This window comes from Sciurus carolinensis, chromosome 9 (genome assembly GCF_902686445.1).
Source record: "Sciurus carolinensis chromosome 9, mSciCar1.2, whole genome shotgun sequence".
NCBI classification, from domain to species: Eukaryota; Metazoa; Chordata; class Mammalia; order Rodentia; family Sciuridae; genus Sciurus; species Sciurus carolinensis.
Window position 1 is genome coordinate 1,968,237 of NC_062221.1, and position 72,089 is coordinate 2,040,325.

A 72,089-nucleotide genomic window follows, 5' to 3' on the forward strand; every position below is an offset into this window, starting at 1 on the left:
ATATTACAGGGTGAGTTTATTCTGAAAAATTAAGGAAATAGTTATGAAGTTGGAGGCAAAACAAGGAGATATGAGTGAGAACTGACTCAAGTGAGGTCAGTAGCTGATCCCCAGAACTGGAAGACGTGGCCCTCGGACAGGGGGTGAGAAGCGATCATCCTGCAGATGAGACAGGCTCCGTGGGATTGTGAAGTTTGGGGTATTTTTTGAAAGGACCTAAAGAATCCACTCAAATATTTTTAATCCAGTACCCAGGATCTCACTGTTCTTTATCAGATTCCAAATTGCCTACACCAGACTCAGAAGGATAGTCAATTTAACTTGCAAAGTTGGGGTTTATCTTCAAATCTGTTGGTCTGACAGCTGTAAAAGATTCTTTCAGAGCAGATGTAGCTATCGTGGACGAGGTCATAAATTGAATACCTAAAGCCATGATGAGTTTATATTTTTTCTTTCTATAAATTTCCCATTTCAATTAATTAAGTAAACTCACTACTTTCCACAAAATATTTCATTACAACAGCAACTCGATCTCCCAAATAGGCCTGCGTTTCAGGAAGGAAAGACAGCAGCTTCGTAGCCCGTAGCACAGAAGCGTAGCTGGGCTGTGAATCTAAGCTATTCCTCTTGGAGACGTTGTACATTTGGTTCTTTTTCATCCAGTCTGATAATCGCTGCCTTGTTGTTGGAGAACTTGGTTTATCATAGTGCAGTTGATGTCGTTGCAATCATATATATCATTTTTATTTCTTTTCTATGTAGCTCAAGTTATTTTCTTCTATTTCTTTTGATTATCTATTGTGTAAATAAATGTTTGTGTGCTCTAGTTCAATCCTCTATTAGTTTTTCAAATATTTTCTTTGAATTTGAATTATTTTCTTAGTGGCGGCTCTATGAATTAAAATTTCAGTCTACTTTTGGCTAAAAACTAAACTATGATAAAATATGGACACTTTCCTGTAGTTAAACCCCATTTACTGCTTCCTTTCTCAGCTGTCAGGGCTATATGTTTATGTCTACATAGCTAATAAATAGAACAGTTAAGACAAAAAGACAAATATATAGATATACACACAAATAGGTTGAAGATAACAGAATGAAAATGATATACCCTGAAAGCAATAGCTGTAAAAACATCAGGGAGATGTTATAACATCAGACAAAACAGATGTTCAAATATATTTAGAGATGGAGAGGGACATCTGTATAGTCTTCTATGTCTATGAACACATTTTACCATTTCTATGCTTCTCATTCTTCCTGGGGATTTAAATAACCATGTTCTATCATTTCCATTCAGCCAGAAGGACTTCAGTATTATATAAAGGGTAGTTCTAAATCAGCAGTATCGCCTCATTTTTATTTATCTAGTGATGGCTTTGTTTCCCCTTTATTTTAAGGAGTACTTTTTCTGAACTTATACCTAGAAAATTTATGAATGAATTTTCCCCTAGAATTTTGTATGTGTTATTCCACTACTGGCTGGCCTTCATTATTTTGTATGAAAAATCAGTATTATCTTTGAAAATAGAAATTTTGTTAATCTCATGTATAAATTAGGTATCTATTTTTTTATTTAACTTCAAATTTTCATTTGTTCTTTTTAAAAATTATTTATTTATTTATTTATTTAATTTATTTTGATTCATTGTAAACAAATGGGGTACAACTGGTTTCTCTGGTTGTACATGAAGTAGAGTCATACCATTTGTGCAATCATACATGTACATAGGGTAATGATGTTTGTCTCATTGTTATTTTTCCTTCCCCCACCCCTCCCACTCCTTTTTCCTCTATACAATCCATCCTTCCTCCATTCTTGCCTCCCTCCCACCCCCCATTATGTATCATCATCTATTTATCAGAGAGATCATTCATCCTTTGGTTTTTTGGGATTGGTTTATCTCACTTAGCATGATATTCACCAACTTCATCCATTTGCCTGCAAATGCCATAATTTTATTCTTCTTTATGGCTGAGTAATATTCCATTGTGTATATATACCACAGTTTCTTTATCCATTCATCTGTTGAAGGGTATCTAGGTTGGTTCCACAATCCAGCTATTGTGAATTGAGCAGCTATGAACATTGATGTGGCTACATCACTGTAGTATGCTGATTGTAAGTCCTTTGGGTATAGGCCAAGGAGTGGGATAGCTGGGTCAAATGGTGTTTCCATTTCAAGTGTTCTAAGGAATCTCCACATTGCTTTCCAGAGTGACTGCACTATTTTGCAACCTCACCAGCAATGTATGAGTGTGCCTTTTTCCCCACATCCTCTCCAACACCTATTGTTGCTTGTATTCTTGATAATCGCCATTCTAATTGGGGTGAGATGGAATCTTAGTGTAGTTTTGATTTGCATTTCTCTTATTACTAGAGATGTTGAACATTTTTTTCATGTTTGTTGATTGCTTGTAGATCATCTTTTGTGAAATGTCTGTTCATTTCCTTAGCCCATTTGTTGATTGGATTATTTGTATTCTTGGTGTAAAGTTTTTTGAGTTCTTTACAGATTCTGGAGATTAGTGCTCTATCTGAAGTATGATTGGCAAAGATTTTCTCCCACTCTGTAGGCTCTCTCTTCTCATTGCTGATAGTTTCCTTTGCTGAGAAAAAGCTTCTTAGTTTGAATCTATTCCAATTATTGATTTCTGCTTTTATTTTTTGTGCTTTGGGAGTCATGTTAAGGAAGTCTGGTCCTAAGCCAATATGACGAAGATTTGGACCTACTATTTCTTCTATAAGGTGCAGGGTCTCTGGTCTGATTCCAGGGTCCTTGATCCATTTTGAGTTGAGTTTTGTGCAGGGTGAGAGATAGGGGTTTAGTTTCATTCTGCTGCATATGTATTTCCAGTTTTCCCAGCACCATTTGCTGAACAGGCTATCTTTTCTCCATTGTAAATTTTTTGGCACTTTTGTCTCGTATTAGAAAACTGTATTTATGTGGGTTTGTCTCTGTGTCCTCTATTCTGTATCATTGGTCTACCTGTTTTGGTGCCAATAGCATGCTGTTTTTGTTACTATTGCTTTGTAGTAAAGTTGAAGTTCTAGTATTGTGATACTCCCTGCTTCACTATTCATGCTAAGGATTGCTTTAGCTATTCTGGGTTTCTTATTCTTCCAGATGAATTTCATGTTTGCTTGCTCTATTTCTGTAAGTACATCATTGGGATTTTAATTGGAATTGCATTGAATTTGTATAGTACTTTTGGTAGTATGGTCATTTTGACAATATTAATTCTGCCTATCCAAGAACATGGGAGATCTTTCCATCTTCTAAGGTTTTCTTTAATTTCTTTCTTTAGTGTTCTGTAGTTCTCATTGTAGAGGTCTTTCACCTATTTTGTTAGATTGATTCCCAAGTGTTTTTTTTTTTTTTTTTTTGAGGCTACTGTGAATGGGGTAGTTTTCCTAAATTCTCTTTCACAGGATTCATGACTTATGAATAAAAATGCATTAGATTTATGAGCATTGATTTTATATCCTGCTACTTTACTGAATTCATTTATGAGTTCTAGAGGTTTTCTGGTGGAATTGTTTTGGCTCCTCTAAATATAGAATCATGTCATCTGCATATAGGGATAGTTTAAGTTCTTCTTTTCCTATTCATATCCCTTTAATTTCTTTGGTCTGTCTAATTGCTCTGGCTAAAGTTTCAAGGAATGTTGAATAGAAGTGGTGAAAGAGGGCATCCCTGCCTTGTTCCAGTTTTTAGGGAGAATGCTTTCAGTTTTTCTCCATTTAGAATGATATTGGCCATGGGCTTACCATAAGTAGCCTTTACAATGTTGAGGAATATTGCCACTATCCCTGTTTTTTCTAGTGTTTTGAGCATGAAGGGGTGCTGTATTTTACCAAATGCTTTTTGTGCATCTATCGAAATAATCATGTGATTCTTAACTTAAAGTCTGTTGATATGGTGAATTATACTTATTGATTTCCGGATGTTGAACCAACCTTGCATCCCTGGGATAAAACCCACTTGATCTGGTACACTATTTTTTAATATGTTTTTGTATGCAATTTGCTAAAATTTTGTTAAGAATTTTTACATCTATGTTCATTAGGGATATTGGTCTGAAATTTTCTTTCCTCGATGTGTCTCTGTCTGGTTTAGGAATCAGGGTAATATTGGCTTCATAGAATGAGTTTGGAAGGGTTCCCTCCTCTTCTATTTCATGGAATACTTTGAGGAGTATTGGAATGAGCTCTTCTTTGAAGGTCTTGTAGAACTTGGCTGAGAATCCATCTGGTCTTGGACTTTTCTTTGTTGGTAAATTTTTGATGACTTCTTCTATTTCATTGCTTGAAATCAATCTATTTAAATTGCGTATGTCCTCCTGATTCAGTTTGGGTGGATCATATGTCTCTAGAAACCTGTTGATGTCTTTGAGATTTTCTATTTTGTTGGAGTATAGATTTTTCAAAATAGTTTCTAATTATGTTTTGTATTTCAAAAGCGTCTGACATGATATTTCCTTTTTCATCCTGAATTTTAGTAATTTGAGTTTTCTCTCGCCTTCTCTTTTTAGTGTGGCTAAGGGTTTGTCAATTTTGTTTATTTTTTCAAAGAACCAATTTTTATCTTGTCAATTTTTTCAATTGTTTCTTTTGTTTCAATTTCATTGATTTCAGCTCTGATTTTAACTATTTCCTGTCTCTACTACTTTTGGTGTTGTCGAAGAAGTCTGTTCTTCTTTTTCTAGGACTTTGAGCTGTAGTGTTAGGTTGTTTATTTGTTGACTTTTTCTTCTTTTATTGAATGCACTCCATGAAATGAATTTTCCTCTTAGTACTGCTTTCACAGTGTTCCAGAGTTTTGATATGTTGTATCTTTGCTCTCGTTTATCTCTAAGAATTTTTTTATTTCCCCCCTGATGTCTTCTGTTATCCTTGCATCATTCAATAGTGTATTATTTAATCTCCAGGTGTTGGAGTAGTTTCTGTTTTTTATTTTGTCATTGATTTCTAATTTCATTCCATTATGATCTGATAGAATACAAGGTAGTATCTATCTTTTTGTATTTTCTAAGAGTAGCTTTGTGGCATAACATATGGTCTATTTTAGAGAAGGATCCATGTGCTGCTGAGAAGAAGGTGTATTCGCTCATTGATGGATGGAATATTCTATATAAGTTTGTTGTCTAAATTATTGATTGTGTTATTGAGAGCTATGGTTTCTTTGTTCAATTTTTGTTTGGAGGATCTGTCCAGTGGTGAAAGAGGTGTGTTAAAATCACCTGGTATTATTGTATTGTGGTCTATTTGATTTCTGGAATTGAGAAGCATTTGTTTGACATACATGGATGAACCGGTGTTTGGGGCATAGATATTTATGATTGTTATGTCTTGCTGACTTATGGTTCCCTTAAGCAGTATGAAATGTCCTTCTTTATCCCTTCTGACTAACTTTGGCTTGAAGTCCACTTTATCTGATATGAGGATGGATACCCCTGCTTTTTTACTGAGTCTGTATGAGTGGTATGTTTTTCCCCATCCTTTCACCTTTAGTCTGTGGGTATTTTTTTCTATGAGATGAGTCTCTTGCAGGCAGCATATTGTTGGGTCTTTCTTTTTAATCCAATCTGCAAGTCTGTGTCTTTTGATTAATGAGTTCAGGTCATTAACATTCAGGATTATTATTGACATATGATTTATATTCCTGGTCATTTTGGCTTTTTTTTTTTTTTTCTTGACAAAGTGATGTATTTTCATCCAGGTGTATTTGATGGAAACTTTTTGACTTTCTGCCCTTCAATCAATAAGACATTATAAATTGACTTGGTTTCTCCTTTATTTGGCTATTCCTTTAGGGTAGTTCCTCCCTTTTCTGACTTACATCATTGTTTTTCATTCCTTCCTCCTGGAACATTTTGCTGAGAATGTTCTATAGTGCTGGCTTTCTATTTGTAAATTCTTTTAGCTTTTGTTTATCATGGAAGGATTTTATTTCATCATCAAATCTGAAGGTGAGTTTTGCTGGGTATAAGATTCTTGGTTGGCAACTGTGTTCTTTAGGGCTTGAAATGTGTTGTTCTGAGCCTTTCTAGCTTTTAGGGTCTGGGTTGAGAAATATGCTGATATGCATACTGGCTTCCCCCTGAATGTAATTTGATTTTTTTTTTTCTCTCACAGTCTTTAAAATTCTGTCTTTATTTTGTATGTTAGGTATTTTCATTACAATGTGCCTTGGTGTGGGTCTGTTGTAATTTTGTACATTTGGTGTCCTATAAATCTTGTACTTGATTTTCCATTTCATTCTTTAGATTTGGGAAATTTCCACATATTATTTCATTGAATAGATTGTTCATTCCTTTGGTTTGTTTCTCTGTGCTTTCCTCAATCCCCCAAATTCTTAAATTTGGCCTTTTCATGATACCCCATAATTCTTGTAGATTCTGTTCATGATTTCTTACCATCTTCTCTGTTTGGTCAACTTTGTTTTCAAGATTAAATATTTTATCTTCAATGTCTGAGATTCTGTCTTCCAGGTGTTCTATCCTATTGGTTATGCTTTCTATGGAGTTTTTAATTTGGTTTATTGTTTTCTTCATTTCAAGAATTTCTGTACTTTTTTTTTTCAAAATCTCTATTTCTTTATTGAAATGATCCTTTGCTTCCTGCATTTGCTTTTTTAACTGTTGATTGGTGCGATCATTCAATGTCTGCATTTGCTCTCTTATCTCATTATTTGTTTCTCTGATCATTTTAATTATGTACTTTCTGAACTCCCTTTCTAACATTTCTTCTGCCATGCTGTCATTGGATTTTATTGATGTAGCATCTAGGTTTGTTTGGGACACTTTCTTCCCTTGTTTTCTTATATTGCTCAGGTATTTTCCCTCTAGGAATGCAAATCTGAGGTATTGCAGTTTCCTCCCATTGACTTATAGTGTCCCTGCAGGTTTCCAATAACTCACCTCCTAGTCTTCAGTAGCCTGAATGCAGAAGACATGTTTGGGTTACCCTAAGATGGCGGCTGGCATTGAGCCAAGTGGTGGCGCATAATTAATGTTAACACGGTGTGATCTACTTTTGCCTGATTAGTTAATGTCTCCTTTGTGCTAGTGGTCAACAGATAATCCTCATTGTTTCTTGATTGGTACCGAGGGGCGTGCCTCAATTGTGCTAATCCTAAGCTGATTGGCTGCCTTAGGTATATAAGACACGCACCTATAGGAAGCACCAGGGATAAGCAGCTAGCAGAAAGGATAAGCAACCGTTAAGCAGCACCTCTGAATGATGGCAGAACGCAGGTTGCAGATTGCAGAATGGAGAAGTAAAGCCACATGTCTAGATAGCAGAGTGAAGGACGCAGGATGCAGGATGCACCTTTAAGAAGAAGTAGCAGAACTAAGAAGATATAGATCTCTGATAAGCGTAGCCTCTCCAATGAGCAAGGACTCTTTCTCTCATAAGCAAAGCCTTTCTCTCTCTCCTCTCAAAGACTTTCTTTCTTATGCAAAGCCTCTCTCTCTCTCTCAAAGCCTCTCTTCCTCTATAAACTAGGGAATAAGCAAACAAGCAAGAAAGCAGCGCACTAAAGAGAAAGATAGTAGAAGTAGCTCAGTTTCCAGTCCACCTCCCATAAATACCCACGCATTTGTTGCTGCAGGTGGTAATAATATCCGCGCGACTGTTGCCGCAGGCGGTGACACCTGAAGTCTTGGAGGAACTTGATAATGCAGTGACCCAAAAAGGATGCTGCCCCTCGAGGGGTGGTGGCCTCCAGGTGGGGTATATACCTTGCCAGTGGGCAGAGGCGCCTCCATGTACTGACAGATGGTCAACCACAGGGGCATTAGACTGTGGGCTGGGGCCTGGCTGGTCTGGGCCTGGGTCTCTGGTCCTACCTCCCCAGTGTGGAAGTCTCACCTGGCAGCTCTGTGCTGGTCTTGGCTCTCTCCGTATTTCTTCTTCTTGAATCTGTGGTGAGGGGGCAGCCACGTGAAATTGAGGTTGCTTATCTCTGACAGGTTCTGGGCAAACCAGGCTGTGACTTAGAGGCCTAGGGGCAGGTATCTATTTTTGAAGGAATACACAGTGACACACTATGATATGCATTTTAAGTATATCTTATCACTTAAAAATTGTAATTTAAAAATTGTTATGATTCCAGTATACAGGTGAAGAAGGAGCAAGTCAAAGCGATATTTCTTAACAAAGTTAATATTTAAATCTGAGATTTTTTCTTAGGAACCCTTATTATTATTCACTTTGGTAATTAGAATTAACTAAAAAACCTAATGACAGCAATTTTGTGCTCAAGATTTCAACTTTAATTTTATTTAAATATTGTCTTTTTTAAAAAAGAAGATTATACACTATAATCAAATGCCTTTAATCCCAGGGATGCAAGATTGGTCCAATATATGCAAAATCAATAAATGAAATATATGCTAATCAATAAATGAATTTACCACCTAAGTAGAGTTAAAGGCAAGAATTACATGATCATCTTGATAGATGCAGAAGTCTTTGACAAAGTCCAGCATCTATTTATGCTAAAATTGATGGAGAAACTAGGGATAGAAGGAACATACCTCAACATGATAAGGGATACATGTAATAAACACAAAGTCAACATCATACCGAACTGAGAAAAACTGAAAGCATTTACTCCAAAATCAGGAACAAGACAAGGATGTCCACTCTCACCAGTTCTTTTCAACATTGAAAGCATTTACTCCAAAATCAGGAACAAGACAAGGATGTCCACTCTCACCAGTTCTTTTCAACATGGTTCTTGAAGCTCTAGCCAGAGCAATCATATAAAAAAGGAAATGAAAAGGATACCAAATAGAAAGACAGGGAGTTAAATTACCTCTGTTTGCTGTTGAAATCATCCTATATTTAGGGATTAAAAAAACCTCTACCAGACTTACAGAACTGATAAATGAGTTTAACAAAGTAATAGGATACAAGATCAGCATTCATAAATCAAGAGTTTTTTCTATACTTCAATAATGAATCTTCTGAGAAAAAAATCTGATAACCTCAAGGAAAAAAAAAAAAAACCTTGGGAATTAATCTAACAAAGGATGTGAAAGACTCTACAATGAAAACTATAGAACACTGGAGAGAGAAATCTAAAACTTTTAGAAGGAAAGACCGTCCCTGTCCTTGGATAGGCAGAATTCACATTGTCAAAATGGCCGTACTACCAAAGTGTTATACAGAGTCAATGCATTCACCATCAAAACACCAATGACGTTCTTCACAGCACTAGAAAAAACAGTCCTAAAATTCATTTGGAAGAATAAGAAACCCAGAATACCCAAAGCAATTCTGAGCAAGAAGAGAGATGCTGGAAACAACCTAATACCTGATCTCAAATTATACCACAGAGCTATGGTAACAAAAACAGCATGGCATTGGCATCCAAACAGCCATGAAGACCAAGGGAACAGAATAGAAGTCCTGGAGACAAACCCACGTACTTACAGCCCTCTGGTCCTTGACAAAGGTGCCAAAAACAAATGGAGAAAAGGCAGCCTCTTAAAATCAGATGGCCCATTTGATTTCAGTCCCAACCGTAGGAGGGTACAAGGCCCGTGCTGCCCTCCTAGAGAAACTGCAGCTGTGTATGCGGCTCTCACGGCCTTGCAGGCCACGGCGGGTGCCGCTGGCATCTTAGGGCACCTCACGCATCCCGTGGAGGGACAGATGCAAAGCTGAACCATCACCCCCAGGACAAATGGAGCCCAAGGCAGCATACCGGTGACATTGTCAGTCCTGCAGGCTGAACTTCAGGAGGTGCTGGGTAGGGCCTGTTACCTGTGTATGACCACAGCACATCCATACCCTGCAGGTGAGGCACCTAAACTGCCCGGTGCTTCTGACACTCAGAGCTCCAGCTAGGAACCCTTTCGTGGACGGCGGTGGCTGTGGACCAAAGGCAGACACTGTCTGGTTTTGTACTGGTGCAGGACAGCGTAGCAAGTGCTGAGCTACACACTGCTGGTGGATGGTAGCAGGTGACATCCACCCACAGCAGTGCTGGGTATGGGGCAAGTTCTGTGGCAAGAGCTCTGGGAGGCGGGCCACCAGCAACCGGTGGCACAGGGCACGTTACAGCCATGCCTCTGACTAGCCCGAATGGTGAATGGTGCAGCTGAATGGTGCAGCAGACGCTTTGGCTAGGGTTTGGTGGTTGGAAGGGACACCTCCCACTGACGTGTGGCTGGCCTGCACCGCTGCTGAAGCATGCAGACAGGAGACAGGTGAGCCTTGCCCAAGAGCAGGCCCGCCTGGAACATGGAGCCTCCTGGTCGGGTGCCTGCCAGGCCTGTGGAGCTGGTACTCCAGAGCCTCCACACCCTCGATGCCTCAGAGGCACAGCCAGCCTGGTGACATGTGGACGTGTCTCTTCAACATGATGGCAGGCTGGCCCTTTCCTGAGGTGGCCCTTTCCAGATTTCAAAGGAGGCATTTGTTATTTCCCTGTGGCTGAGTGTAGGTGCCCTTGTGCTGGTGCACACGGAGCCTGCTCAGGTGCAAGGCCGGGCTGTGGGAGGGTGGTCTCATGGCCACTGTGCTTTCCCAGGACTCGCGGCTGACACGCATCCTCCCGACAGACGTGACTTGCCCTAACTGCTTTCTCCTTTCACCCAGAGGTGCGTCCTCACCAACACCTCTGTGGTTTGGACGCACACCTACGCCGGAGTAGCAAACACCTCTGCCTGCCAGGTGCACTGAAGTGCCTGCGGGTTCTGCCGTCTACCCTGGCAAATCCAGGCTGCGTCCCTGGACAAGTGGACATGTTGGGAAAGACGTTCATTGCTACCCGAGTATGGGATGGAACTGGGATGGTTTTCAGTAATCCCAGGCAGTCCTGCTGGGCAGCGTGTACTGTTTTGTGGCCTGTGGATGCAGGGCTCCGCCCTCCCTGCCTGGGGTCATGGTGGAGGACACCAACCACATAGAGGGTACGGCAAGGAACCCTAAAACGGTTGGACTGTAGAGCAGGCCCAGGTGGCTATAGTTTGGTGAGCTGTGTTTTTAGTACGTAGCCAGGTCCCTGAATCAGGTGTTCAGGAGCATCTGTACTCGAGGTCAAGAACATCTGCTTGTGAGCATGCGCCTCTGTGTACCCTGTGGGCACCACGCTTCTCTGTCTGGGCTGCATATAAAACAGGCCTCTGGAGGGACTCAAGCCTAGGGGCTTCTGCTGCCTTGGAATAAAGCATGTCTACCATCCCAACTGTGCCTTGTGTCTTCTTTCACCTGCCAGGATCCCAAACCCATTTCCCAAGTTCTGAGTCCCTGAAGGACACCAAACAACTGCTTCAAATGCTTCTGATTTACCTTAGGCCCAGGGCTTTCTGGAGTATTTGCAATGCCAAGTATATCCACCTTTTTCTGAGTAAAATTTGAAAGCATCATTGTAAAATTCATGTTTCTTGACTTCTCCTTTGTTGTAATTGCTTCAGAAGATAAACTAAGAGGAATGTGTGGGGAGAAGATTGGTATATATAATTTTGACCACTAGGTGCACAATACAGTTTTTATTGTATGGTCTATATCGGCACTTGGAGAGTGAAATCGTACCGAATGTAGCTAACAGAAGGGATCGAGCTAGATAGTGGTCTACACGATGTCAGAACTTACAAAAAAAAGAATCTCAGAGATTGGCTGCTGTGAGGAGCTGCTAGAATTCCTGGGGACAGGTGGACAGGAAGGAAGAAGCAGTGACTCGGGAGCCAGGTGTGCAGAGGGACTTCAGCCTTGAAGGGCCCAGGTGGCTGCTGCTGATCGCACCTTCTGGGAGTGATGGACAGGCCCTGCCCAAGTCCAGAAGGATGCTGGAGCCCGCACTGTCTGACCGTTGTAAAGGCTTCTGAGGGAGTCCGAAGTTTCAACTCAACTCTTCTGCTTTTCTGTCTTCCACTCTCCTGCTGGGGCCTTCCACTGGTAGAAATTAACAGAATCCAAAGGGTAACAAATTCGGGAAGCATAGCTTGCAGAAATTCATCTCCACAATGAAAGAGAGGAATGTAGAATGGTGGGTTATAATCAGAGCTATAGAAATGATATTGCTCACTGTTAAAATTTAAAGTAAATATAAAATGTTTTTGCAAATTGAACACACAGCCAAACAAATAAACTTGACCATGCATCACACTGGTAACATTACAGTGCAGGATGACTTTCTAGAGACCTTATTGAGTATCTGACTCAAGTGGATGAATTTAAGGCAGAAACATCCTTTGCTGATATTACTGATTATAGTGATATTTGTATTAATATTTTGAGAATTTATATTTTTATGTGAAGCAAATATGAGATAATATCAGCAATCAAATTTTCATGGTACCAGTATCATAAAAAACTACAGCTAAGGGGTGGCAAGACAAATGAAAATACAGACCATCTTCTTCTGAAGAGAATATTGAGGAACAAAGGTAAAATTTCACATTTAAGAAACAGAGTTTCCCTTAGTAATATGAAATAATAACAGCAGAACAGGAAAATGAGCTGTATGCTTTTGGTCAGTTAATTAAATTTTATGAGTGGGATCTGACCCACTTTTAGTATGTGCACAGTGTCAACTCATCAACCCTCATGAGGAAAATTAAAGGAGACAACCAAATAATATTGTCGATGCTAGCTATAATCATCACTACCGGTACTTTATTTACCTGGAGGAACGGGATGACTGGAGTCCTCAGAGGACAGATATCAAGTGGCTCCCCTCAATGGTAAAGCCATAATCAGGAGTCATAAGGAAGGTCAAGCCCAGTGTGGTGGTGCATGCCTGTAATCCCAGCCACTAGGGAGGCTGGGATTGGAGGATCAGGAAAAAAAGAAAAAAAAAAAAAGCCAGCCTCAGCAAAAGTGAGGCGCTAAGCAACTCAGTGAGACCCTGTCTCTAAATGAAATACAAAATAGGGCTGGGGAGGTGCTCAGTGGTCGAGTGCCCCTGAGGTCAATCCCTGGTAACCCCCCTGCCAAAAAAACCCCAAAAAACAAAAACCCATGCCATGGAAACAGGGTGGTGATGACTACAAGTGTGTTGCATTCATTTTAAAGTCTTCTTTAATATTGTTACTAATTGCTTTTATAGCCAAAATGAATGCATACAGAGTACCAAAGGTGTCTATCAAATTTTATCCATGTTCTCAGAATGCTGCTTTAAAGATGAGACATATGAAGTGCTTTAAAGTTTTCAAAATTTTGTGTGTATCATTTTTCTGTTTTGCAACAGTAGTATATGGGATTTCAGTAATATGAAAACAAACTGTCCACTTGAAAAACTATATGTAATTGTAGAAATAAAGAAATCGAGGGGAAATCTTAGGGTGTCAGACTTAAACACCGTTGAGTTTGTGTTTTTCTAAACTGTACTTTCTAGCTCTGTCTACTAAAATGGCTTAGCATCAGTACGAATAGTTACAAGGTTTTCTCTTCTACTTTCATTCCCTGCTTAAGGAAATCAGGTCTTCTTGAGAAAAAAGATTAATTGCAGACCTTGAGCAGGAAAGATGTATTAGAAGCAGAAAAAAGATAGGGTAGGAAACACACAGATGTGTCCACAGCAGGGGCATCAGCAGCGTGTGATGTCATTGTTATTATTATTATTTCCTTTTTGTTTTTCCATTGTAGAACACACACACACACACACACACACACACACACACTCACATATATGCAGGGCCTTGGGGGACCACGTCTCTAAAAAGCTTTGATCTCTCTTAGTTACCTAAATTGTTCTCACTTTAATACTTGAAGTTATATGACCCTGGTCAAGTTATCTAGCCCTTTAAAACTCATTTCACTCATTTAGAGGAAAACAATAATAGCGATCCTATAGACTTATCATTCAGACTCATTTAAAGTGTGTATGAAAGTCCCTTAGCCTAGGGTCTGGATGGTATGATAAATAATCAGTAGGTCTCATTATGACTGTTATCATTACTATCATCATTAGTTTTCATAACGCCTCTCAAGATTTTATCGTAACTAATTGCCAATATTTCTGCTCCTGCAAGGTGGTGTAAATTCTGTAGAGGTGAAAACAATGGCCATTTTGTTTCCTAGGCTCTCAACACTTTAAAAAACATGTTGGCAGGGCGGGGGCTGGAGCTCAGCCCTTCCCTGGCATGCATGAGGTCCTGGGTTCCAACCCTAGTACCACAAAAGAAAAAAAAAAAAAAGAGTAAAAGTATATAAGTATATTTATTGGTCTTCCCACCTTCCACGATGAGCTCTTTCACAGGATTCTGCATCCCGTATGTGTCCTGTGGATAATTTTATTAGAATTAAAGAACGTTTTTCAGCACGATTGCTGGACACACTTGCCAAAACACAGATGAGAGTGGATCACTGACACTTGCCAGGTTTCCTGTTACTCATTAAACACTGAGCGTGCTCTCACCGGGATCGGTGCTGGGTCACCCGGTGGGGCCCTCCTCAGCCAAGCGCACACCTTCCCATTCAGAAGGCAAAGGGCAGCTCCTGGGTGGAGCCGCAGAAACTGGCCGGCACAGCTCCTCTGCAGGCGCTGCTTGGGAGGCCTTTCCTGTTCTGAAGACAGCGAGGCAGACAGGCGGCAGCATGGGAAGAAGGGCGTGGTGCTTCCTGCTCCTGGGGGTCCTGGCTGCATATTACATCTACACGCCGCTCCCAGGGAATGTGGAGGAGCCGTGGAAGCTGACGCTGATTGACGCATCTCTGAGAACCTTTGTACATTTGGTAAGTCTGCCATTTCATGAATTCTGACAGGCACGTGCCACCACTTGATCTGAAGAAGTTAGATTTCCAAGATTCTCTTCTTTGGATTGAGCGATTCATCTTTGAAAATTAAGTGCTGTGACTTTTGACTGTTCATTACTTAGAAACACAGCTTGTTCTTTTCCTGTTGTATTTCATCTATTGCTATTCTCTTCACAAAATCAAGAACGGTAAGTGAGGGGTCGCTTGGGCAGGCATCCTGAAAGGACGATTCATTCAGGTAGCATTAAGTCACTTCACTGGCTGTCCTTTGAACTGCTTACCTTGGGTGTGGGCTGGTATTTAAATCTAAACAGGAAACCAGGGCTGTCTGCCTGTGGGCAGGGCTTCTCCACAGACTTCCCTGTGCTCTCCTTCAGGTTTCAGGGGACAGAATGAGAGTACACACGGGTTCCCAGCGAAACCCCACACAGGCAGCCTTGGGGGCCGTGTCCAGGGTGACCCTGATGGACATAATGTGCAGAAATGGAAGGGACGTCCCTGCTGTGTTAGAGAAACTGGCTCCTTGCCAGAATGGCTGGGTGCCCCAGACAAGGTAGAGCCCCCTCCTGCACCCCGGGTAGGTTTGCCCATAGTTTTTCATTTTTATTTCCTTTATTCTTAAAGTTCTGTTTTCAGAACATTTGCTTCCCACTTATTCCACAATTGAAATCTGTTGGGCACACAAGGATCAGTGTGGGAGAGAAAATAAATTAAAACCAAATGAATGAAGGGTTTCAGATCCTGAGAACTGCCTCGAAAGAGATAAGTCGGAGGGGAAAAGAGCAACCTGGGCGGGCGTTAGGAGCAGGCTCCTGTGTTTATGACCAGCGGGGCCCGTGTGAAGAGGAGCCTGCCTCTCAGGAACCACAGGGAGGATGTGCAGAGAGAGTTCCCAGCAGAGAGCCAAGCGCAGGACATGCCCGGGCTCAGGAAGTCATGCAAACCATCCAGGCTGTGGTTTAATTTGGAGAGCGTAGGTGTCATACCAAGCAGGCAGCCCGGCCAACGGTAGTGACAGCTGATTTAATTCCACATGTAACACAGAGCCGGCCAAGTTTCAAGAAGGGGACATTTCTTCCTGGTATTTGGTCTCTCTGTACTATAATTCATGACCTTTGATTTTTTTTCATTGAGTTATGCTATTAATAATTTTTATTATTCGTTTAAACAATCACATGCATGTTTTTGAAATTTTTTCTTCCTCTCTGGTAGTCTTTGGGTTTTATTTTGCCTTCTACCCATGATTTATGAATAAACTATATTTGCAGAGTTCCCAAAGGGTGCACTTTTCAAGTTATTGTAATGTATTTTCTTATTCCTGAATTACCTGTTGTTTATTTGTTTGTCGTGATAAATTATGCTCCAATTCATCTGTCTTTTCCTGATTCATTTGACTGGCTTCCCTCAAATGCCAGGCAATCTTTGAGTATGCATTCATATATTTTATTAAAAATTGTGCTATGAATCAAGAGTCAAACTGCAGGGTTTAGAATATTTGTGATGAATGCTTCCTAGCTATGCAATCTGGGGCTTCTTATTTAACTTATCTGGGCTCATTTCCTCACCTCTGGAGTGGGTATGATAATATTACCTGCCCCATGCAGGCAAGCTGTCATAGTACTGAGATTAAAGTGAAACGGAAAAGAACCAACCATTTTTTTCTGACCTGACCCCATGGAATACTTGCTTATCATGTTTTCTTCTCAGCCTCCTGAAGGGGAATTTGTGTTGACAGTGTGGTAGGACCTTCCCACGTCCCTGACCATGACCCTGATGTATAACAGGATGAGATGTCTAATCAAAACTATTCTCTCATGTAATCAAAATATCTGTCTCTACAGGGTCTTTCTGACCTACATGTGCCTCAATTCTTCTTGTGAGTTTTGCCTTTATAAACTCTGTACTTCCAAAATTCAGGGGCTGGGAGTTCTTTGGGGTGCTAGCCTGCTCCCAGCCCCGCTTGCCTGGCATGTGCATTAAGGGACCTTTTCCCCTCAGTCTGGCTCAGTATGCGCGCTGGTTTGTGACTGCAGGTGGCTTCCCCCTTCCTCTCCTCCATTCCCTCCCTCCCAACCTGCCTCCCAGGCCCTGGGCCTCCAGCCTTAGAGCCCCGCATTGCCCAGCTCCATAGCACCTCTGCTGGAATTGACTCTTCCTTTTTAAATTTTGTTGGGTTAAATTCTTATGGGACGTGGCCTCTCTTTCGAGAGTGGGTTAAAATTGTACCGCCTGCTTGCTGACCACATGCAGCTCTGTCACCGCAAGTAGGTGATTTTGCAAGGCTTACTGATCTGGCTTTTGCCCTTACCTGAGAGCTTCCTGGGAAAGGGATTCATCCTGTTCATCTCTGGAACCCCAGAGCTTCGAAACAGAATCACTTTACGGCATGAGGACTAACTGGATGCCTTTCCTCCTTTTGACAACTGCCGGAGGCTCGGCCTCTGCACTTCTGTTTCTTCTGAAAGGACAAAGGAGATCCTTGTGCGAGGATTTGGCCTCTTTCATTTGAGCTAATTAGGGATCAGTGCAGATGTACATGTTCATAAATCTCTTTAGCGTTTGGAACTTGAACTCCAAAGATGTGTGTGAATTTCATTTTTAGGCGACATTTGTCGAGTTTCTGGGACTTTGCCACTTTTTTGATTTGTTCACGAGCACAATGAGCCTTCGAGAAGCCCCACCAACTTCAGATGAAAACGTCACTGTGACTGACACGAAATTCAACAACATTCCTGTCCGCGTGTACGTGCCCAGGAGGAAGCCGGACGCCCAGAGGAGGGGTGTGTTTTACATCCACGGAGGAGGCTGGAGCTTGGGAAGTGCTGGTAAGTGACACAGCTGGCGCACAGCCTTCTGTGGGGACATCACCATCTCTCCCGGATGCTCTTGCTCTGACCTCCTGGCAGTTTTGCTCTTGCTTGAAGCTTCAAATTCCCCTTCCCACATCTGCCTGTCTTCATCAGCCCAGGTGGATGTGGAGGTGAAAGCTCTCCTGTCTGCTGAGCCACTTTAAGAATCAAACTCTGCTCCTGCTGTCGCCCCCGTGGGTATAACAGGCCATCTCACGGGCTAATCCACTCACTCACACAGTTACGATCCTAAGAACTCTGCGGGTGTCTTTGAACAGACGAGATTCTTCATGGAGCTTATATTCAAACCTGCAATCAGTTGGTATGTTAATAATTCAGTCTTATAAAGGGAGAGATGTAGGATATCATAGGCCAGAATCATCAGAATTGTGTGCAAAGATCTCAAATCTCTTGACACATAGATTTGTAGTAAAAAAAGAAATATATTTAGAAGTGAGCACATTGAGATAAAGATCAGAAGACTGAGAAAAGCACTCAACCCACTTAGTCCCAGAGTACCCGATGTTCACCTGTTTACCTTCAGCGAACATGGATCAGCGGACGTGGAGGTGGGGCTGGGTCTCTGTCAAGAGCTCTGAGCTTCAGAGCAAGAGCACCTTGGTCCAGATGAGAAGTGCCACCTTAGGCAGTTGTGGGACATAGGCAGAGAGAACCTGCAATGGGGCCACTGTCCTGTTTCTGCAGGACGCCCGGGAGGGTGAGCACAGGGCCCTGAGACTCTGGTCGCGGTGTGGGTGGTGGTTCTGAGGGTAGTGCAGCTTTGCATTTGCTCCCCATTGCTCAGAAGGCAGCACCTGGACAGGTCCCGGAACAGAGAACGAGCCCAGGGGCCGTGTCAACATAACGACCCTCCCTTACCTGCCATTCTCACGTCCTGCTTTTATTCCTTTTATTCCAGCTTTAAAAAACTATGACCTGCTCTCAAGATGGACAGCAGAGAGACTGGACGCTGTCGTCGTATCGACCAAGTAAGAGCTGGGCAGCTCTGTCACGGGCTTGGGCATTCAGGGCAAGCCTTTCCCCACTGCCCTGCCTGGCCCTGCATTGTGTCCTCAGAGGACACTGAGCAGGCCACCAAGAGCAAAGGAGGGACCTATCTGATTAGCACTGGGGGAAAAGAGTGTGTGTGTGTGTGTGTGTGTGTGTGTGTGTGTGGCTGTTGGCCAGGAAGGAAAAGATGAAAGTAAAGAGTTTTTTCTCAAAAGTTTAAATTGCATTATCTGTGGACATAATGACTTTCGCTGCATCACCTTTTGATTCTAGTTCCTAGTCTTGAAGTTCATCTTCAAAGAACATCATAATGGTCCTCCCTCAGAGGGTCACTGTGAAGACCAAGAGATAGCATCCCTGAAACAGATTTCCCTGGTGTCTCGCCCTGGAGGAGGCTGAAACATTACACTTCACTCTCAAATTAACAAATAAAGTCAGGTAGTGTAAAATGGCATGTTAGAGCAAAGATCCATGTTTTAAAAAAACATTCGCAGCCAGTAAAATCGGGGGTGAACTAGGATAGACTCCTGCCAGAGCCTACAGCTATTTAAAAGAAGGAAAAGTTAAGAAATAGCATTCTTGACCATTTGTCAAGTGAAACCCTATTACCAGACAGTGGCAGCACAGGAATGCTCAATTTGTTTGTAAGTGACCACTAATAAATACGGTAATTAGAATAGTACCTTGTAAAACGTAATTGGGAATCCAATCAACTTTACCTTAAAGATGGTTTTCTTAATGACAAGTCGGGCAAAAACATGAGACGTGCCTGTGTTTGATTCATGGAGATAACTGATCAACCTCAAAATCTAAAAGATACAGTCTTACATTTCATGCAAATTAATACCTTGCCTTTGAATACACCCTTATACTAAATGGCAACTCTCACTCCAAAAAGATGGATGATTTTGGTTCTATGAAAATTAAAATGGCCAATAAGCACAGGAAAATACGTTACACATCAGTAGTCATTAGGGAAGAGCAAGTCGGACCCATGGGGGATACCACGTGGCGCCCACGAGGGTGGTCACAGCAAAGGTAGATGCCAAGGAGTGCTGCTGAGACCCTCTGCCCCGGAGGGGACGCAGAGCGGGCACTTGGGGAGATGGCCTGGGACTTCCTCAGACTGCAGACTACGGCCCCTGCCCCGCGACCCCAGTGCTAACTACATACACGAGGAAAGTGGAAACGCGTTCAGAGCAGCATCGCTCATTCCTCGGTCTCTTCCATCCACCGACGTGTGGGTAGGTGAGAGCAGCACGTCCACACGACAGAACACGGCGTCACTACCCGGGTGGGCTGTGCCTGCACGCGTGGGAGACGTCATGCCAAGTCAAAGACCCGGGCTCAGAAGCCCTGTGTCGGACCCACCGCAGTGGAATTTCCAGAATAGACAGATCTTCAGAAACCAGAAGCAGATTAGCCCTGGCCCAGCGATGGAGCCCAGGGGTCAGGGAAATGGGAAGTGACTACCCATGGGGGCAGGTTGGTTTCCTCTCATCCTGTCTCTTTTCTGTTTTTCTTTCTTTCTTGCTGCTAGTGATGAAAATGTCTAACCTCGATGCAGAAACGGTTCACAACTCTTTGAATATACTGAAAGTCACTGAATGACACAATTTAAATAGGTACATTTATAGTAAATTTATTAATTATATTTCAATAAAGTGATTATATTAAAGTTAAGAACTTACATTATTTAAAAGACATTAATACAAGTCTTGCATCACCTGTATTTATATGTGTGTACATACATAAATGCCAAAACACATATTTTTTTTTCTTATCTAAAATACAAAAATACTAGGGGGGGATACTGGGAAATGAAATTGACCAAATTATGTACATGTGCCAACATGTCAATGAATATTATTATTATGTTTGATTATACAGCACCAAAAATTTAATTTAAAAACCAAAGATTTTTAAGTACCATATACATATTCGGAATGAATATTAAGTACATGACACTAAATTGGACTTCACTTAATTCTAGATCTCAAGTGACATTATATGATGTAACTGTTAGTCATCAATATATAAGGATAACACTGAACAGCTTTTGTATTTCATTCCCTTTGATTAAAATATGGTTTTGTTTCAAATAAAAGTTTAAAAAACCAAAATATATAAAAACCTGACTTTAAAAGACAGCTTACCGAAAAGGATATCCAAACTGTCAATAAACAAAGGAATAGTTAAGTGTACATCAGGGAAACACCAATCGAATGCATTAGGTGGTACTTCTGTCCCTGCAGCTATGGCTGAAATGAGAAAGACGGACGACCAGAGGCTGGGAAGAATACACGTCAGCAGCCTCTTTCATGAACCTGTGGTTTGAGAATACCTTGGTTAACTCCTTAGCAAAACTTTTTGACAATATAAAGTAAGGCTAAATATCCATATATTTAAATATACATTAAAACTCCATAACCATCAATGCAGGTATATGTCACCAAAAAATACATATGGAATGTTCAGAGCAGCACTGTTTGTGAGAAGTCCACCTGCAAGGACTTCCTCAGAGCCTTTTTAAAATACTTCTACTTTGGGCTGGGCGGTGGCTCAGTGGTAGAGCCCTTGCCTTGCATGCGTGAGGCACTGGGTTCCATCCTCAGCACCGCATAAAAATAAATATATTAAAGAAAGATATTGTGTCTATTTAAAATTGAAAAGTATTTTAAAGATACTTATACTTTATAAAATACTTATTTATGTATCATCTATTTATTTGTGGCAAGATCTTGGAATAGGACACTCTCTTAAGCTTTTATGTGACCAGTGCATCACAGCTAACCCTGCAGGTACCCATGCCATTGAGCCTCAGAACTTCCCAGGCTGCTCGACTGAATCCACCAATCAGTAATGCTCATTTCTCCCTCTCCACAGCTGCTGGCAAGCAGCATTGTACTCTTTGATTTCATGAATTCGGCCTTTCAGATGCTTTAGACTAGTGGAACCATGTGACATCGACCCCTCTGTGACTAGCCTATCACACGTTACTGTGAAAACAAGCTGCGATCTATCCACATGGTGCAGCACTGCGCAGGAAGAGAGCAGCACCCAGCAGCGCAGACGAGGCTCAAAGGCACGCTGACCCCTGACACCCGGGCACACCCGTAGGAGCGCCTGCCCATCAAGGGCAAAAGCAGGCGCAACCAACTGGTGCTGTTGTGTGGCTACTATGGAGTCAAAGAGAATAACTAGAAGGTGTGTGGGTGCTGGCAAGGTCCTGCTTCCTGAGCTGGGTGCGGTCGATGGCTGTGCTTGGTTTGAAACGTCAGGAGTTGCACGCTTTGGTGCACTTCTGGTGTCTACATTATACTTTCATAAATTTTAAAAAGTGACACGAAAATCATGTTTTCTCTGCATAGCTACAGATTAGCACCTCAGTATCGCTTCCCAATCCAATTTGAAGACGTATACGATGCCTTAAAGTGGTTTCTGCAGAAAAACATCCTTGAAGAGTACGGTGTGGACCCCGGGAGGATCGGTGTGTCTGGAGACAGCGCAGGAGGGAATCTGGCTGCCGCGGTGACCCTACAGGTTTGGTGCTGGTCATTTCTCTGTGTTTTTTAAAATCAACTGCTTATAAACAGATTGAGTACACATATTAAAACATGTCTGCAAGTGTAAAGGTAGTATTCTTGGGAAACATTAAAGAAAATATTGAAAACAAGCCTCAAACATCACTATGTCAATTTCTACTCCTGTCACAGATATTTCTTACTTAATGAAATGAGAGTTCTTTATATAATTCCTTGATTAAAAATTTTATATGCATCAGTAAAATAATATACTAGTTAGATGAATGACATAACATGATCATGAGTCCAGAAATGATTTTGCAAACCTTTCAGAGATTCAGCTATACTAAGTAATCTTCAGTAGAGTTGTCCTCTGTTGCTGGAATAATCATAGTAGTTTTCGAAAATCATTAGCACACTCCCAGATTCCTGTGCTATTTACAAACCAGAAATATGAAGATGTCAAAGGATTTCTTTATATACATAAGTAAAATCATATATATTTGTCCATTATTTACAATAACACTGTAATAATAGTAAATAGCCTTTAATCCCATACTATATGTAGAATAGATTCCGTTTTTATACCAAAGGAAACATTGCTATTGATTGTATAAAATCTAAATTATTTTTCAGTGCAGTGGTGAGAAAAGGGGAAGCTATCTATCAACTACATCTGTACTAGTTTAGATTTTATTAGCTGACTTTTATTTATAAACTTTGAATTTAAAGTAATTTAACAACATCACCATTATTCATGTTAGATAGATTTATATAAATGTTTCAGCTTCTACAGTCTATTGAATGCCATTTTCAGAAGGAAAGACTGTTTTATTTGGGTTTTGCAGTGACCGTAATATAAAACAAGTATTTGATACTGTAGATTTCTAATCAAACTGCGGGTTTTTTAATGTAGTCGAAAAAGCACTTCATTAGATATCAGGAGATGTGAGTTTTCTTGAGATGCAGCAACTTCTAGATGTCATCTTGACTGGGTCTTTTTATCTCTCTAAGCATCCATTTTCTCATTTACAAGGAAAAATGAACTTTCAAACCTTCACACACTTGTTTTGAAAACCACATACATAAATTTATATTAAAAATATCCATCAACCTCTAATGATATTTACAAATGGTCTCCAAAATATCCAAAAAGGTATTTCACCACTATAGTTAAAATATAGATACATATCCAAAATGCGCCAAATATTCCGATACATCCAATGTCTGTATTTTATATCAAAGTTTAAACATATATTTTACAGCAAAATATGAATTTTGGAAACCTGTAAATGAACATTTTAAAGTATATAATTTCAAAAAATAAAACACCTTGTGAAAATCTTTTATGGATCACTTTTTTGGCACACTTTGATACTTGCACCTTCCTCTCTTCAGACGACCCATCTTTACAAAGGTTAGTGCATTCGGCTTGAAATAGAAGATGAATGCAAACGAAAGGAAGCCTGCCCAAATCTCCTAGAGCCACCTGCCACTGCTGCATCAGGGCCAAGTCAGAAGTCCTTGTTAAGGAACGCTTTCTCTGTGCGGCAAAACCTGTAGACACACAGTCGACGGGTCGGCGTTTACATTAGCAGAGAGGGAGTGAGGCGAGACACTGAGTTCTGCTCACTCCTGGTGGAAAGGCACAACATGAACCTACCAGGTCTTCTTGAGATTTTTTTGCCCTATAAGGATGATAGGCGGGGGGATTTCCGTAAGTCCAATACATGCTTTAACTCAGGAACATCTAGTTCTAGAAATCCATGTTGAATATTTGCAAGTTTTTTGAGATGGTATATTCCAGTTATTACTGAAGTTCTTTTTGAGACGATTCATTTGCACACGCCTGTCTTGTTACAGTTATTTCATTGCTTTCAAATGAAAATAATGAGCGCTGTCGATCTTAATTCTTCCTCAGCTCTCCGACGACCCCGAGGTCCCGCTCAGACCCAAGACACAGTCTCTGATTTACCCGGCCCTGCAGGCCCTGGATATGGACACGCCCTCGTTCCGGGAGAACGCACACGTGCCCATCCTGCCGCGGTCTCTGTTGGTCCGGTTCTGGAACGAGTACCTTGGCGGGGACAGGGCCGTGGAGCAAGCCATGCTCTGCAACCGGCACGTGCCGCAGGAGGCGGGCCCCCTGCTGGGGCGGGTCAACTGGAGCTCCCTGCTCCCCCAGCGGTTCCTAAAGGGACACGCTTACCGGGCCCCGACTTTCGGGAGCTCCGAGCTCGCCAGAAAGTACCCCGGCTTCCTGGACGTGAGGGCGGCGCCCCTGCTGGCGGACGACCGCAGGTTGCAGGGTCTGCCGCGGACCCACGTGGTCACCTGTCAGTATGACATCCTGCGCGATGAGGGGTTCATGTACGTGCGCCGACTGCGCGACGCGGGGGTCCCGGTGACCCACAGCCACGTGGAGGACGGCTTCCACGGGGCACTGTCTTTCCCGGAGCTCAAAATTTGCTACAGGATGTTGGATGAGTACTTGAGTTGGCTAGAGGAAAATCTATAGGAAAACAGATGCACCGTCAAAGTAGACTGAATCTCAGAAAATCCGCACTGGGGGATTTGGTCTTTCTTGGAGTGCCACTTCAAGTTCACAAGTAGTATGGTTCTTCCTGTGATGGTCGCTTTAGCTTCTCTTTCTTTCAGAGGTTTCACTCATTTTTTTTTTTTCCACATTGTTTGGTGCTGTTTCTGACATTTCTCCTCTTAAGTTACTAATCTTACTTTTTGAATATCTTGTGTGTGTGTTGGCTACTATTTACAATTGCAGGAAGATAATAGAAGAAAACATTGCCATTCTGAGAAAGGTCAAGATTTATTCAAAGAACATTTAGGGTTTGAAGCACCTCAGGTGAGGTGAACTGAGGGCCAGTGTCCTCAGCACAAAGCCATTTATTTCCACTACCAGTTGCTCCTCTCTGAAGCACCTTTAGAATCCAGGCACCAAAGGCCTCTCTGTTCAATACTGATAATCATGGCAGTACTCTGAGGAATTAACTGCCTTGTGTTTGGGAGAGGGAGAGAAGTTGGAATTCCGTAAAGACTGAAGCGATCTTTAGAATGGACAATGACTTAGTCACAGGCAAAGAATACAGATGTGCATGTAGCCGACCAGCAATAGAAAAACTACATACAAACAATTAATCTGTGACAAGCCCCTCCTGACACCACAGAGAGGGAGGCAAGACAAGGCGGATTATTTCAAGCCTGGATAGAACTATTTGCAACGACCTTGAGCTTTGTAATGCATCCCAGTTATGAGGAAGCACCGTCCCAGGTGTTCCAGAATGGTGCAAGGAGCGCCGTGCAGTCACGGACACCGGACTTCCCTCTGTGTTCCTCACCACCCTCAGTGCATGCTTTTGTGTTTATACTTACAATTATGGCACTTCTGAGGACCACCTGAATAGTCTAGGCAGAGAGGGGGTAAGCAAAAGATGTACAGCCAATGCCACTCCATTTTATCAGGAAAATGGTAGTAATTCTAGAAACTCTAAACAATAGATTTCTTATATTTCATTTCCCAGGACAGTGCCACAAGAAATTTTGCAAAACAGAGTTTTGTAATTTGGAAAATTATATTTTCTTATGTGAAGAAATAAAATAGTAAGAGGCAATTGACAGAACATGCCACGCACAGCAATAGCAATACCTTGTTAAATAGCAATCATGGAATAATTACTTTCTGAGTAAGTATGTGGATAAGTTGATATTTAGCAGGAAATGCAATAAATAAGAATATAAGTTGGATGTATGGTTCCAAATTCCTGTACTGATTACAAACACAAAAAATGTGTTCATGGCTTTGAAATCAACTCATGAATTATCCATGGCTGGTCCTTGATGTCTTTGCATCTTGCCCTTCTTCGTGGTAGGACATGATCACTTACAAGCAAACAACTCTTGGACCAGAGAGCTGACTACTCAAAAGTCATCTGTAACGTTTTCACACTAAACACATAATTTTCACAATTAAAGTCATGAGGGCATAACTCAGATCAGAGAAACACGCCAGAGAGTCAGTTTACTTAGTTATAAAACTGACATTTCAAAAGCTTGACCTATGTCTTGATAAGGGTCATAACATTTTTAGATTAGCTATTTTTAATGAGATAGAGTGTGATGATACAGTTTCATCAGGGTGACCGCTTTGGGAGAAACCCCCCAAATTCCAATGATCCAGCAATCCCACTTTCGGGTGTTTTCTCAAAACAAGTTGAAACAGGTCCACAAAAAAAAAGACTTCCACAATTATGTTATTTCAACAAAGAATGGGGGATCCCCAACATTCTGTGCTTTCCTTCCCTTCAAATCTAACAATTGAAAACGAGCACCTGAGGATTCTGCTTGCTCTCTTTTTAACACCACAGAACACATGTATCACGTGGTCCTTACAGGACCTGAGTGGGTCGGGGTTTGCTCCTGGCTGCACGCCGACCACTCCCTCCACCTCCAAACCCAGCTGGTGGCACATCTTTGTACAACTCTGACTTAAGAATGGGTTGTGCATGATGAAGGGTTGTTCAGAAAGCAGAGGAGGACGAAGAAGTAGAAGGAGGAGTGGAGGGGCAGGCGGAGGACGAAGGCAGAACACGTTGATCATGTGACCCTTTACAGAAAAGCTGACGCAGGCCACACCACTGCTGCCGTCTTTGCCATCTACACAGGGAACCTGGGTCTCCACCTGGTGCCTCAGAAGTCCCTGTCTCTGAGTTTCCGTCCACGTCTCACTGCCACATGACAGTATTGATTTAGAAGCGCAGGAGGCATCTGGCTGGCAACTCTGTGGCAAGTTTCCTCTAAGAATCTTGTTCCCACCTTGAATAAAATACGTGCCAGAATGTGTCACGGCCGCCAGTGTGCCTCCTCCGTGATCTCAACACAGAGGCCCTGTTCATGGGTCCTCGTTCTGGGTGATATTTTAGATGAATGGGACTCTTGGCTCCTCGGCCACACAACATTTTGCTCTCCTCCCAGTTGTCCTGTGATGCCTCTGCTCCTTACCAGAATACCTTCTGTGGTCAGTCAGAGTGGCCCCACTCCTGGACACACCGTCCACTCTCTTTCTCTACTGCTTCGTGGAAACTCTGGCCTTGAAGAAATCCCTCTCTCTGCTGACTCTGCACAGGAGCCTGTCTAGCTAAACATGACGGAGGAGAAACCAGAAACATGCCAGTCGGCAGGCCTCCGGTGTGTGCCTCATGGTGCTGAGCAGTCATATTGCGGGTCTCTAGGCATCAACTCTTTTGTTCTAAAAGATACTCACATATCCAACAGTTCTTTGCCGTTGTCTTCACATGATGACCTACTTTTCCATTTTACTCAGAAAATAGAAATCATTGAAGAAACAATTGAAGAAAACTTTCACAAACGCCCACCCCATGGTGACTCGAATATCAACGTGCTCACCAGGACAGCCTATCTCACCTCCTGTTACTGTATGTGACCTAAGTGTCTGTGTTTCACATTTGAATTGTCTCCTCCATCCTGTTTGGATTCCCAGGAGTGCTATGGTAATTATCCCCTTTTAATCCTACATCCTGAGTTTCTCTCTCTCTACTGGATTGTCCCCATCAACAAACACATATATTTCTTTTTTACATATCTTTAAAAACAACAGTGAAACTGTGTCAATATCATTTTCTTACCCATCTTCCTCCCTACATCTCTACTTTCTTTTCTAGAAATATTCTTGGGAAGAGTCTTTTATGCCTGTCTCTATTACCGCTCACTCTGTTCTCTCTCATATTCTTGTCATCAGTCTTTCTTCAGGAACCGTCAAAATTGTCTTAACAAACAATTACCTGGCCACATTGGGGTCCGTCCTAATCTTCTAGTCCTGGAAGCAGCACTGGACCCAGTGCCCCTCTGCCTCTCCACTTAGCTCCAGGTCATCAAATTCTCCGGATTCCCTTCTACTTCTCCGGCCTCTCCTTCTCAGTTGCATGCACTGTCTCTCTGTCCCTTATCTCTTCTCGAGGAGAGGTCTTCCACAGGTGTGCCTAATGGCCTGTGTGCTGAAAGCTCCTACTCATAAGTAAGTCCAGATGGGACCTGGTCAGTTCCAGACTGGTACAGAGCCCCCTACCTACCTGACCCTGCTGAGATGTACACAGACAACTTAAACTAAAATGTCTGCGTTTCTTCTGGAAGTAACTGCCTCTCATAGACTTTCTCATTTCTGCAAATGGAAAGTCCAACATTCCTCTGGCAGCTAAGGCCCAGAGAACCTTAAAGCCAAAACTTGGTTCTTTTCCTTCTGTTAAACACCGATGCATCAGCAAATTCTTTCAGTTTTATCTCCAAAGTATTTGGAGAACTCAACCATTTCTTAACACTCTGCTGCTAATATTCTGGTATCATATGCCATCATGTTTCAGTTTTAAGATTCTTATGGCTCCCTAACTAGTCCCTGTGCCTTTGTCCTGCCCTCTTAGAGACCGCTCTTAACGTACAGTAAAAGATGATCTCTTCAAGATGGAATTCAGGACAATTCTGCTCAAAACCCTCCCAAGCTCCTCACCCTGGGTGGGTTGAAGACTGTGACCTGCTGGGTCCTGCTCACAGTCCAGGCTAGTACTCACCCCAAATTCATTTCATACCCGACTGCCTTCCCTTCTCCTCCAGGTCTGGACCGTCACATTCCTCGACTCCAGCTCAGGGACCTTGCCCCGCTCTTCCTTGGCCTTTAGCACCCTCCCTCGGAAAACCCCTCCTCAAGCAGGACCATCTCTTAGGCCGTCCCTCCACACTCCGCTCCAACCATGTCCCACCTGCTCTGGTTCATGACCCTGCATAGCGCCTGGCCTGGCTTCAAACAGGTCCAGTGTAAAACCACCTGCTTAATCGTTTCATAGGATTTATCACTCGATGTGATGATCTTGTTTTTTTATTCATTAAAATTGGCAGTGAGTAGTAATCATTCGAACACTTTATTATTTCTTTACAAGAAGATAATTACACATTGCAATATATGTTATTCTTCAGATTAGTACATAGCTAGAAGCACAGAGTGTCTTATCTACTAGCTAATTTACTTTTTCTCATCAATAGCCCCCATTTTATAAGTGAGAAAAGCAAGCAAGTAATTCAGCTAACAAATAAAGAAAAACATTAGCAAGAGTCTCAGGTTAGAAATTCCTCTGAGAGTTCTTTCACAAATTGGCCACAGTCAAAGACCAGACTTTTGGAATCTTGCCTGCATGGTTAACATAACGTCAGTGTTCGGGTAGGCCCGGCTGTCAGTCATAGCACTTGGGTCCTGTGGTCTGCACTCATGGAAACAATGCTCCTGGGTTCCCTTTTCCATTTCAAAACAGCAAGCAAGAAGGAATTCTAGTTCACAGAGCTCTCTGCAGGGCGCTGAAGGAGGATGGGTTCTCCTCCCTTTGTGTATTGATGCCTTCAAATGTTCTGGAAGCAGAGAGAGAAGTTAGCCTGTATTCACAAAGAAGAAATGGAGTTACTTCAATACCTCCACTCACTTTCTATGAAAAGGAAGTCTTTTCAGGCCACAGTGAGGAAATTTTCTCAAGTTTTCTCTAACAAATGTTCTTTGGATGAAACAACATTTTGCTAATTTTACTCTGCCAATGTTTATGCTTTTTGGCTATTCTGTATGCACATATATTAGCAATAATTCCAGTTGTAGTTTTTAATTTGTATGATTTTATAGAACAAGATATTTTGCCGAGTATCTATGTTGAAGGAGTACATGGGGTGGAATGGAACTTCTCAAACTTCCATTGCCATTGCCCAGAGAGCTTATTTATGGGCTCCAACCCATTATTTCTGATGCAATAGGTCTGGTTTGGGATCCAAACATTTATATTTGTAAGTTTCTGAGTTATCGATGCTCTTGGTCCAATGATCATGTGTCAGTGGTATTGATCTTGATTTTTCTTCAAATTTAGTGTAAACGGAATCATTTGAAAGGGTGATGCCATTACTGGATCTTTCCTTCCTTCAGAAAGATCCACAGGGGGTTCCAAATAAAAAGTATGTTGGAATAAAACCGACCAGGTGGCAGAGAGACAGGAACGTGCTGACTGCTTCAGCTGATGGTCAGAGATAAGGATTTCGTTGTCTGGACAGAGAAGGGAGGAGGTGCCCGGCTGGGGAAAACGCGAAGGAGGCTGGGCACTTGTGCTGACTTTGAAGCGCAGACGGAGGGAGTGTCCAGTGAGGAGGCCAGCGTGGGAAAGTGGGAGAAGCGGTGCCGCCAGAGCCGGAGGCAAAGCCACAGAGTTCACTTTGTCCCTGGCATCTTCCCTGGACAAGGAGGGGCAGGAAGCTGGCAGAAAGGAGGTCACGAGGAGCCCGGAGGCCAAGCCCAACACTGAATGAGTGCCCCAAACCCTTGGGATCCACGGAGGACTTAGGCCACGCCCGAGAGATGCTCCCGTTCATCCCAGGGTGCAACTGCAGGCACAGAAGGGCAGAACCAGGGCCTGGCTCCTCCCGCAGCCCTGCAGCCTGTCAAAGAGGGGACACAGGGGCTTCAGGAGGCGGGAAGAGGTCAGCTCTGGAAGTGCCAGGAGTGGAGCAGCAGAGAGAAGCCCCCAAAGCCATTTGCTCCTCCCTACTTTCCTCTTCTCTGACCTGTGCCTTCAGGCAGAATGGTGGAATCCAAGCCTCTTACCTGACGTAGTGCAGTGGTCTCAGGTTGCTGTCACCAGGGACCTTCCAGGGAGTGTGGAAAGCCACACTCATGGAGGTTAGATCTGAGTACCCAGGGACAAGACACAAGAACCAGTCTGTTTTCTAGCCCTTCATGAGACTTGGGTGTGCAGGGTCAAGAAAGCCCTCCAGGAGGAGGAATGCACCTTTTCCCACGCAGAGAGCCAGCTCCGTTTAAAGGTGCAGTTTCCCACCTCTGACATTGTGCACTTAGAAGGCACTTAATATATGTCTTGCCTTACTTAGGGACTGCATGTCCTCGAGTAGCCTAGATAAACGTCATAGAATTGAATGAGTGCATAGATATGTGCATATACAGTTTAGTTCTCATAACTTCATAAGCACTTGGCTATTTTAGCCAATATTTGCCAGGAAGGAAAAGAAAGGAGTGGCAATTATGTGGGTTCCAAGGTCACATGACTAATCAATGGAAAGCAGAAAGTCGCCCTCAAAGTTCAGTTCCCAAGGCTTTGTGAGAGCCAAGGCTGTCCCGGGCTTACTTAGGGAGGGTGGCCAGGAGAGGGGACTCTGAGGCATGGAAAAGAGATGAAGCATAGAACAGCTAACTGCCTGGGTTATCTTGGGCATGTCTCCGAGTCCCTGGCACAGCCCCTGAATCCCCAGCCCTGCTGGGCAGCACGGAGCTCCCAGCATGAGCTCTCAGGACTCCTCCTGCACACCAAGGAGGGACTGGTTAGGGCCAGAGTCAGTTCCAACAGCACTTCAGCATCTCAGCCCTCCTTGCACCCAGGCTTCAGGGTTGGGCATTCTGATAATATAACACTGGAAATGTCCCATTTTGGAAAGCTCGAGACCCCTTAGACTCAAATCTCTTATCCTAGGCTGTAGAAGCCTAAAAGGAGGCTGAAGCCGGCCTCCCCCTCACTCACCTGCTTCTGTACAGCAAGGAACATTTTCAAGGTTCCGAGGATGAGGCATGTCCATTCAAAAGGCTCCCTCTCCGTGGACCCCCAGGGACTCCCTCTGGAGGGAGGGTTCCTTCTCCTGGGTGAAACCCTGCTCTGCAGACTCTGGAGGCAAACATGCTCCTCATTCTGTGTCTTAATTGCACAGGATGCGTCTCTTCCTCCAAGGCAGGTCCTCGGGTTTCCCAGAGGTCTGGGCCCACCATCCCGTCTTCATCTTGACTCGCTCTTTGGTGTCCCCTTACTGTGCTGCCAGGTGACCCAGCAAGCCTGCAGTCCCTGTGCTTCCAAGAGCTGAGAGACAGGATCTGGCTATTTCCGGAAGGTGTTCCAGCTGTGATTCTTTCAGACTGATCTGCTAAAGCTAAAAGTCAATTCTTCTGATCCTGGTGTTCCCGAAGTGTGCTCCCTGGTGATGGAACTCCTTCCCTGCAAACTGGCTGGCCCTGAGCGGCGCTCATTAGACTTCAGCTTTAAAGCGGAGGTCTGTGGAAGTCCCAGGGTCGGAGAAGGCATTCTGAAAACCCTTCCGCTTCAGCAGGATCTCACCGAGGCGGGCCTTTCTGCTGTGGAAAGTCGGATTTCGGTAACGATTTTCTCCTACACTCGCCGAATCTGCAGGCGGAGATGCGTGGTGTCTGCTCGTAGATCTGATCATCATTTCATGACTCTTAGAATCTTCATTCTGTGAATTGATTGCCAAGAATATATTTTAAATCTCAAATGAAAGAAGTGGCAATGAGATTGAATGACACTCCCTGGCAGGTAAGAGACATCACACACGGCCAGGGCTTGCCTACTGGACAGAGCGAAGGGACAGGAAGTGCACAGGAAACGCCGTGCTTTCAGTGACACGTGAACATATTTCAGTATGCAGGTTGCTAGGTGACTGGCATGTCTAACTTAACTAAATTTTTTTTTCTTTTATTTTTATTGTAAACAAATGGGATACATGTTGTTTCTGTTTGTACATGGAGTAACAGTGTACCATTTGCATAATCATACATCTACATAGGGTAATGATGTTTGATTCATTCTGTTATTTTTTCCTTCCCCCCCCACCCCTCCCATCTCTCTTTTCCCTCTATACAGTCCCTCCTTCCTCCATTCTTGCACCTCTCCCACTCCCCATTATGTGTCATCATCCGCTTATCAGTGAGATCATTTGTTCTTTGGATTTTTGAGATTGGCTTATCTCACTTAGCATGATGTTCTCCAATTTCATTCATTTACCTGCAAATGCCAGAATTTTATTATTCTTTATAGCTGAGTAATATTCCATTGTGTATATATACCACAGTTTCTTTATCCATTCATCAATTGAAGGACATCTAGGTTGGTTCCACAGTCTGGCTATTGTGAATTGAGCAGCTATGAACATTCATGTGGCGGTATCTCTGAAGTATGGGTATAGGTCGAGGAGTAGGATAGCTGTGTCAAATAGTGGGTCCATTCCAAGTTTTCTAAGGAATCTCCATACTGCTTTCCAGAGTGGCTGCACCAATTTGCAGCCCCACCAGCAATGTATGAGTGTACCTTTTCCCCCACATCCTCTCCAACACCTATTGTTGCTTGTATTCTTGATAATCGCCATTTTAATTGGGGTGAGATAGAATCTTAGGGTAGTTTTGATTTGCATTTCTCTTATTACTAAAGATGGTGAACATTTTTTCATATGTTTGTTGATTGCTTGCAGATCTTCTTCTGTGAAGCGTCTGTTCATATCCTTAGCCCATTTGTTGATTGGGTTATTTGTGTTCTTCATGTAGAGTTTTTTGAGTTCTTTATAATATATTCTGGAAATTAGTGCTCTATCTGAAGTATGAGTGGCAAAGATATTCTCCCACTCTGTAGGCTCTCTCTTCGCATTGCTGATAGTTTCTTTTGCTGAGAGAAAGCTATTTAGATTGAATCTATCCCAGTTGTTGATTCTTGCTTTTATTTCTTGTGCTATGAGAGTTCTGTTAAGGAAGTCTGATCCTAAGCCAACAAGTTGAAGATTTGGACCTACTTTTTCTTCTATAAGATGCAGGGTCTCTGGTCTGATTGCAAGGTCATTGATCCATTGTGAGTAGATTTTTGTGCAGGGTGAGAGATAAGGGTTTAGTTTCATTCTGTTGCATATGGATTTCCAGTTTTCCCAGCACCATTTGTTGAACAGGCTGTCTTTCCTCCATTGCATATTTTTGGCACCTTTGTCCAGTATGAGAAAATTGTATTTATTTGGATTTGTGTCCGTGTCCTCTATTCTGTACCATTGATCTACCTGTCTATTTTGGTGCCAATAGCATGTTGTTTTTGTTACTATTGCTTTGTAGTATAGTTGAAGTTCTGGTATTGCGATACCCCCTGTTTCATTCTTCCTGCTAAGGATTGCTTTAGCTATTCTGTGTTTCTTATTCTTCCAGATGAATTTCACTATTGTTTGCTCTATTTCTGTAAGGTACGTCATTGGGATTTTAATTGGAATTGCATTGAATCTGTATAGCACTTTTGGTAGTATGGCCATTTTGACAATATTAATTCTGCCTATCCAAGAACATGGGAGATCTTTCCATTTTCTAAGGTCTTCCTCAATTTCTTTCTTCAATGTTTTGTAGTTTTCATTTCATTGTAGGGATCTTTTACCTCTTTGGTTAAATTGATTCCCAAGTGTTGGGGGCTATGCCAATGTGGACTACGCCAATATGGCACCTGGGAGCCAGCCAGAGGTTGTTTTGATCACATCGGTGGTGAGGAGGTTGATTAACATAAGCACACCCAGGTGACTTATCATTGGCCGTATTCAAATAAGTCCACGCACACAACGCGTGCACAGGTGTTCCCGAGTGCTCCTGATCGGTTTTGACCTTTACCGTGATTGGACAGCTGGCTCCTCACCTGATCTTCACTTAACTAGTGTTGGCCCTACCCTTCGGCTCCTGGAGGGGATATAAGCCGGCTCTCCTCGAGCACCGGAGTTCCCGGGTTTCCTGAATCAACAATAAACCGTTCCGAATTCAAGAGCCTCGCTACTCATTTGTCTCCCACGCCGAATTGACGCCGCTGGATGGCGTCACCCAAGTATTTTATTTTTTTTGAGGTTATTGCAAATGGAGTTGTTTTCCTCATTTCCCTTTCAGCTGTTTCGTCGCTTGCGTATAAAAATGCTTTAGATTTATGCGTGTTGATTTTATAGCCTGCTATTTTGCTGAATTCATTGATGAGGGCTAGAAGTTTTCTGGAGGAGGTTTTTGGATCTTCTAAATATAGAATCGTGTCATCAGCAAATAGTGACAGCTTAAGTTCCTCTTTTCCTATTCACATCCCTTTAATTTCTTTGGTCTGCCTAATTGCTCTGGCTAGAGTTTTGAGGACAATGTTGAATAGAAGTGGTGAAAGAGGACATCCCTGTCTTGTTCCTGTTTTTAAAGGGAATGGTTTCAGTTTTTCTCCATTAAGAATGATATTGACCATGGGCTTAGCATAGATAGCCTTTACAATGTTCAGGTATGTTCCTACTATCCCTATTTTTTCTAGTGTTTTGAGCATGAAGGGGTGTTGTATTTTGTCAAATGCTTTTCCTGCATCAATTGAAATAACCATATGATTCTTATCTTTAAGTCTATTGACATGATGGATTACGTTCATTGATTTACGAATGTTGAACCATCCTTGCATTCCAGGGATAAACTCCACTTGATCGTGGTGCACAATTTTCTTAATATGTTTTTGGATATGGTTTGCCAATATTTTGTTAAGGATCTTTGCATCTATATTCATCAAGGATATTGGTCTAAAGTTTTCTTTCCTTGATGTGTCTTTTCCTGGTTTAGGTATGAGGGTGATATTAGCTTCATAGAATGAGTTTGGTAAGGTACCCTCCTTTTCTATTTCCTGGAATAGTTTGAGAAGTATTGGAATGAGTTCTTCTTTGAAGGTCTTGTAGAACTTGGCTGAGAATCCATCTGGTCCTGGACTTTTCTTGGATGGTAGATTTTTAATGGCTTCTTCTAATTCATTGCTTGATATTGATCTGTTTAAATTGTGTATGTCCTCCTGGTTCAGTTTGGGAGGAGCATATGTCTCTAGAAATTTGTCAATGTCTTCGGTAGTTTCTATTTTGTTGGAATACCGATTTTCAAAGTAGCTTCTCATTATGTTCTGTATCTCAGTAGTGTCTGTCATATTTCCTTTTTTATCACGAATTCTAGTAATTTGAGTCTTCTCTCTCCTTCTCTTTGTTAGTGTGGCTAAGGGTTTGTCTATTTTGTTTACTTTCTCAAAGAACCAACTTTTTGTTTTGTCAATTTTTTGAATTGTTTCTTTTGTTTCAATTTCATTGATTTCAGCTCTGATTTTAATGATTTCCTGTCTTCTACTACTATTCTGTTATTCTGTTCTTCTTTTTCTAGGGCTTTGAGCTGTAATGTTAGGTCATTTAGTTGTTGACTTTTCATTCTTTTCTGGAATGTGCTCCATGCAATGAATTTTCCTCTTAGTACTGCTTTCATAGTGTCCCAGAGATTTTGATATGTTGTATCATCGTTCTCATTGACCTCTAAGAATTTTTTTATCTCCTCCCTTTGTTATCCATGTTTCATTCAATAGCATATTATTTAGTCTCCAGGTGTTGGAGTAATTTCTGTTTTTTATTTTGTCATTGATTTCTACTCTCAGTCCATTATGATCTGATAGAACACAAAGCAGTATCTCTATTTTTTTTGCATTTCCTAAGGGCTGCTTTGTGGCATAACATATGGTCTATTTTCAAGAAGATTCCATGTGCTGCTGAGGAGAAAGTGAGTCCACTCGTTGATGGATGGAATATACTATATATGTCTATTAAGTCTAGGTTATTGATTGTGTTATTGAGTTCTATGGTTTCTTTGGTTTTTGTTTGGAAGATCTATCTAGTGGTGACAGCGGTGCATTAAAGTCACCCAGAATTATTGCGTTGCGGTCTATGTGATTTCTGAAATTGAGAAGGATTTGTTTGATGTACATGGATGTACCATTGTTTGGGGCGTAAGTATTTATGATTGTTATGTCTTCCTGATTTATGGTTCCCTTAAGCAGTATGAAATGTCCTTCTTTATCCCTTCTGACTAACTTTGGCTTGAAGTCCACTTTATCTTATATAAGGATGGAAACCCCCGCTTTTTTACTGAGTTCATGTGTGTGGTATGTTTTTTTCCCATCCTTTCACCTTTAGTCTGTGGATGTCTTTTTCTATGAGATGAGTCTCTTGCAGGTAGCATATTGTTGGGTCTTTCTTTTTAATCCATTCTGCCAGTCTATGTCTTTTGATTGATGAGTTTAGGCCATTAACATTCAGGGTTATTAGTGAGATATTCCCAGTCATTTGGCTTATTTTTGGTTTTTAAGTTGGCTTGGTTTCTCCTCTGAGTGGTTTTTCTCTAAGGTAGTTCCTTTGCTGACCTCCATTGTTGTTTTTCATTTCTTCCTCATGGAATATTTTGTTGAGAACATTCTGTAGCGCAGGCTTTCTATTTGTAAATTCTTTTAACTTTTGTTTATCATGGAAGAATTTTATTTCATCTTCAAATCTGAAGGTTAGTTTTGCTGGGTATAGGATTCTTGTTTGGCAACCAAGTTCTTTCAGAGCTTGAAATATGTTGTTCCAGGCCCTTCTAGGTTTTATAGTCTGAGTTGAGAAGTCGGCTGCTATCCGTATTGGTCTTCCCCTATATGTAATCTGATGCTTTTCTCTCACAGCCTTCAAAATCCTATCTTTATTTTGAATGTTAGGCATTTTCATTATAATGTGCCTTGGTGTGAATCTGTTGTGATTTTGTGCATTTGGTGTTCTGTAAGCCTCTTGTATTTGATTTTCCATTTCATTCTTCAGGCTTGGGAAATTTTCTGATATTATTTCATTGAATAGGTTGTACATTCCTTTGGTTTTTATCTCTGTACCTTCCTCAATCCCAATAATTCTTAAATTTGGTCTTTTCATGATGTCCCATAGTTCTTGGAGATTCTGTTCATGATTACTTACCATCTTCTCTGTTTGAGCAACTTTATTTTCAAGATTAAATATTTTGTCTTAATTGTCTAAGGTTCTGTCTTCCAAGTGGTCTAGTCTTTTGGTGATGCTTTCCATTGAGTTTTTTATTTGGTTTATTGTTTCCTTCATTTCAAGGATTTCCATGTGTATTTTTTTGAGAATCTCTATCTCTTTGTTGAAATGATCTTTTGCTTCCTGCAGGTGCTCTTTCAGCTTATTGGTATTATCATTCATTGCCTGCATTTGCTCTCTTATCTCATCCTTTGCTTCGCAAATCATCTTAATCATGTATAATCTGAAGTCCTTTTCTGACATTTCTTCTAACATACTGTCATTGGATTCTATTAATATACAATCTAGATTTGTTTGGATCATTTTCTTCCCTTGTTTTTTCATGTTGTTCATGTATCTTCCCCTCTAACAGTGCAGATCTGGGGTATTACAGATTTCCCCCTAGAGGCTTATAGTGGCCCTATAGGTTTCCAAAACCCTTTCTTTAAGGGGAGATCAATATTAGCAGTGCCCAATTCAGACACTATGCAATCCGAGACCAAATAGCCCCTATGAGGACAATAACAATATTGTCATAATAAACAGAATGAGTTCAAATATTATCTTCAGTAAAACAAACAAATTTGCAATAAGGTCTGCAGTTTCAAATGGAGGATAAACAGGATGCAGAGGAATGCAGAATGTGGCTGTTAATGGGATAAGAAAAGAATATACAGAAGTTCTAGAAAATAGAAAGGGTGAGAGTGTAATCAAAAGAAATTGGATGTTAGCATGCAAAAAAGGGAGAAAGAGACTCTGAGGGAACAGGTAAACAAAAGCAAAAGAGAGCAAGAAAAGTAAGGAAATAAAAACTTAAACTTTTTCAATAAGGAGAAAAAAGAAAATCTACAGTATAATAGTCATATAGTAATGAAACCTCCCAGTGTTCAGTAGCCTGATGCGTGAGAGGTACCTGACAATGAGCTTCAAGCTTCCAGCAGGCAACTCAGGATGGGATTTGCCCCACCTAAAGATGGGAGCTACGGCTTCCAGGATTATCCAAGATGGCCGCTCTAGCTTCAAAATGTGTTGGCAAATGGGGAGCTGCAGCTCACGGTGTGGCCGTGGTCAGCAGGAGGTCCTGGAGGCCGGGTGCAATCAGTCAGTCTGGGGTCCTGGTGATAGGGCGCAGTCAGTTGGTCTGGGGGTCCTGGCGGCAGGGAGCAGTCAGTCAATGTGAGGGCCCCAGAGGCAGGGAGTGATCCGTTGGGCTGAGGGATCCTGGAGACAGGGCACAGTCAGTCCGGCCATGGGTCCTACGGGGCCTGGCTGTTGTCTCAAAATAGCAGCAGCCACGTGTAATCAAACCTGCAGGTACTGTAACAGTGAACTTCCCGGCAACAGCAGGCAGCTGGTGCTCCACTGGCAGTCGGTGATCAGATTGCTGACTGTTGTTGGACGATTGGGAGGTGAACCTCGTGCATTGGGTGATGGATATGTGTAATGCAGGCGATGGACAGGCGAGAGTCAGGCAAATAGCAGATGATAGGCGCCTGACAGTGAGCAATCTGCACTCAAAAAATGCATCCATATGCTGGCAGACTGTAGGTGATCACAGCAGACAAATGGGGTAAACAGCTGGGGATCAATAAGCAGCAAAAACTGCCTTACCAAGAAACAGATATCCTCTACTTGAAACCGGAGTTACGGAGCGACAAGGAATGCAGCCTCCCTCTAGTCTGCCATCTTGGATCTGCTAACTTAACTAAATTTAAAATTAATATAGGCTAATATATCAGCCAAATCTCGTTTAGAGTAGATCAAATGATCTAATTTAGAGGAGATCAAAAGATCCTTTGAATTTTCCTTAAATTATTAAGAATCAATGCAAATGTGCATTTTCTTGCTTTCCGGGAAAATAGTTTTCAGTGGCTTAATTTCATCATGATCACACAGTGGACATAACTTCTAAATACACAATTATACACAAATATAACACCTAGCTAAAAAAGACAGCTCGTGTTAGATATTTTTCCCAAGTTACCACATGATCTTCAGGTAAACAAAGAAGGGTCATAAGTTTCAAGCTATGAGGCCATAATAAGACTCCAGGGAATGCAAGACCTCCAAAACATTTATTGTTAAAATATTGATCTATGGAATAGTTATGAAAATAAATAAGACATTAAGAGTTGGGGTTAATATTATTCAAATTTTCTCCAGGAAACAAAACATAATAGGGTAAATTAATTCATGAAAAATAGTGGAATGAAAACCTTGACCATTTATTCCTCCAACATAATGTATGATTTCAATACAGTTTTTCTTCTATCTCTGGGAAGACAATAAAAGAGAAAATATGTGCAGTAAAATAGGTTTAGATTTTTAGTGCTGTTTTCCAATACTATGCAAAGAAATAGTGAAATTGCTTTCACAGTCAGGAGAAAATATGATACAGATTCAGTTAAAAGAAAATAAATATTGTACCTTTCCAGCAGAGTTAAAAGTGATTACAGATGAAGGATTATTCCCTCATTCGTTCTTAGTCTGCCCCCTTGTGGTCTCCCGAAAACTGATCCCAGCCTGAACTAAAAATGGTAGTTATGTAACAGTCTTACAGTACTCATACAATGTCGTTTAAATATTGCTTTAAATATGAATTTAGAGAAAAATGCCTAAGCTTGCTTAACAAAAAATCAAGTAAGAAATAAAAACCTCAAAACTTTCTCTGAAAAAATTGAAGAAAGTATAGCCTTTAATTCCTAAATTTTAAGCATGAAATTACCTATTTAAGTTATATAGATTATATATATATATACATATTATATATATATAAATAGTCTGGTTTATTAATTATATAAACTGTATAAGCTATTACCCTATAATAGTTATAATTAATTATATAAACTCTACATAATTCATATTTATTTTTATGAACTTTGTAGAAATTATCAAAAGGGCTATCTGAAATGACAGAGGGGACTTTTTTCATATATTTAATATCCCACAAATACACTGTGGAAGATAAGCTGAGCTTGCTACCAGAAGAGGAAGAAGCCATTGGCTGCTGTAGCTTGTTGGAATCGGAAGTTGTTTGGGTGGGGCTGCTGCAAGCAGATCTGGATCCCGGGCAGCCGGTGCTATTTCCTTAAGTGCTAAGTGACAGTTGTTACAGGTTATAAAAGGTGTCCAGTGATAGCTGCCTCTGGCCCCTTCGGGTAGCTAATAGCTGAATATTGCCTATGCATTTTCAGTGCTTGTATTTTGAGTACTTAATGTAAGTGATCTCTAAAGTGCTACAGTATCAATCCATGTCATGCTTGACTTAGCTTCTATTTCTTATTCCATGTTTCATTTTGTCTTCTACTTTGGGCAGAGTGCTTCCAGGAAAGCAGCGAAAGGCTACTGTTGCGTGTGGATCTTTAGCTTTACCAGCTTGACTGGGTAGGTGGAAACTTAAACAAAATGAGTAAGAGAAAACCAAAACACAACCTTACCATGACTGCACTGCCAGGTTTCCTGGCAGAGCCCCGAGGTTCAGGGTGGCCCCGACCTTTAAATACAATTCAGTTTGCTGTAAGCAAAAAGCAAAGGAAAGCCAGATGGGTCCAATTTATGTCATGCATACATACAAGCACACATGCGCATGTATACGCACACGCAAGCACACTACTTCCACCAGGTCTTCTGCCTGCACGTGCCTGATGATCCTGGCAAGGGCCCCTCACTCCTTCCGACTTGGTTTGCTCACCTGTGGAACAACAGTGTAGGAGCCGGTGGGTATTTTTGAGCTGAGATCTACAGATCTATTCTAAGTGACATAATTACTCTGGGGAAATGCATAAGTACTTTTTCCATACTTATGATAACCTACACATCAGTGTAAACTATGAATGATTTGGACCACCACCTTCTCACTGCCCGGCACAGCTGGCAAACGGTGAAACCAAAACTTGAAGCAGAGGCTTTGCATTGTCAAGGGAGGGTCTCAGTACACAGCCAAGCAAATCTCGGCAGCTCCCAAAGGTATTTTTGATGGTAAACTCGTGCTCAAATTTGAGAAATTTTCTCAAATTACTTTCAGGGTTTAATATTTATTTTAAAATATAACATTCACTTGATTTAAATGGAGCTGCCAGCAGAAGGCAGCATACTACCAAGGAAAAAATTGATTTTGACCTATGATTGTTGGGTGCTTGACTCAATCAGTGAAAACGAAGGTTAGACATGGTGTCTGAAGTCAAGGGTAACAGCATTTGCACAACAAAACGGTCCCTGTCCAGGAAGGAATGGATCAAATCTCCAGCACGAAGATGGTGAGCTGTAGCTCTTTCTCCAGGTTTGAAGAAGGAATGCCATAAACCCCGAGGGACAGCAAAAGCCCCCAATTGAGAGAGTGTCTGTGCCGTCAGAGACATTCCCATCAGGAATGCCAGTGCCGCCCGGAACGCCTTTGCCAGCACAGCGCGCGCCAAGTGGGTGGAAACGGTGCGCCCTGCGCAGGGCGCGGTGGAAGCGGAGACCTGCGCGCCGGCAGCCGTGCATCAGAATAGGTTGCTCGCGGTCGGTGGCAGCCCAGCAGGCTCTGAGCGAGCAGGGGTTCGGAGTACCGGCTAACCGCTGGGGAAACACAGGCTGAGGGAATAGGCAGAAGTCGAAGCCTGGTGTCTACCCCCAAGACGCGTTTAAGTTGCTCGGGTTGTTACAGAGATCATCTCCCAACCCCAGTGATGACTGCAAGCTCTGTCCCCGTTCATACAGCGCTCCAGATCCATCAATTTGTTACGATCCTGAAAAAAAATCAGAATTCAAAAATTGTTAAGTGCAATTTTTCTCGCTTTTAGGAGCCAAATAGTTATTAAAACTATTTAATTGCTCTATTGGTTTTACTTCCTTGATCTGATTATTTGAATTTTATTTAATTTAATCTGATAATTTATGTATAACATTATCATACATTGATTACCCAAATATTTAATGGTTGTAATTTTTCATTGAACAGTTATCACTCATTTAAAATTCTTGATCGAATAAATATTATTGTGAAATATGTCATTTTTCTATAATTATTCATGTATGTTTTATTTCTGGATATATGACAGAGGGGATATGCTTCTAATGAACATTGAAATTATGACTTTAATTTTAAAAAGAATTTTATATTTCTTTACAGAAGCATTTTAAAATTCTAAAAGAGTTGTTTGGCTACATATATTCACTCCTGATCAAACAGCCAAGACAAAAACAAAAACTCAGATAAAAAGAAGACTTCCCATCTAAGTTGGGTCTATCCTTTCCTTCTTAACAGTTATGGAAAAATAATCAGCTTGAACAACTTTGCTGGAAAGATGCAATTAACCTAGAGGTCAAAACAAGCAGGTGGACAGGTCTCACATTTTAGTCCGACGCTAGCACAAATCGAAGAGAAAACAAACAGCTCTCTCTGCTCTCAGAGCACAGGAGAAGCAGCAGCTGGCTGTGCCTTCCCGAAGCCATCTGTCACCCACACGAGGGCCTGCCATGCAGTCACAGAGAGCGCCATGCCATTAACTGTGTGAAGGTGAGAAAGAGCTTGCCTTCTCTCTTCTGGGACTTCTGGCTGAGTCCTGCTAAATCCATAGCACACCCTCAGACCTTGTCCTTTGGCTCCGAGCAATGTCTCCACACTGATAATTTGCACAAAAACCTTGTGATTATACCATCTCTATGTGTCACCTATACTATTAATTTTGTTGATGTTTTTCTATTAATTTTTATTAAATTAAGTATTTATTATTAAAAAGCAAACTATATCATCAATAGGAAGCCATCATCACCTGCCATTAGTGTAACAGAACCAGTGCACTAATAAATGCAGTCCGAATGGTCTTGCTTATGAATGCTGAGCCAGCAGCTTCATGGTCTCCTTTTAAAAGAGGTAATAGAAAGTATCAGAGAATATTAGATACTGGACTAGGTTGATCATGACATTAGTCACATTAGCTGAAATATGGCACCAGCTTAGATGTCCACTGAAAGATGAATGGATAAAGAATAGATGGATAAAGATATGGTATAGATACACAAGGTGAATTATTTATCATAATGATGAATGAAATGCTGTCATCTGCAGCTAAATGGATGGAACTGGAAGAATATGCTCTCTCCTAAGCTAAAAAGTCAGGCTAAACATAGAAGAGTGATTAACAGAGGTTGGAAAGTGTGTGTGGTGGAGGGTGGATCTAGGGAGGCTGGAGTGTATCAGTTCGTGCCATTTGCATTATGTGGAGATAACACACTGAAGCCCACTAAAGTACAATAAATACCTGGCAGTCAAAAATAAAATAATTCCTGGGTATTTTTACTGTACATGTTAGTGGGATTCTGCGTGACATTTCCACATGTGCATGTGGTATGTGCCGATGGGATCCAGCCTCCTCTTTCCCACACCCTCCCCCGCCTTTCTCAGCATCTGGTATTCACTACTCTGCTTTCAGGTTGGCTTGTTTTAGCTTCTGTGTGAGACAGAGCACGTGGTACTTGTCTTTCCATGTCTGGCTCATTTTACTTGACAGAATGTCCACCAGTTCCACCCATTTTGCTACAGATTACAAGACTTCATTCCTCTCTGCAGCCGAATGGTTTTCCGTGTGCATGCATGACACCCTTCCTTCATCCACCGGTCTTCCGGTGGCCAGCAGGCTGGCTCCAGGTCTGGGAGACCAGTGCTGGGGTGAGCAGACACTCAGCTCCCTGACGTGCTGACGTCATGCCTGACTGCAAGTGTACCCAGGAGTGGGACAGCTGGACCCCACGCTAGTGTGTCTGCCGTTTGCTGAAGAACTTCCAATCTGGTCCCATCATGTCTGCAGTAATTTACATTCTCACCAACAGGTGTAGAATTCTTTTTTTTCTTCACGTACTTGACAGCATTTAAAAAATGTTTTCATAGTAACCATTGTAAGTAGGGTCAATGGGCCCTCACCGTAGTTTTGATTTGCATTTCCCTGAATACAGAGCATTTTTTCATGTCTTGTTGGTCATTGGTATCGCTCTTTCTGACAAGTGTATGATGAGATCATTTGTCCAGTTTTTAATTGGATTATATGTGTTAAGTTTTTTTTTGTTTTGTTTTGTTTTTTTAGTTTAACGTACTCTGGATATTGAACTTGAGTCAGATGAACAGCTGGCACATATTTTCTCTTGTTCTGTAGATTGTCTCTGCTCTGTCCATTGTTTCCTTTCTGTGCAGCTTTTGGTTTAATATCATCTGACTTGTCAGCGTGAAGTCGTATCCAGGAAATCATTGCCCGTGCCAACACCTTGAAGTGATTCCCTGTTTCCTTCCAATTGTTTCAGACTGTCAGGTCTTTAGATCTGCGACCAAGTCTGAGTTGATTGTTTGTACAGAGCCAGAGTCTCCATCTTCTGTGTGCGAGTCTCCAGTTTTCCAGAATCCTTCATGAAGAGGCCGTACTTTCTCCAGCGTGTGTTTTGGGTCCCTTTGTTGAGAGTCCATTGGCTGCAGGTGTGTGGGATTTGTCAGAAGTCAAAACATGAGAAACCACCCCCAACTGGCCTTCAGAATAGTGGCCTGCTTGCTCACCAGCCCTGGGGGTCAGCAGGCTCTCCTGGGTGACCCTGAGACTCCCTGTGCATTTCCCTCCTGAGTGATGGTCTGCCGAGTAGATAGGCTCATACCCAGAGCCCTCTGTGCCCCTGCAGAGGAGAACTGACTACCCAGCTAGGGTTATCAACTCATGCTAACTGATCATGAGAAAGAGTGATAAGATCTCACTTTCCGAATAAAATTCTTAATAGGCTATCGATTAAATTCTATTTCCTAAGGTATTTTTCAACATTTTATTATAAAGATTTTCAAGCTCTCACTAAGATTTTATTTCAACTTTCTGTATTTCACTTCGTAACGCACCAGGCCTGAGATTTCCCTGTCTTACATGCTCTGGTCCAGTCAGGGAGCCAAGAACACATTTTTTCTTCTTGATGAAGGAAGCCAAGCAATAAACCATGCTTTTTATATCTTGGAGAAACATTTGTGACAAAATTACTTGTCACTAGAACATTTTTAAAAATTCACTGTGGTTTGTATCTGAGGTTACTGCTTCTTTTTGTCCAATTAATTCCTCTTTCACTGTTTCTCTCAAGTTCATTATTTAATGATACCATCTCTGCTCTTTTCTATTTCTTAAGTAGTTTTACATTTTCAGTTAAAAATAATATTTGCTTTTTTCTCTTATTTTCTATTTTATGAATTCTCTCTAGTTCTTATTCTATTTAATGTTATCTTGTTTTATCAGTTAAGCTAGTACTTTATTTGGAGATTCAGATGAGTTGATTTCTCTTGCTTTCACTTTTGTTACTTCTTTTTTTCCTTTTTTCTTTGTGTTGGTTCTTTTTAGTTGTACATAACTTTAGGATTCATTTTGACGTGATCATAAAAGCCTGGAATGTACTTTGTTCTCATTCAGTCCCCTGACTCCCCTCTCTTGCCCTCCCCCAACCCCGTCACCTTCTCTCTACTCTTCTGCTCTTTCTGCTGTTCACTTAGAGTTCTTTGAATCTGTGTCTAGTGGAGGTGCACGGTGGTGAGATCACTGTGTGTGTTCACATGTGCACACGGGAATGGGGTCTGAGTCACTCCCGAGTCTCTCCCTCCCCTTCATCCCCCTTTCTCTACTCCACTGGTCTCTCTTCTATTTATTTTTTAATATCCCCTCTCCCTAATGCTGCTGCCTATCAGAGAGAGCAGCCCACCTGCCACTTTTCGGGACTGGCTTATTCCACTGGGTCTGATGGTCTCCAGGTCCATCCATTTACCACCAAATGCCATCATGTCGTTCTTCTTTTCGGCTGACTTCTGCTCTTTCGTCGTTTCCTCTCTCTGGGTCCTTCTCGGGCTCTTTGGAGGGAGACTCTGCAGCAGCAGCTGTGATCTGTCTGATTTACCAGAGGAGACATCAAGGTCAATCCATGAGCCCTCAAAGGAGATTTGGAGACAAGGCGTACCTTCTGTGAAAGTTTGTGTTTTCATTTTCAGATTTTTGTCTTTTCTAGAATTTTAATAGGATAATATTTAAAACTGAAAGACTTTTACAGTGAACACCCAAACGTAAACAATTTATTTTCCTGTGCCCGCCTCCTCAGCCCATCTTCACGACCACCCTCTGAGTATCAGTCCGTCTCGGGTCTCACACATCTCACACCTCAGACACCTCGTCTCTACCTTCTGGTGCGTGTTTCACTTGGCAGAGGACAGGGTTTATTTGTTTCCGTGCTGTCTCTGAGATAAAGTTCATATACAATGGAATGCACAGATTCCACATGTCATTCATGGAGTTCTGACAACGATACACACCTGGGAACCCCAAACCCTACTCCTGTGAAAATACACTCCCTCCCCCAAGCTCCCGCCTGTCTTTCTAGTATGTTCCGACCCCAGGTCTACAGAAGCAATCTTTGCTCTGACTGTTCAAAGCACAGTAGGCTTGTATTTTCGGTTGTCAGAATCTTTTCACATGCCCTAGGTTTCATTAGTGATAAAATAATCATTTGGTTAAAATACTGTTAAAAAGTTTCAAAAATTTGTTCTAATTAGTTATACATGACTGTAGAGTGCATTTTGACACAGTGTACAAACAGAGCACAACCTCTCATTCCTCCAGCTGAACATGGAGCAGAGTCACATCGGAAGTGTAGTCATACATGTATGTAGGGTAGAAATGTCCCCCTCATTCCACCACCCTTCCCACCCCACACCCCTCACTCCCCTCACTCACCTCCGCAAAGTTCCCTCATTCTTCCCTACGTCCCCACTACCCAAAGGACTTAAAATCAGCATACTACAGTGACACAGCCACATCAATGTTCACAACAGCTCAATTCACAATAGCTAAACTATGGAAGGTGTCTTTCAACAGATGAATGGATAAAGAAAAGGTGGTACATATACACCATGGAATATTACTCAGCCTTAAAGAAGAGTGAAAATACTATTAAATTTTAATAACAAATGTCAAAGTGTTTTACAGTCAAGAGGAGTCAAAATGGCATATGCTATCTGATTTGACAACCTTATTTCACAGATGAAGAACTTGAAGTGGCCTGAGGAGGAAAATATGAATCACAGTCCAGATCCAGTCCTAGCATTGCAACCTCCAGAGCAGAAATTCCCCCACTATTTCACATATTTTTTCTAATCTTATTATACTGCAGACGGAAAGTGCGTAGGTGATCACAGAATGTGAAAACACAGACGACATCTGGTAGATGTGCCCGCGTCCTGCTGAGCACCTCGCCCGACAGCACACGGGTCACGGCTGCCCCCCACTGAGGAACTACAGAAACTTACCAGCCAAACCACAGGCCGTGTCCTTTGGTTTTAAATGTGTGAGTTTAAGGAGTTGTCAATGAATTTTATTGAATAATTTCATAGAATTAACAAATGCATGATAAATATTCATATTATTTATTTCCCTGAAAGTTTAGCATTGATGCAGACTTTTTTAGTATTAAAATTTACCTTTCTGCAATGGAACGACTCCTCCAGATTATAGACTGAATGCAATGTTGAAGAGAAATTCTAGCTACAACAAATAAGAATGCCATTTTCAATTTGAGATTTTTCATATATTAAGGTCTAGAGAAGAAAAACAGGGTGAAATTAAATGTTTAATTTGGCCTAAAAGTAAATTTAATAAGTTAATTTTAATACACTTTATTACACTACCTTGCAGTGTTGGGTTAAAAGAGATGATGAATTTTCCCTAGGAAGGTGTGATCCCTTCCACCTAAACACAGAGTGTTGAACAAATATGTGCTTCTCTGCCCTTTGAAGAAACAATGCTAATATAAGTAAAGAATGGCATCACCTAACTCTATCAGGAAAAAAGAACAAAAGTGTAAGAAACAGGACTCTACGAGATTTGAAAAAGCAGAGCAGAACATGTCCATGAAAAGCAAGAAAACCTGGCCACAGAAAACCAGGGAGACTCAAGCTTGAGACACAAGAAGCTGCAAAACTCAATGGTTGATTAAGAAATTAAAACATAAAGAGTTGGTGTAAATATCTAAATTTATAGGAACCCACATTTTAAACTTCAGGATAATTTAAATTAAGTAGTCACCCATCTTGGAAGCAGCAGACTCATGGAAGGCAGGTGACAGCAACAATAACAAACAAAACCTGAAACTTTACACACTGAACCAGGAATCCTTCAGGCTCCTTCCCTTTTTGGTTCTAAATACTTTGGCAAAAGTTATGCCAATTTCAGCAAAAAAAATGAACATTTATTTCTCTAAAATATTTGAACTACTCAAAACAAAGCCAAAGGTTAATACGTGTTGATCTTCCCTAAATGACTTAACCAGCTTAATCACTGCTTACCATAATATAAAGTGAAGTTCACTGGTTAGCTTAACAATCCTCCATGTGTTTTATGTGCATTGTTATTGAGTCTAAACAGAAAGAATTACTTGACAATTGAGGAAAATTTCCACTAAGAAAACAGATTGGTGTGCAAAAGGAGGAAATCAGGAGCGATAAGTCATGAAGCAGAAAAGAAACTTGTAAAACATATAATCAGTATGTCACTTACCTCGAAAGAAGAACTGATATCAGTGATACAAGAACAGGATAAACTAAACAGAAAACAAGAGGCTGGAGGTGCAGCTCAGTGGTAGAGCAAGAGCTCAGCATGAGCGCTACATGGTTCAATCTCCAGATTTTGAACTGCCTCACTGACCCTTCAAAAAAGAATAGAGAACCAGAAAAAATACCTTGGAAAATAGATATATGGAATATAAAGTAGCATAAGTAAAAAATTCAATGGAAATGTTGGGGTGTGAAGGCACAGAAGTATCACATTATCACAAATGTAGACACAGCAAAAAAGATAACCACATGGAAAATAACAGAGAAAAGATAAGAAAACTTGAGAATTAATGCAAGAGTTGTACCAGCTGAATAAAAGGAATTTTAAAAAGAAAAAGTACGGAAAACAAGTGGAGGAAAAGAGAGTGTTAGTTTGTGAGGGCCACCATTACCAATTACCACCTACTTTGTGATGTAAACGATGAATTTATTTTCTCACAATTATAGTATCCAGAAGTCTGAGATCAAAGTTCAAGGGGGTTGATTTGATTCCCAGATAATAAATAGGCAGCTCCTGAGAGTTCTGAGTAGGAGATGACTTTGATAAGATGTTGCTATAATGCTCAGACACCCTGGGGATAAGAGTGAGACGTAGGAATCTTTTTTACAATTATTCTAGTAATTCAAATATGAGAAAATAACAACTAGAAGGTGGGAAAAAATGTGAATGAGTGTGTGATGAGCGACGGATGCTTACAAAATGCGAACTCAGTCCTGGCTTGGCCGTTGTCTGCGCCCCTGGTCCCGGGTCCTGCTGCACCAGGCAGACCAACACACCCCTCCCCTGTGTCCCAGGCTCCTGGCTTCCTCTGGCTTGGTGGTCCTTCTACCCATGCAGCCTGGACTCCCTGGAATCCGCAGCCACGTGTGCCAGTGAACATGGATTTGGTCTCCTTCCTAGGCACACCCATGCCAGTGAGAAGCTCAGGCCTGGGACACTGTGCATGTCCTGGCTGCCACGGGCTCAGAGGTCTGACTGCCCTAGGCCTCCCAATAGCCTCCTTCTTCCTACCCTTTCCACCTTTTCTCTCAGAAATCACAGCTGGTTACAATGAAATATCTTTAATCTTGAGCCTCGAACTGTGCCCTGAAAGTGTCTTACATTCTTGCACAAACTGGAACAGATCTGTTGTCAAGGGCTGGTTCTCCTGCAGCCTCTGCAGTCCACGCATCCCGAGCACCCGTGTGCGGAAGCCAGGAAGCGTCCTGTGGCTTCTCAGGACCCCCTTCAGACCTTCTCCTCCCATTCTCTGCGACCCTAACACTGCCCCTCCTGTCCCTCCATGGGGCTCTCAGCGAGAGCCTCTGCGCTGCCACCCACGCCCCTTGCAGATGGCGCCTCTGGTCCTGATGCGGCCCACAGGCCCGGGGCCCTGGCATCCATGCCCTCTCCTCTCAGGGCCCAGCCCTCCACTCCTGGGACGCCCCCTTCTCCGCCGCGCCTCAGCCGCTCGTGCCTGCGGTCGACCACGCCCTGCTCCTGTCCTTGTGGAAACCCGTGCTGCCCTCAGGGACTCTGCTCCGGGCCTATTCGTCCTCCTCCCACGTGTTCAGACCTCCTTCCTGGGTCTCCGCAGCAACAGTTTTCCGGCCTTCCCAGGATCCTGGGCCCGGGAGCCTTGCTCGCCTCGCACTGTCCTCGTGCGCTCTCGTCTTTCCTCTTAGATTGCAGGCGACACTGCGCCCTGTCCTGATGGCCCTCCTTACCGCCCCCTCTCCGGGCAGCCTTGATGCTGAACGGTCTTGGGCCTCACCCCTCACAGGCCTCCCAGCCTGGAGAAGCCCATCAGGGCAGCCGCTTGGCCCAGGCCCTCCTGCCCCCTTGCCCTGTCCGCACGGGAGCCCCTGCTGCCGCCTCCTGCCCGCAGGTCCGCTAACGGTGTGACCGAAAACTCAGAAGCAGACAAGAGAGCTCCCCGTGCCCGCGCTGCTCCGCCTGTCAACACGTGGGCACCTGGGGCACCCGCGCTGCCTCCCCTCGGAACTGTGCATCCTTAAATGATGCGTCCCTTGCACGACCCCGCCCCGCAGCTCAGGGCAGCAGCGCTGTCGCCTCTGTCCGGGAGCCGCCCTCTCTGCCCCAGGTCCTTCCCCTGCCGGTCCGTCAGCCAAACGGTGGTCAAGCTTCATGTCCCTGCACCACACCCGGCTCTGCTTCCCGGCTTTCTCAGTTTCCTTTGCTGATTTTTCCTCAAATGTCCAGGGACTGGCAGCCTCAGGTTTCAACCCGGGACCTCGCCTTTTTCTAGAGATAAGCTATTCCTCAGATTTTTTTTTTTTGGGGGGGGGTGAGTACTGGGGGTTAAACTCAGGGGCCCTCGACCACTGAGCAACCTCCCCAACCCTGTTTCATATTCTATTTAGAGACAGGTCTCACTGAGTTGCTTAGTGCCTCGCTTTTGCTGAGGCTGGCTTTGAACTCACCATCCTCCTGCTTCAGCCTCCCCAGCCGCTAGAATTACAGACGCGCATCAAGGCACCTGGCTATTCCTCAGATTTTTAAAAGATGGTTTACTTATTATCTGTATCCTGGGGGCTTGCAGATCTATATATCACGTCTTTTTCTCTCCCCTGGACCCTAGAAACGTGTGCAATTGGCAATTTGATGTATCTAACACAATGAAATATAACGCCGCTCCTCTTCAACGCCTCCGAAGCTCAGTAAACAGAATCCTCCCTCCAGTCAGATGCTATAAAAGCCTTGTATTAATCTTTTATTCCCCTTTCCTTCATATATCATGTCTAATCCCTCAGCAACTCTCATTGGCTTCACTTTCTTTTTTTTCCTTTTTCATTTATTATGTTTATTTGAACAACATATATACATATGTATGATAATTGGCTTCACTTTCAAAATTATGCCCAACAAATAATTTCATTCCTCATAATTTTTTTCTTTATTTTCCTTTCTTTTCTTTCCTTGGCAGTGCTGGGGTTGAGAACAGGGCCTCACACATGCCAGGCAAGGTCTCTACCACTGAGCTATATAGTGAGTTTAAACATGTTATTTATTAACCAAATGTAATTTCATGATCAGGCACTGTAAAAGCAATACTAACAGCAACAAATTTATTATTTTTAAAGAAAATTAAGCAGGACATTTACTACAGACTTTAGATATATCTCTTTTTTCCCCTGCAGAGATAAGAATCCAACACAAAAGTTGATTTGAATGTTTTCATAGCTGACAAAAAACATTTGGTTGAAGTTCCCATTTGTTTAAATAAATAAACAGAAATGTGGATTGCTTAAAGTTGGTAAGATTTACTAGTGTGGACCATATGTCACTTGACACTCTCAGCTGATGTTCCAAAGGATTTCATTCTAAAATCAAAGAACAAAGAAAAATACTTTTAAAAGATGTGACAGAAAAAGGAACAGAAGATCCGGTCCCTTCTCTAGTGCACCCACGTAGTTCACTAACACCCGCTGAGCTCTCATTGTGAGGGGTTCTCTGGAATCGACCAGGACAGTATTGCTGACCGTGTCCACACAGCAGAATGTGTTGTGGCCCCACAAGATACAGACAAGTGCTAAGGGAAGGCTGAGTTGGAAGGCTGAGAATACAGCACAGAAGCGCCAGACGGGAGGCCAGGAAAGACGCTCCCTCGGGATAACCTCGGCCCTCTCACGCTGGCCGGGAAGCACTTTGTATGTGCGGCCCGTCCATGTCTTCAAAAATACTGCTGCAAAATAAATCAGAAAGTGGATCATTATAAAGCGGATAAAGGACTTCAGTATGAAGCCGACCAAGAGCCAACGCTAGACCAGTCACAGCTTCAGCCATCAGTGCCCTGCGAGCAAAAGTGCAGCTATTACATGCTGATCATTCAAGTTGAGTCAACAGGATCTACGGTCGCGCTGCATCTGACACCTCGGCCACCCACACCATCACACACACACGTAAGCGTGGAGACTCCGGCAGCCAGCCGTCAAGAGCAGATGTTTACAGAGAGTAAATGCAGTCTGTGCTCTAGCTAGCTCTAGATAGTGAGGACGAGGGCAATCGATTGATCGATCTGAAATAGAACCCAAGTTGCACAGGGGGAAAAGTCACAGAAAGAATGAAACTCAAACTGTGAAAAGAGAAAGGAAATACAGCGCCTGCCACTGCCTACAAATACCTCCAACACCCGGGAAAGGGTTCTAAATTGTACCTCTTCTCAGTAGTTTATTAGCAGCACCCATAAGTGTTTTTAAGAAAAGGTCGTATGCAGTGACCCTTGTCCTTCAGGGGCCCCTAAGGTATCCAGGCCCAAGCACTCAGCCCAGCCAGGCACTGGGGCAGCAGGGCCAAAGGGGTTCTGCCTGGAGACAGGGAGGCAGGAAATCCCAGCAGAGCTGAGCCGTGGCTGTTCATTATCACCCAGTTCCTCCCTGAAATTGGTCAAGGTGGGGAGTGTCAGGAAGCGGGGCATTGGAGGATTAGCATCAGGAGTGGAATAACCTCGGCTGGCCAGGTTCCCCCGACCCTCGGGTCATGCAGCTGCTAATTCCCCGTCTGGCTGGGCAGTTCTGCAGTCCAGGACGAGTCCAGGGCAGAGTGCCTCCAAACAAACCCAGGTCTGCCTTCTACCACTCAGCTCACTCTGCTCAGTGGCTTAACTGCTCTGAGCCTCTGTTTCCTGGCCTGTCAAATGTGGATGCTATATTTAATTTGTTTTCTCATTTTAGAAACTGAAATAAAATAATACATGTGAAGTTCCAGCAAGTCATAAATCAATAACTCCTCCATTTCCAAGAACCGACTGGAAGCCAGGCGGGTGGCACACGCAGAGGCTGACGGGCACTGTAAGCTCTAGGCGAGCCTGGAAAACCGGTGAGGCCCACCTCAGAATAAAAACAGAAAGGGGCAGAGCGCCGGCTCCTGGGCTCAGTCCCTGGTGAAGAAGAGACCAGAACCCTGCCTGGAAGGAGAGAGGTAAGAGGAATCAGTCACCTCCCCTGTCCCTTCAGACAGATGACAAGGTGCCTGCAGTGCCAGGGATGCGGGTGGGACAGGAACAGGCGCAGGAAGGGGGAGCCAGGTTCTGGATTGGGACCAGGACTGAGGCGCCTGTGTACAGGGGGGACCTTCTCTCGCTGCTCCACCCCATCCCTTCCTGACGAAAGCCACCTCCCCGGGACGTGGCCACGTGACTCTGTGCCTGCCCACCACTGTAGCAAGACCCACTGCGGACCTGGCTGAAAAGCGTGGTCTTGAACAATTAGAGCAGTCACTCAAAAGTGGGAAATTAGGCTAAGGGTGAGGAGCGAAAGGAAGCGCAGGCCTGTGGTAAGAGGAGCGTGGGAGGCGTGGGCAATGAGCAGCCGAGGAGCCACAGAGGAGCCACCAGTCACCGAGGAGCCCGTGGGGCAGGAAGAGCGGAGATGGTGGTCATGACCTCGGCAGAGAGTGGAATGGAGCCACCAGTACCAAGATGGAGTCTCTTGTGTGCTGAGACAGAGAGGAAGGAAAGAAGGAGGGAGAGAGGGAATGGAAGAAGGAAGGAGGGAAGGGAGGGAGGGAGGGAGGGAAGGAGGGAGGGAAGGAAGGAGGGAGGAAAAGGAGGGAGGGAGGGAAGGAAGGAGGGAAAGAAAAGGGAGGGAAGGAAGCAAGGAAGGGAAAGAGAGAGGAACAACTGAAATGAAGCCGGGAGGCCCACAAAGGAAGTGCCCTTATGCACACATATTCCTGTGACAAGAATTGTTAGAGGACTGTCTGAGGCTGCAAGATTTCAGATGAACTGCTTGCACAAGAACGCTTGCCTAGCAACAGCTGTCCCCACTGCGGAGGCGACCCCACAGCCAGGGATCTTTGGCTTTCTCTCTCTGGCTCCTCCCACCCCTCCCTTCGGAGGCTTTCCGTTTCCCATGCCCCAGCCTCTTGGGATGCTCTTGTGGTCCACCACAGAACATGGATCCAGATGGCAGCAGCTTGCTTTTTGTTTTGAAAAATTCTTCTCTCTGTAGCTCATTAACTTGATGACAGATTCCTGGTTGTAGAAAGAAGGGGGATCCTGCCCCGTCCAGCGTGGATGAGGGAAAGGGTCTCTGTGGGAGGACCGTGCCGGCCCTTGGTCAGTCTCTAAGAAACTGATCTAATTAATAAACACAAGAGCCAAGGACCTTCTCGAATGGGAGGGGGTGTGACAGATGCGGTCTGCCAAGATCTGGCCTCGGACAAGATGGGGGCCCCCCTTCCCTTCGTTCATAGTCGCACAGGTGAAGGGAGCCCAGGAGGGGCTTCCTCTGTGAGGACCAGGCTGGGAAGCCATTGCTTAAAGAGTTAGCATTTCCTCGGGGGCAGCCACCTCTGCGCAGGCCCCCTGCCCCAGGCTGTCTGAAACAGCCAGCTCCTGGAGCCAGCTCCTGGAGTCAGACCTCTGTGTCCCACGCTCCGCCGGCCTGATCCTGCTGGGCGTGGAGGCTCCACACCTGATACATGCGTACAGAAGACAGACTCGGGCAGATAAAGGGCGAGTTAGACAAGACTTAACAGCTGCTAGCTCCCGTTCGTGAACTGCTCCATCTTGAGGTTCCGGTTTCTTGCTGAGGCCTCGCACACTCGCATTCCTGTCTGTATCAGGGACTGCATCCTTACCATCAGCCTCCTCTGCAACTAGATGTGGACTAACTAGAATATTATGGGGGAAATCATCTACTTTGTGGGTGTTTTCTGTTTTATAAAAATCCCCAAACAACTCTAAAGCAGTCGTTTGTACATGACCAATAAAAACCACAGATGAACTATCTCAGCAAGTTCAGGGTAAGGATACCTAGAAGAAATACAAACTGCAATCACAAACTGCGATCTCAAGTATGTCCTTATCTCAGAGCTGACCTACATGACGAGTCATGTTTCTTTCGTGGATTAAGAAATGGCGTCCCTTAATCTAATCCACCAGAGAAAGCCCGGAAGTCTCATCACTAAGCAGACTCTTCGGCTTTTGCTCTGCAGGCATGAGTAACGAAGGGCCCATGGAGTTTGGTAGAGACCACACATCAAAGGACCTGAAGCAGAGTGCGCTTAGGAACCAAGATCCACATGAGGATTTTGCATTTTTCTGAGTCCTGTATTTAGTCTTCCACACATCAATTAGTCTTTGAGGAAAGGTGAGGGAGATGGGGGCTCCCAGTAAAGTCTCACTGTGTCCTTGGGGCACTTCCTCTCTAGTTCCTAAGTAGCAATGGAATTTCAAGAAAATATGCTTTTAAGTGACATTTTTAAAGCAGGCTTTTTTTTTTTTTTTTCCTGTTGTCTTATCTGTCCTTCCCCAGGGACAATTGGTATGATACTAAACCATAACAAGGATAATTTAAACATGTCACTAATTTATCTCTTTGTTACCAAGTATATGTAGGAGGTAGCACTTTTCAATTTATCTGTTTATGGAAAGGGGTGGATAATATGCAGCAATTTATCATACAAAGACAAGTTTGTTGCAAATCACACTTATTTCTAAGGATGTTGTCAAATACAAGTAGTCATTCTACCATGCGGATCTTTGGCTCACATAGTTCAGCAAGCCACCCTGCTTTGCCTTACTTGGAACTCAGATTCGAGAGGGTGAGACTAGCCACAGAGTTCATGTCCCTGGAATGAAAATATCACAGAGTTGTCAGCTGTGGGATTTCAAGACATACGAGGTCAAGGAAGAGCTCTCACAGTACACGGGGGCATAGCAACTGTGAAACACAAGAAAGTAAACTTTGGGGAAAAAAAATAGAGAAATAAAAAATTCAAGCAAATAATATATCCATGAAACTGTGTGAATGCCATTGTTAAGAAAAACTTAAAAAGATATCCCAATACTGCATATTCAAAATTACAGTCCTCAGTGAATTTTCACCATAGATGTTATTAAGATGCAATTTTTAGCCTGTAACATGATCTCTCAGGGATTTTTAAATCTCAGAGGAAATATTCAGGTCGAAAACATGCATTACAGAATAAGTCCGGTCTGTTTAGCATAATTAACTGTACTCCCAAACTGGAAAAGCACTTGGCCATGTGAGGCTTGACCCCTGGTACCCAGGAAGTGTGTGGCGACTTCTGTGCATAGAGGCGGAAACATTGCTTCAGAGGAGTGATAATTAGCTATTTCAAAACAGCTTGCTCGTTTACTGTAGGTCTGAAGTTCCTCTGTTTGGTATTAAAATATCGCCTAACATCACTTTTGCAAGGCCATGACCAGGTCGGTGGGCAGCGATCCATGCTGCTGCCACCTGTTATCACAAGACTGGCCTGACCCATGGTGGGGAGGTTGGAGACACAAAGCTCTTGGCCCCGGTATGCTTTCAAGAATGTCGCAGCAGGCCGTTCCAGAGGCAGGGATTGCTTCCGTTCCGGAAGCTGTGAGACTTGGGATGGGCTCCGTTTAGACCTTCAGAGGAAGAGTTGGTCCTAAGGCCCCTGTTATTCTGACTCCCTAAGATTGTGCCAGGACACATTCCTTGTACATACAGGAGCAGAACTTTCTTCCCAGACCTGGGCGCTGTACCACCGAGCTCCATCCCCAGCCCTTTTTACATTTTATTGAGACAGGGTCTCCTGAGGCTGGCCTCAGATTTGTGATCCTCCTGCTCAGTCACCTGATTTGCTGGCATTACACCTGTGCACCACCACACCCAGCTGCAAAGAAGCATTTCTGAGGGACACGTCCCCCTCTTCCGTGGGCACCTTCGTAAGCACAAGGTGCAACAGACTTTTCTTAGTTTACTTCAGTCAGCTCCACAAGGCACTTGTAAAGCTTTTATGGTCCAAGTTATCAAGACAACTCCTTTTACATTTCATTTCTTTCTCTTCACAACACTTGTGCAGTTTGAAATGAAGCACATTAAACTGGCAGAAATGTGAGAGCAGTCATATGAATGATGTGGGTACAATAAAGACCATCAAGAGAATGTCTCATGTGCTGGGATGACTGCACGCACAGCCATGCGTGACTTTACTCTAGACAGGTGCAAATCAAGATGTGCACAGGCAGTTTCCCTCTGAGGCTTGTGCAGCAATTATTTATGCGATGACATAAATAATGCTCTTAAATTTCATAATGTGAGCAGGAGATGCAATATCCAGTCATTTATCACTTAGCTCCTAAAAGGCATTGAAACAGAATCATTACCCCTCGGACTCAATGATTCTAAAAATGAGTCATGTGTTCTCGTTGTAAAGGTATTTTATTCTTCTGTGTTTAGCTGATAAATGTGTGACAGCAAGGAGTAACAGAATAAATCCACACTCAACATTTATTTCAGAGTTTTCTCTCCCTGTAGGCCTAGATAGGCTGTTTCAATCTCTCTGTATCAAGATTTTTAAAAATGAAATTATTGTAGTCAGGAGTGAGGGGATATGCTGTCTTCTAATTAAAGGTGTTACATGGACAAAGAATGTGATCTCCTTCTGTCTTGGGGAGGCCGTGAAGGACAGCTAGGGAGGGTGCCACGGGGCCAGGGTGCTTCAGGGAGGAGGAGCGGGGAGGGACCACCCTCCAGTACTCCAACGCTCATGCATACATTTCTTTTACTATTTAACTCACATGATTTAGAGTATGCATACACGTTTCCTCTAGAAATTCCTGGGATACAAATACAATGAAAGAAATTCTGTATCATTTCATAATATGAAAGAAACTATTTTTTAGTGGCACAAGAAGTTTCATTACTTAAAATACAACTAAAATTTCCATTTTTTTTCTCAGCATCCTCATCAAGAACTAACTTTCTAACTCACATTTTTAATTTTTCCTCCAAATGATTCTTGGAAAAAGATAAATGTTGTAATTAAAGGTGAAAAGATATTTGAACCTTTTTATATCCAGAACAACTTTCTTGTTGCATTGGCATATTTTAGAAACTTTTTAATGTGCTTTTTAGACAGATTATAACATAATGTGGGAGCAAATATAATGCTTAAATAAAATCTACTTATAATGCTTAACTAAAATGTACTTAACCTACGCATTGAGGTTTCTCCAAGTAATTTAAAAACCATTTCTCTTCTCAATTACATCTCTGCTTTTTTATTTATGTAGCAACATTTACAAAAGTCTATCGGGCAGTATTTTTTTTTTATTTCTAAGACTGAAGCAGTCACTGCATATAGCTACATAAAATAACAGTGACTTATTCCTATTTTTAGAAAAATAATGTAAATTTTTAAATTTAAATCACGGCATCAGGAGTCCTGTTTCCAGAAACATGGAGTCAACTTCTCTCACTAAGTGCAACTAAAGCCCTGGACGCGCTGTCTAGACAGCAGAGATGCTGAGAGACGGACTGCAGAGCGTAGCAAGCTGGGACCTTCGGTGCCCAAGGAAGGAGCATCTCGGTGACGGCCCTCGGTTTTCTTTTTGTCTCAGATATGCCACACTTGGAACTAAGAAAACTGAAAACCCAGTGAGACCAATGGGCACAACAACAAAAGAACCCAGCGAAAGTCTGCTCTTCCTTGCCAGAGGGACAGGAAGAGGGCGCCCTAGTAAGACCTACAGACGGCGACCACCCTAATTGAACCGATCGCCACAGAAATCACTGCGGGCCTCCGCCACACCGGCAAGGGCTGAGCAGGAAGGAGCCCAGGCGTCCACATCTGCCAAGATGCACCGAGGCACCCCAAGGCTCCTGCCATCCTGTGTCGGAGAAGATCAAGGAGGGACCAGGACTTTGATTTCCACTGGGCAGTTACAAGGCACCTCCCTTTCCCTGTCAGAGGGGTGTCAGAGACCACGGTGCAGCATCAGGACTTGCACCATACCCGGTGGTAGCAAGGCCACCCCAGCAGTGTCAGCCAGGACCCCATGGGAGCAGCACAGGTGCATTACTGTTCCGGACGGGGAGAAAACACTCACAACCAAGGACGAGCACCCAGGATACATGAAGAACTCTCCACACTCCAGAGTAAACAAACAACATTGTAGTCCGATGCAAATATGGGAAAAGTCCATGAACAGTATTCATGCAAAAAGATATGCAAATGGAAAATAAGCACATGAGACATGTTTGGCATTACTAACCATTAGAAGAGTGCAAACTCAGTCCACCACAAGGCATCATTAAATACCTGTCAGAGTAGGTAAAGTAAAAATGGCAGCAACACCCCAGACTGGAGAGAACGTAGAGAAGCATGGATCATTATACACTGCTGGAAGAAATAAAAACAGGAGCCACCACAGTGGAAAACAGCTGGACGATTCCTAAAACACTGAGCACACAACCAGCCCTGTTGACACATGCGGCAACCTGGAATCTCCAGGGAATCACGAAGACTGAAGGAAGCCTTTCCTAGATGGCTGAGTACTGCACGAATCCGTGCAGGCCACATTTCAGAATGATGAAACTCTAGAGGAGGAGAAAGGACCAGGGGTGACTGGTATTTAAGAAGGGGTTGGGGTGGCAAAAGGGTGGCAAAGGGATCCTCGTGGTGAAGGAAATGAGTGCATCAATGTCAAAGTCCCAGTTGCGATGTGTGTGGGGCTAGGGCTTTGCAGTTCCTCAGCACTGGGGAACTCAGAGGAAGAACACGGGAGATCGCTCTTGTTTCGTTTCTTACAATCACATGGGATTGTACGATTACCTTACATAAATGTTTAATTGAAAACATCACAGTGCACGGAGCCAGAAAGTGTGAGACACAAACTCACTTCCTCCTATATGAATTGGAATATGTTTGTGAGCAATATTCCTGCTATTTGCTTCTTTGCCACAGTTAGATGGAAACTCCCATTAGTCTTTCCTCAGCACTTATAATGTGCTCCTTCCCCTTTTCCATGCAATTGTACAATTGATACTTTGTTTCTTCTTTATTACTCAGATGTCACACTCCTGACTTTTCTCCCAGAAAAAAATATAATTTTACAATTTTTTAACTTCACTATGACTAAAAAGTAAAACATAAAATTTTGTCTGAAAATTTAGAACTTTTTTACAGAACACATATAAATGAGCTTTAGAAATTTTGATTGGCAAATAGTAGCAATTTCTTAAAGGCACAGTGGGTGAACTAGAATTAACAAAATGTGTGTAAATTCTGGCACTGTCTTTTCCATCTGTGTAGATAGCACAGCAGCTATAAGGTTAATGGAAGCAGCCGTCTGTCTAAATTAAAATAAATGTGCAACCGATCCAGTTCAGAGAAAAGTAGGGCAAATTCCTTGAAATGGGCTAAGTTCTCCATCGGCAGTGACTTTATTGCTCTTACTGTAGGCGAAGGACCTGTTCTTCCCGTAGGTTCTTGCTGGTGGGCCTCTGCACTCCGCACGCCTGTCAAAACTTGCAGACATTCCTAGTCAGCCCTGCTCTGTGCGCCTGGGTTCTAGGATTCCGGCCCACTCCCTGCCCATGCTGTACTTTGCTTCCTGGTTCCCTTCCCGAGCGCACACGGGTGGTCTTTGAGACGACACTTTCCAGCATTCCCACCACAGACATTCCAAAGGGCGGGGCTTCCTTTCTTCAGGAAGCAATATTTGGGAATTTGGTCTCCCCACCTCCCCCCGTTCTCTTTGTGTATTCCCCCTGCTGTTGGAGGAGACTTATGTAAGAAACCACCAATGAACAAGGTCCTTCCTTGAGTCACAAATGCACATATTCCCAAAATGAACTGCGGCCACTTCACCATGTTACCTTCTGAATCCACCGACACCCGACGCCTGGGTGCTCTGAGCTGAATCGGACACCATGTGAGTCTGGAGTAAGACCACACAGGTCTTTCAGAATAGTCACTGAAACATTAACTCACAGCGCTTAGATCTTGATATTTTGCAAAGTGAGTTTGAAGCAGTTTATAACAAAAATGTTTAGATACAATAAAGCCATTGAAGCCAGGCTAAGCAAACTAGTCCATGTGTCAGCTGTGGTCAGACCACAACCAGAAGGTGAACAGACAATAAGGGATCAGGAATGGGCAGAAAAAATGGCAGGGGATTGGGGAACAGGCTCCTGGTGCCCTTTACAAAGTTTTCCTATGGGACAGAAAATTCAAGTTCACATGAAAGATCCTTATATTGAAGCCAAGGCAGGCACCTTTAATGGGCAGGTTCCTGGGGCACCGTGGTGAGAAGCATGTTAGGCTTGGGCACAGCAGAAGCCATGGCCTGCCCGCTGGGAACACCTGCTGGACCTGAGGGAGGCAGCCGTAGGCCCTCCTTTGCCACCTACAGCTCAGCCCACCAGTGCACTGCGTCGATGTGAGTCCAGGCTCAGGTGACCGTGTGAAGTGCTCAGGGTCACAGATGAGGTGATTTCCCATTCAGCCTCAACTGAAGGGGTACTGTCAGCTAGGGTTAGGGAAAGGCTAGGTAGCCCACAGAGTCTGCGTCAACTCAGTCTTCTAGGATCCCAACAGCACGTTAGAGACTAGTGCAAGTGACATGGGATGCAGAGAAGTTTTCTGTGTGATAAGAATTTGTTGAGGATTTTAAAAGGATTTGAGTGTAAAGAGTTCCTACATTCTTTGAGGTCAAGTTTTATGCCTAACTTGCCTTCTATTTCCCACATGACTTGAACATAGCAGGCAATCAAACCTTGCTCTTCAGTTATTGAAAGAAGGTGGGATGTGAGATATTCAGGCAGCATTGGCATCTGAGTCACAGCAATGAGGCAGAAATCAGGAGATAGGAGAAACATCCCCCATGGCTTTGTTCCAATCTCGGCTTCTTTTCTTCCTCTCCCAGTGCTTGATCTTGAACAATCAAAACTCTAATTCACTGGAAAATTTTTAATTTAATTTTTAAATTTAATCCAATTTTTAAAAATTTCATTTTCTCTCTATTCTAATTTCTGCCACAAATCAGCTTTTCACCATGTTTGGTTCCCGGTTGATATACACACGTATCTTTTAAAGATGTTGGACAAAGGACCGAGAAATGGTAGAATGAAGGAAACAGGTCAATTTTATTTAAAAAGAGTGCAAGGAGATTGGGCGTTACAGGCTATGCCCACGGAAAAAGACATGGAATGCCTGTCACCTTTCCGTCTGGTCAGGGTGAAAGAAGTTTTCTGTAGACGGAGAGGTCTCTGGGCATAAGCTTTCATGCTTCGAGTTCCTTCGACAGTGAGAAGGTCCTGTCTGCCCTGGGTTGTTACACCGATCACGCTGGGACACCCTCTCTCAAGCTGGCCACCGTGCCTCCTTGTTGATGATGAAGGTGGACACGGCAGACCCTGGTCTAGGGATGGAAGAGAGAGGGGCTCCTCTCCCAGCAGGAAGAGGGATGCAGAGTGGGCTCTCAGAAGGGCGCCTGCCATGTCCTCTCCCGTGAGATGGTGCTTCCGCCCCTCATGCTCAGGGCCTCCCCCACGGTTCCCAAGGTCCATGTCCCCCGTAGTTTCCTACCTAACCACTGAGTGCCACCTCCTCATCCTTAGGAGCTCCATGCAATGGCTTCTAAGCACTTCTCCACATCCAACTTCAAGCAAGAATTCTTATAAATAATACAAGTGATGTTAGAATTTAATATTAGGTTAATGCAAAAAGAATACTACTTATAGACATAATAATTCCTACAGGGTGGAGGAGGTATTTTAAAAGGTGGCAAGTGGTGCATTTTTGTAATTATTTATAGGATTTGATTATAATTGTCTTAGTTGGTAGAGTGTGAAAATTCTTCACTTAGTTCATTACTAATATCGACCTACTCTGAAGTCAAATTTTATTAGTTTTGCAGTGTAATAAATCAGGATAAAATGTAACTTTAAATGCAGTAATCACATTAATGAGTATGTTGTAAAGGTAAAGATTCTAAGACAAGAGAATCATGCCACCAAAGATCTTAAGGGGACGCATCATTTACTTTATTGAATCCGTAACACAATCAGGAAGCACTTAGCTCACTTAGTGAGCATGATCCCTGTTCTCCTGGGAATTCTGAAAACCTCAGTTCTATTACTAAAATGTTTGGTGAGATTCAACCAGACCGATTTGTTCTTTATTCAGGGAGCATATTATATATTTGAGCAAGCAAGGTAAAAAATGGTTAATTAGGAGCAGATTGAAAGTATCTTTACGGTATGTCCATCAGAACAACCAGCAAGCTGACTTTTGTTCTCATAATTAATGCCAACTGTTACATGGATCAAGTAAATTTATTAAAAAGTACAGTAAATGTGAACTGGAAGAAACTGGTAGTTGACTAACCAATTAGTAAGTGAACATTATTTCAATATTTCAGAAAATCTCTTGATCAAAAAGATTATACCATAATCAGTGGCTAAAAATGAAATTTCTCTCCATCTTTCATATAAATGCTTGTATTTTATATATCTCAATTTTTATTAGGGAAGCAAACAACAGTATTTTTACAGAGAAGAATTTATGAATAAGTTATCACATGAATCATTAAAAAAATCATGTAGCTGTTAAAATTTGGGAATAAACTAAAAGATAAAAGGTGATTTTGCTGTGTTTCTGGGTAAACTATTAATATTTCAAGGAACTTGATTTTTTTTTTTTGGAGGGGTGGTTATGGGGAATAGAACCCAGGGGCACTAACCCACTGAACCTCATCCCCGGCCCTTTTTATTTTTTGTATTTTGAGACAGGGTCTCACTAAGTTGCTTAGAGCCTTGTTAAGTTGCTGAGGCTGGTTTTGAACTCACAATCCTCCTGCCTCAGCCTCCCAAGTTGCTGGGATTACAGGCGTGCACCATTGCACACAGTCACATTTTAATGTGTTTTCATTCAGCAGAAAAGTATATATATATATATTATATATGTATATATACATATATTATATATGTATATATACATATATAAAAAGTGTATATATATATTATATGTATATTATATATATATAAAGTGTATATATATTTTATATATAGATACATATATGTGTATATATACATATATAAAAGTGTATATATATATTATATATTATATATATATATAATATATATATATTGTAGTTATACAGATATATATATATTAGTTAAAGCACTACTAATAGGACACATTTTTCTCAATTGCATGATAAGAAAAACTAATGTAAAATCTTGCATTACAAATGTAACTTAAGGAGTTCGATTGTTAGAGGAAGTAGATTCCTTTGCCTCAGCTTGAATGTGCATGTGGAATAGTCTACACTCCTTGGGAGAGGAAATTTAGTTCATAAAATTCACATGATTTCTAGCTCCTGGCGACTGAGAGACAACCACAAACCACCCCTCGAGTACTTTCCCTTTGCTGTTCTCTTTCGTCTTTTCCCTTCATGAATCATGTTTGGAAAGAGGAACAACCCGGAAGGCTTGGTTCTGCCCAGCGGCACGACACCTCTGCAGTACCCTCCTCAGTGGCCCAGGTTCCAAATGCCTTAGAGTTGTGAGTCCTTATTTCCCTCCGACTGTGGAGGACATTCCTTGAATGGACTGAGGTCCTCCCTGTGCCCCGCTGGGGATTTCTCAAGGTCAGTGTGGCCCCCACACAGATTGCCCTCCCCACAGACCACTCGTGCGGTGGAAGGCGCCCCTGGCTGGGGGGAGCCGCTGGCTGGCACAAGCTTCCTGGAGACACTCTCACTGTTTATTTCTGAGACTGGTTTTTTGCCTCAAATACTGTATTCTTTTTAGAATAATCAAATTTGATAACCAATAAATCTTATAGTCAATAAATAAAATATGGTACTTCTTTTAAACTTACTTTTTTAGATTAAACCACATAAAATTGCCATATTTAAGGTCAAATTATTCAATATCAGTGGTCTTTGGTTTTGTCTTAATATTCCCCTTTACCCTGGGGGAGGCAGAATAATGTTCAAAAGCTTAGGTTGAAGAATCAAGCAAGCAAGGCCTCTAGTAACGGCCCGGTCACTGGCTGTGTAATGGTGGATAATTTACTCAATCTTTGTTGGGCCTCAGGTTCCTCCCCTGAATATCCTAATCACATTAACATCATGAAGTGTGTTAAATTCTTGCAGCTATTAAAGAAATTAGTGCATAGAATAGGTGTTCAAAAGAAGCTAGTGGAAGTTAATAAGTAGTGGTAGTAGATTTAATTAACATTTTGGTTGTCTTTCCCATTGTTTTCCCACAGAATTTCCTGATCATGCTCCGGGTTTGTATTCCCAGCCCATCGCACTTCAGACGATGAACATTGTAAGTTTTGGGATGAACATTGTAAGCGTAGGGATCGTTATCCCCATCTTCCAAACATGGAAATTAAATTATGTGATTTTTTTTTTTAAAGATCCCATAACTAGTAAAAGGCAAGGCCAGGACAATGACTCCCAGGTCTTTTCGCTCATGCTGACTTTTAATAAGGTCATTTTAGGTGAATGTCCCAGGACAGACAGTGTTCTAACATTGATGACATTGAGTTGAATTATCACTTGAGAACAGTCTTCTCATCTGTTGTGAATTGCCATAATAGCCAACTTCCATAAAGCAAAGTAGATGCGTCCACACACCTAGGGACATACGTGCCAGGCGCTTCTACCAAACACAGAAGAGCCGCCTGAGAGTCCCTCTTATCCCTCTGCAGAGATAAGACACCAAGACCAGGAGGAGCTGGAAGGCCTGCTGGGACCCAGGCTGCAGCTCCTGCCTCGCACTGCCTCTCGGAGAACCAGCTTTCCTGCAACTCCACTGCCCCTCAACTTCCCTTGCTCCTCAAGCAGCCAACCTCAGTAAGTTAAGTTGTTTCTAAAAAGAAAAGAGCAAAACCCAAACCCTGTCTCTCCTTGAGACTCACTTGGCTATTTGCAGTCATTTCCTATGACATTTGTACTTCTGCAGGCAGAACTGGCAACGGAATTTGCAGAACCCAGGGCAAAAAGAAAGTATGGGGCCGTTTGTTACAAAATTATGAAGAATTTCAAATACAGATGTGACATAAAGCATTAGATTAAGTGTGTGACCCCTCTGGGCGCGAGACCTGGTGAGGCTGCAGGGTCAGGCGAGGACAGCAGCCCTGCTCCTGGGGCCTCAGCCCTGCCAGCTCCCTCTGCTGATCGTCTTGTGTGCAGAAGGACCCGAAGTATGGAGATGTCTCCCAAGTCTTTAAGAAGAACGGAAAACACTGGGACTGCTGGAGATGTCTCCCAAGCTTCCTCCTGAAGCACTCTCCTTCTCGCGTGCGAGTGTCCTGGGGGAAGGGCCCTTGGCAAAGTGGACCTGCCAGGGACGCAGGCCAGCAGCTTCAAGTCTGGATGGCTGGCCTTTGAAAAAGGAGAAGTGCAGACCACTCTGTGGTAGTCGGGAGGTGGGGAGAAGAAGAGGAAGCTCTGGGCCACTCCCGCCTCCCCATGGCGAGGGACGGTGGGTGGCAGAAACCTGGGAAATACACCTCGGGCCTTTGCTCCTCTGTGTTGGTCTATGTCTAGAATTAACAGCACTGACAACGGCTATTCACAGACAGAAATAATATCTTAGCCTTTCTCCATTTAAAACTAGAAAAGTGCCTGTCATGAGTCCCCAGAACTTACTGGATACATCAAGGGGAAAGCCATTTATTATCATGGGGGACAGTGATCAGCCGCTGCTTTTAGAATGGACGTGCAGAGGCTTAACCTTCAGTCACCCTTACTGATTCTGTGACCCTAGGAAAGTTAAGGACCTCTCTGAGACTCAGTTTTTCAATCTGTAAAATGAAAAAAAAAAAAAAATGAATAACAATTTCAGAGGCATACTTTAAGCATTTAATGCACATACAGGTATTCAGAACAATGCCTGGCTATCACAAAACTCAACAAGTTAAAGACACATTTTTTCAGATAAATAAACATATTTTAGACATAAATATTTATACACATGTGAACACATTTGTATATAGTACATGTCTATGATTTTAAGTATATTTACATATATTTATTTAAAGAACATTGATATTTTCGTTTTTTGAGGGTTCTCAGTGTAAGGCTCGTAGGGGCTGCGGATGGGGGAATCCCTGGCTAGGAGGAGACCTAAGGAGGCTTCCTTGAGAACACCTGCTGATCAGCTCACATGGGCTCAGATTGAATTCTACTGCCGGCACACTTCCTCCGCACAATCCCCAAGCTTTGGAGCAAGCAGACGGAGTGTTTACTTGAACATAAATCTAAATGATCCTCAGGAAAAGCCAGGTGTGCTTCCTGTCTGGTATGGAGGCGCTGAGCTCCTGGTGCTAGTCAGGCCTCGATTGGGATGATAAACTGGAGGTGGCTTTTACAGCACCTCTCTCGCTAATCCCTAGCCACCTGATGCATGTTTAACGTGGCTCTTGAACTTAATCGCAGCATGTAAAATGGAAAAGATAAAAAAGCCCTAGGATCCCTCTGCTAGTACGCTGACAGGATGTATCTCCCGTTGCTTCAAAGTTTCAGTTTTATAGCTCCCTCAAAATCGTTTAGAACAGTAGCTTAGTTATTGCATGCCCAACCTAGCATTCACCAAAAATTTGAAAATTGAAGGAAAACCAGATGTAATTGTATACCCAACATAAAGTGTTTACCATTCCTCATTGTTTGAATCCACAAATAAATATGAAAATAAGGAATGCATCTCTGCAGTTTGGGTAGTGGAGAAAACCATTTCAACAGTGTTCAAATCTGTTTGATAAATGTGTTCTCTGCAAAATGAGTCCTTTGTTTCACGTCTCTGCTCTGCAGAAATTTCCCTGCATGTGTCTCTGACTTGGAGGTCTGACTGCATAAGTTATCCCTGGCTTTTGAATTATTAATCTTGGCTGCATGATATGCAAATGAGATCCCACTAAGCATGTCTGGCTGCACAGCACAGGGTCAGAAGCTGTCCCCACAGCTGGCGGAGGATCTGTCCGGGGAGAGGGCGCCAGCAGAACGGTAAGCTGCTCTGTCTCCTGGCTCCCACTTGAGAGCCCGGCAGGCTGCTGCAGGGGCTTCTGGAAAAATCTGCCTGTGAGCTGCGGAGGTTCAGGTCGTGTTCAGGGGATGTGCTCAAGTGGGAACAGCCAGGAGAAGGAAGGAAAGGGAAGCGCTCGCTGTGTTTTCACAAAATTAAATGTCTTGTTTAACTGCCAAAGGCTGTTTACTTATTTGGAAAGTTTATTTGATTTACTAACATCTCTGTTACATTCCAACAAAAATTAGTAATTGAATTCACTTTCCTCCATCCACCCATACCTTTCTGTTGCTTTCAAAGAGTGGTTGCTTCATTTAAACAAACAAACAAACAAAAAAAAACTTAAAAATGCATGTAAAACTAATTGGAATAAATAAAATTTTTAAAAAATTTTAAAATGTATGTATGAAATACCTATCAATTGTATAATACCCCATAGATGCATATAGGCAAAAATAAGGGGAAAAAAAATCTTTAAACCAATCATGTGTAATATTAGGGTACCCTTCTACACTTTAATGTTTATTTGAATTTGTATTTATAATAATGAGATGATGTTTTTAAATGATGTTTCATAATTCACTTCTTTGATACATTTGTTTAATACTGGAAGGTTTTTGCTAAGTCCATTATATTCATAGATTATGGTTTTATAAAGGCAGGTTATCCAATACTTGCAGGCCAATTCATCTTCACAAGGAACCACAATTCTCTTCCAAACTGCGTAATATTTGTATGTGTGTTTTTAATGTGGCCATCACAATTGAAGAAATTGGGGAAGTAAGCTGTTCCTTTAAATAAAACTCCCTACCAAAAGGGAAATTCTGTCATAAAATAATTTACAGAAAAAAATTACAGATCCTAAATCAAATGAAACAATCTATCATGTATATTTTCATGCTTAGAAAACAAAGTATCAGATGGAATGTTAAGGTATTTTAAAAGCTAAATTTAGCATTTATATGTAATACGATAATTCAAGACTATAACTTAGTGAAGAAAATGAAATGTTACAAAAATCATTGCTATTCTATCTATTTGAAGTATATTTGTAAAGAAATTAATACATGTACTATCTGATGCCATTCTATAACTTTTTGATAATTTAGTTTCTGGTGTAACTTATGGAATATACGACAATTAAGTCACCAATTAAGTTATTGGATATTTTTAAGTGTGAATATATATTTTCATTCAAATTGTAAATTTGCCTTATTGGAGCAGAAAAAAATTAAAATTCCACAAATGTTCTGTGTTTTATTTTGATGGTTATAAGAAAATAATTTAAAGTCAAAGAAACTATCTAATATATATGTTTAAAATTTAGTCATTAAAAATGTATGTTTCCAAAAGGATGAATATATTTAAAGTGAAAGAAATATCCCAAATTCAAAAATGAGTATTATTGATTTATTTATGTGACCAAGTTAGACATTGCTTGTAGTGTATTAATTCTATCAGGTTTAGATACATATTTTAGCTAATTAGACTAAGACTTTAATGGCCAATACTTTTTAAAGAAAAAGATCTGTTAAAAGAATTCATACAAATCAGTTATAAAGCTACTTATCACTACTTCCATTTCCTATCATCAAGACTACAACCGCTAGATAGTAGAAGAGACTAATAATGTTTTATGACAGAATTTCCCTTTTGGTAGGGAGTTTTATTTAAAGGAACAGCTTACTTCCCCAATTTCTTCATTTGTGATGGCCACATTAAAAACACACATACAGATATTACGCAGTTTGGAAGAGAATTGTGGTTCCTTGTGAAGATGAATTGGCCTGCAAGTATTGGATAACCTGCCTTTATAAAACCATAATCTATGAATATAATGGACTTAGCAAAAACCTTCCAGTATTAAACAAATGTATCAAAGAAGTGAATTATGAAACATCATTTAAAAACATCATCTCATTATTATAAATACAAATTCAAATAAACATTAAAGTGTAGAAGGGTACCCTAATATTGCACATGATTGGTTTAAAGATTTTTTTCCCCTTATTTTTGCCTATATGCATCTATGGGGTATTATACAATTGATAGGTATTTCATACATACATTTTAAAAATTTTTAAAAATTTTATTTATTCCAATTAGTTTTACATGCATTTTTAAGTTTTGTTTGTTTGTTTGTTTGTTTGTTTAAATGAAGCAACCACTCTTTGAAAGCAACAGAAAGGTATGGGTGGATGGAGGAAAGGAGGGAAGGAGTGCAGTCACTCATTTCCTCGTTCCAGCCCTGACGTCTTCTGTCCCTGCTAACTCCCTCAGCTTCCGATCTCTTTGCTTCTCTGGGAAGCGGAAGAGCTTGTCACCCTTTCTACCAGGTCTCTAACTTGCCTGAGGGGTGGTCGGTGGCAATCTGGCTTCAAGTCCCACCTGTCCTCATGGACACAGTTTCCATTCATGACCATCCAAACCCTCTGCGGCACGTAAGTTGCATAAACTCCTGACAAAAGCCAGCACTTACTAGGCAGAAATATGACCTGGTTATGACTGGAAAAGGAAGTCCAGACCTGAAACTCCCCAACTTCTCGTCTCCAGGGAACTTTCTATTGCCTCAATTTCCATTTTAAGTGTGCACACCAGCTTTTTGAGTACTCCCCAGATAACAAAGGGATCCAAACTGAGCCTTCGGACTTTTTAGCATGTAAAACTTGGGCAAGGAAGGATTAGTCACAAATGAGTCTGCAAACGGAGGCCGGAGGGAAACAGATGGTCATGTCATAGACACGGGGAGAGAGTGCTTCTGGGAACCGAAAACGGCAGTGGACGAATGGAGGGTGGTGAAAACGAACACTGACCTAAAACACAAAGCACCTTAACTATGAAAGGAAGTTCCTTGCCCTTCCACTCTATTTCCAAGAATTAAAAACTTTTAATATCACCAAATACATGATGTTTAGTAAAAAAAAAAAAAAAATATATATATATATATATAT

The 72,089-nt window shown here is 42.4% G+C and overlaps 2 protein-coding genes and 1 long non-coding RNA gene across 3 annotated transcripts in view; 2 read left to right on the forward strand and 1 right to left on the reverse strand.

The window, feature by feature from the left end:
• Positions 1-14,426: 14,426 nt before the first annotated feature.
• Positions 14,427-29,461, forward strand: Aadac (arylacetamide deacetylase). Its single transcript, XM_047565391.1, has 5 exons — positions 14,427-14,698; positions 17,322-17,544; positions 18,488-18,557; positions 21,951-22,122; positions 24,025-29,461. The coding sequence occupies exons 1-5, from the start codon at positions 14,561-14,563 to the stop codon at positions 24,619-24,621; spliced, it is 1,200 nt and encodes a 399-aa protein (XP_047421347.1). The 5' UTR covers positions 14,427-14,560; the 3' UTR covers positions 24,622-29,461.
• Positions 29,029-30,979, reverse strand: LOC124993507 (uncharacterized). Its single transcript, XR_007110322.1, has 2 exons — positions 30,757-30,979; positions 29,029-29,528 (listed from the first exon to the last, which is right to left on the reverse strand). It is a non-coding gene; the product is annotated as an uncharacterized LOC124993507 (long non-coding RNA).
• Positions 30,980-69,040: 38,061 nt separating this feature from the next.
• Positions 69,041-72,089, forward strand: part of Sucnr1 (succinate receptor 1) — a 10,913-nt gene continuing 7,864 nt past the window's right edge. The window contains exon 1 of the mRNA XM_047565161.1: positions 69,041-69,119. The gene's annotated coding sequence lies outside the window, so the exon portion shown is untranslated. The remainder of the gene's footprint in view (positions 69,120-72,089) is intronic.

What these genes read in the sequence shown, in the direction of transcription:
- Aadac (XM_047565391.1), top strand. Translation starts at nt 14,561, where the DNA reads ATGGGAAGAAGGGCGTGGTGCTTCCTGCTCCTGGGGGTCCTGGCTGCA. An exon ending in CTGGAGCTTGGGAAGTGCTG is followed by an intron (nt 17,545 to 18,487) that starts GTAAGTGACACA and finishes CTTTTATTCCAG; the next exon opens with CTTTAAAAAACTATGACCTG. An exon ending in CTGCCGCGGTGACCCTACAG is followed by an intron (nt 22,123 to 24,024) that starts GTTTGGTGCTGG and finishes ATTCTTCCTCAG; the next exon opens with CTCTCCGACGACCCCGAGGT.